We start from the raw sequence: 70,051 nt of genomic DNA, 5'->3' as shown, positions 1-70,051 counted from the left end.
TTTTGAACTTTAAATTTTAAATTTCTCCCGCTAATTGGATCAGAACCGGGAAGTCAAAACTATAAATAATAATCCAATTTTTTTATTTCTTTAATTTTTCACTTCAAAGTTGCAGCACTGTGCTCTGTAAGGTTACACTCTAAACAAATCACCCAAAATTAAATTAATTGGAAATATTTGATATGTTAAAATTTATTTACTTTTTTTTGGAAGACTGGAAAGTAAACAAGATAATAAAATAAAATTAATTGTATTTTATATTAGTTTAAGAAAAAAAGTAATTGTGTCTTTCCTACAACTTGATTTTTCTTATTACTTCAATAGATTACTCGTTCCTTTTCAGTTACAAATTTAATTTAATATTTGTTATTATTTTAATAGAATGTGGGTAGAATTGTTGTATTTAAACTTTGTAAGAATGGTAGGTTACAGTACCTATACATTAGCCTTTAACTAAAATAAAATGTTTTATATATGTATTATTATGTTTAGAAATTACATAGGAGACAAATTTAAAATAATTTTACTTTTAATTAAAATTATAAATTAATTATTTTTTAAAATTATCAATTAAAATTTATTATTAGATATTTAATCCAACTAGTTATTAAGAATTATTTTGATTGTGAAAATTAAATATAATTTTAACAAAGCAATTAAAAACCAAATATAATTTTGGTGTCACTCACCAAATACGACCTTAAAATTTCATATAATAATCGTAGGAAATAAAATTATAGGATGTCGGAATCAAACTCCAATCTATTCATCAAATTACTGTAAACAAATTTCAAAATGAAGATTTTAGTAAATCAACAAACAATGTTCTTTCTGAATTTAAACAAATAATCTACTCTTTCAACCATTGATTCACATTTTAAATAACTCCTCAAACTTTAAAACCTCCTTACATTATCTAAGTTTTCTCTATAAAATACCTATCAATGCAAGTATTAAATAACATGCAATATCATTTTAAAGATATGGGCACATTTTGTCATTTTACATTTCTTTTAATCTTTTCACTTTTTTCCCTGTCTCATTATAGTGTTTTAGTTTTCAATTTTTTTATTTAAATTATATCACATAAGACTTGACATGTCAATTAATAGTTTTAGTAATGAAATAACTTATTTGATGTAATTTTATTAGTTTAAAGATGAGTAGAGTGTTTTGAAATTTAAAAACCAATTTAAAATAAAGGCCATAATTTAAGTAAATCTAGTGCAATTAACTCTTTTTGTTTCTAATACATAAAGTGTACCCATTTAACATTGTATCAACAATTGTCAATTGAGTTAAAACCGAATCAACCGATCAAACCGAACTAATTTGGTTATTCGGTTGGTTAACTTATCTAATTCGGTCGGAGGTCGGTTGATGGTTTTTGAAAGTTTAGTTATTTGTCCAGGTAATTAATTGAACTTTCGAAAAACCAATATTATATATTACCAATTCGGTTAATTTTTGTTAATTTCGATTAATTCGGTTAAATGAACATTACCAGTTTATTGTTTTCTGTCATTATCATTTTGCTATTACTGAATTAATGATATAGGTTTGTGAAGAATTTGAAACACAGAGAAACGTGTTGAATTATAAATATTGGCTGGTAAGAGGGTGAGAATATTCCTGATTTTCACCCACTTTCTATTGTTCGCCCTTGGGAACATCCACCACTGTTGGTGTTGGATGAATTTTAATTTATTAGATTAAAAACAGACATCTTAGATAGTGTGGTCAGGTCAGGTGTCTTCGTCTGATATATCAACACAAACCACCACAGTTTATTTCCGTTTTCTCCATTCATGTCTTTCTCCACTGTAGCCCCAAGAAGGATCAGAGCTTTAATACATTTTTATTTTTTATTTAAATTTAATTGCTATACAAAAATGCATGTATGGTTGTATCTAGAATTTCAAAGATAGCACATTAAAAATAACTGAGATATTATATGCATGTGTAGAGTTTTCATCATCTTTTTTTTTTTTTTTTTGGTTTCGTGGGTTGCATGGGGCTCGTGTTCTTGGCCATATCCCTTTAGCACGATGGAGCTACTAATGAACTCATAACATATTAAGAATAAACTAAACACAAAGGAAAAATGAGATGTGTCATAATTTTATCTTGGAGGTTTAAAAACCTAACATTATGCTGCAAAATGAATTGTATTACATTACTGAACCAAAATCACAAACGCAAACAACCCAAACCATTTCTTATTCCATACAACAAGCACTAAGAAAATATGAAAAGAGAAAAAGGAAACACTAAAACACAAAAATTATTACCAAAATAGAAACCAACTCCAGGCCATGCTGTAGATGATACTTCCAATGATCTAAGCAGATGACACAAAGAGAAATAAAATTGCCAAAGGATTGAAGTTGCCCTGAGGAAGAAACCAGCTCTTACAGTGAAAACTGATGACTGCAATTCAAAAAAATCCTAGTTTCTCCAATCACATGATGAAGTGAAGAGATCATCTTCAACTGAAAAGTACTGCATGCCAAAGGATTATAGTTGCCCTGTGGGAAAAGGCTCCTGGGGCTGGAAGAGGTTGAATTCAACCAAACCCATGCATTCCCCCAATTATATATCAAAACTTACCTTCCATATTTATCCGCCACCTCCCACCATGCTGAAAACACTCACTAAACCCTTTTGATTTGCTTCCAAAGTTCTTTTGGGTGGGGGGTGGCACCATGACTAAGTGAAACCACCTGCGATCTTGAAATAGCTCATAAGCATAATCTTGAATGGCTTATAGCTAACTTGGCTTAGTATACTATATATATATGGGTTGGAACAAAGTGATTATTTGAAATGCGGGTTTCTTCACTTTGTGGTTTTACCAAAAAGGAAACGACAGCATCTTCCAAGGGATATGCGGCGACCAACTTCATTGCCCCACATTTGGTGACCACAACTTTACTACTTTTTTATGCCTTATTCTTTTGCATCTTTTCCCTGCCTTACCAATAAAATTGTACTATATATGCTTCAACGTTGAAGCCCTCCCACGCGCCGCACGCTTTGTTCCGTCGGATTAATCTTGCTTATAATAAGGGCTTGGTAGACGTTTCAGGCGCGTGTAGCGCGTATTCTTTTTTTAACATGCTTTATCCCATTAAAAAAAAAAAGAACTTTGCTTGGATTCGGATTCTACTTTCTCCCCATTAGTTATTTAGCTAAAGCATATATATATATATATATATATATATATATTGCTTTCCAGTGTTATTGAAAAAGGGAAGATGCCAAGTAGAAGTTCCATCTAATTAATGGCGCAATGCATGATTTTGAATTAAAATTTAGGCAGGTTTTGATATGTCATGTGAAGATCACCAGAGAAGGCAATGAACAAGAAAGTTGGCCTCAGAATGGGAAGATGAAACCATGCCCTTATTATAAGCAAGATAAAACTTAATACACTCCATCTTCTTGCCATCCATATTCCGTAATAAAGTTGCAGTGAAGATGGTTTAGGAATTGCTTAGAGGTGAAGCATGAATCATGGAGAAAAAGCAAAGTTTCACTGAAGGGAAAGAAAGTAAGCCAGCCCAGCAGGTAAAGATCAATTTCTGTTTTAAGATTAATAATATTGAAATTCATTAGTTCTCGATTTAATTACTTTATATGTACGTGGCATATATCAATTTTAGAGCATCAGCAACACTTGGGGGTGTAAGAAAATAACTACTTGTACTAGCCAGTCCACCTGGTTTGATTTGAAATTCTATTCGAAAAGTGTAAAAATTTAGATAAAAATATAAGTTCGAAAAATGAGATTAGGTTAAAAAATAACTCCTTTAGAAAATGGGTTAAGCCTCAAGTAAGGCTTCTTTTGTTCGAGCCCAACCCAGCTCAACCCAAATTTGAAAAAAAAATATGTTTTTTTTTTGGCTTTTTCTCATTCTTTTTACTGATTTGCTATTATTTTCTTATTATTTTATCACTATTTTGCTACAATATCAATATTAGGTTACTATTATTTTGTTGTTATTGTTTAGATATTGTATAACTCGTGTTTTATTGTTAATTTTTTTACTATTTTAGAGGCATTTGCTTGTTAAGTTACACTTATCTTAATATTATTTAAGTATACATATATATTTTTAAATTTATTTTCAATTTGTTGGGAAATATTTATTTTAGTGTTTTTAGTATTTATGATATATTATATATTTTTAAAAATAATAATATAAAAAATTAATACAAGTCAGACCCGTGTTTTAGCATTTTTATCTGGGCCGAACTTAGGCAAAATTTTAAACCTATTTTTCGGGCCGAACCAAGTCGGGTCTAGCAAATAGGTCTAAGATTTTGATTGGACTCGACTCAATCCATAAACACTTGTACTTGTACTCAGACTCTTCATTTTATTAAAAGTATTCGGATATAATTATGGAACTTATCTTCTAAAAAAAGTTAAAAATTAAATCTGAGTTAAATAGTTAATCACATGAGATAAGACTTTTGCTCAAAACTCTTACCCCTTCACCGCAGGGAATAAATACCTTGAGTGACGCAAACTCTGTTCGATTATGTAGAGCTTTAAAATTTGTTAACTATATTACAAGTTCCATTTCCAGAAATTGTGATGTTAAAAAAAAGTTGATTGGAATACCTTGGATATGAAGCAAAGGAAACAGCAAGTGACAAAGAATCTTTGTGCATATCCTATTAACAGATACCCTTCATTACATTAGTAATAATCAAGCCAATGATGATCCTTCAATTTGAGTTGAAATGGCAAACTATTTTGCTTGATGGACATCTTTTCAGTCATAATTAACTCAATAATATTCATGTATGGTTAGCCCAGATTTAAGGGTTAAACTTTTGGCTCTTCCAGCAATCTCTGCCAACTGATATCAAGTGGAGCCTATGAATTGTGCCAGCTTAGCCAAGAAGAGAGGAACTGTAGGAAAAGTAGTAGTATAGTGTTATTTTGACCATTTTGAAATGGAACTTTTTTCCATTTTTATTTTTGAAAGAAATTTATAATGCTTGCTGCCAGAAAATTTGTTTTAGTTCTGTTTAATATTCATGTCCAATATCAATATAAATGTGGAGATGAAACTCATTTGAATCCAAATAGTGGCATATGATTTAAGATAAGTGAGAAAGGAATTTTGTCCTTCACGCTCCAAAATTAAGTTTCATTAGTCCCCCTCAGACCTCCAGATTTCTGGGGATCTTATCCGTCTTACAAAAATTTCACCCTTTTTGAGTGGCAAATGAAGTGTGCTAATTAAAGTGGCAATCTATTCAGAACAGCATCTAAATTAATCTTAGTCGCTTGAGCTTCTAAACATCAGCAATTTGCATTATTCTTTAACGTGTTTTCTCTTTGTCTTTTCGGTCTAGCAAATAATATATATACCCATCTGTTTTATGCAAAGCCAGTTAAGACTTGCGTATGGACCATGGTATCAACCTCAAACTGATACTCCCTATAAAGCATCTTCGTCCAATATATCGAAGATGTTCATAGTTCTGATTAGATTTTAGTCCAATAAAATAAATTTATTTTGTCCAAGCCTGATCTTAAATATATTTTTTTATATTTATATTCGAATTACCAAAAAGAAAAAGCTCAGACTCAACTTGGTTCTACCAGGATAAAAGAACAGCCGACCAACAGAAAGAAGAAAGTTCTACTTAGAAGTTGCAGGGTTGCAGCAATGAATCTTACAACATTTGAAGCAGAAGAAAAGAACAGAACATGAATCTTTCAGATGTCTTGAGTTTCATCCAAGAAACCTTAAAGTCCCTCAAATATAGTTGGCAAAAGAAAAAGGAACATTAAAGAAACGAAATAATAAATACAACAGGATACAATCTCAGCATTCTCTTGTCTATATATATATATAGGCATGTTCATTAGGCAAAATATTCTCTAACTTTTTACTCTGTATAAAACAACATTCGACATTTCTCTGAGTTCAGAGTCCTTATCAAACTATTGTCCCGCAAAAACAATGGCAGGCAATACAAGTGTTGCAGCACAACAACAGCCGAGAAGACAATTTAGCCTAGTAAGATGCGTGGCCACTTGCTTGCTAGCCCTTATAGTTCTTGTCGGTCTAGCCGTGCTGATCGCTTGGCTAGTCATTAGTCCAAAAAAGTTGGTTTACACCCTTGAAAATGGTTCAGTCCAAAATTTCAACCTAACCAATAACCATCTCAATGCCACATTCGATTTTGTTCTTAGGGCATTTAACCGTAACCGCAGAATCTCTGTCTACTATGATTACATTGAGTCCACAGTAACATATGAAGATCAAACCCTGGCGTTCAGCACCGTCGATCCCTTCTTCCAACCTCATAGGAATGTGAGCCGAATCAAGCCGAAACTCGTGGCTTTAAATTTGGCAATGTCACCATCAACATCTAAGGATCTCATGATCGAGAAAACATCAAAGGAGATTCAAGTTGATGTTCATTTTAAGGCAAGGATTCGGCTTAAGGTAGGTACTTGGAAGTCCAATCATCGTACTCTGAGGATTGTTTGTTACTCAGTAACGGTGCATTTGTCTTGGTACAAACATTTTGACAGGGTACCATGTGAAGCAGAACTTTAGTTAAGAGTGATGATGTTTTAGAACAATGACTTTTTCTTTTCCTGGTTTTATTTGTGATTTTCCCATTCTCTTCTACATGTCTGAATTGGTGTCCTAGGGTTGCCATTTTGTCTCTTCCATGCTATCCTCTTTGTTTTCCTCTTTGATTAATATGGTGTGAAAATTGTTCTTTTTACCTCCTACTGCTATAATAAAACTTTGGGTATGTATAAATTTTTTTTTAATGTATTAATCGATGTAAACCTTGTTAGCACTCTCTCTATATATACATATTGAAGTTTTATGTATTTTAAAATAGAAAAATATACTGCAGAAATGTTAAAATTCTTTAGAACCCAAATTCCCAACTTCTCAAATTACCTGAAGAAACAGGCCCAGACTTTGCTTTGAGATAGTTGACTGGTTTAGCCCATAACCTAAATGGGCTTCTTTTTATTTGGGGAATAAATATGATCTCTTTTCTCTTTTACAAAAATGAATAAAAAATGGAGTTACAAATACCGAAATTAGAATTCAGAGATACTATTCGACCATGATAGATTGTAACTAAAGAACAAACTAAAGTAAGCCCTAACTTCAGAAAAGTAAAAAACTAATCTTCTCCAACACTAAAAAGGATGATAACATGAGAAACAATTCGTTGTTGAAAACTGCCTCACCTTTGCTATTAGGTAAGTAAACGTCATTTCAACCCATTGGTTTTAAGATTAACTTCGACGCCAAGTGAAGGGAGTTTACTTGCAAGAATTGCAGTCCATGCCAGTTGCTCACTCTTTAATAGTTTACACCTACACATCCCCACACATTTATAGCATTGAAAGCTTCATTTAGTTTTGATGTGTTGTTCCACCTAATCCGACTAATCCTTCATTAAATCATCACTCCATTTTGAAAAACTCTTCATCTACATGGAGTAGGTAAAAGTGTCCTCATAACCCATATTTATAAAGGAAAGCACCTCATTGGCAATAGCCAGTGGCTACCCCATCAATGCTAGTTGTTTGACTTGCTTGATTATCTGAACCCACATTTTTTTATCTCAAAAATATCTCTAAGCTGTAAACTTAAAATGAAGGAAATTGGTAGAGAGAAATCTAGGACTATATCTGCTACTGATAGAAACTTTTTCAATCAATTTCATCAGCATTTCACTCATTGAGAACAAACACCAAATACTTTTTCCAGGACACATATACTTAGCACGAATCCAGTAGTTAGATGATCGTTAAGATGTAATTAGCAACAAAAAAAAAAGTGGATTTACGGTTCATTCCATGTTCTAAAATACTCATTAATAACCGGTCAAATTGTAAGACTTTCAGCTACTTTTTACTGACAAACTATCAAAAACCAGCATTGGAAGACAAGATACGTGTCCTTTTCTGACAAAAGTCTTGCCCTAAGAAAAAGGGTATGGTTCATTTTTGTGGGTGTTGGCCCCTCAAAAAAACATGGGGGTTTTGGTTATTTTTCCTGATGTATGGGCAAAATGGTGTCCTACCATTATAAAACTTGATAGATGTGATATTAAGTATGGGCATGTGCCCTTACTGTCAATTCTGATAACAAAACTTGAGTGCCTTTGTCAGTAGACCCTCCCCAGCCCCCAGCCCCCCAAAAAAAAAAAAAGAAAAAATCGACCATTTTTTGCATGGCAATGGAACGTTGCTAAGGAAACAAGAGCTAAACTCAAGTGCGTGGGTCGAGAATGGGAGAGTTGAAAGACAGATAACCTAACACTCTTTAAACTCATATCCTTTCATCTATCTCTTTAGCATTTGTTTGAACCCTTCTAATAATATCCAATTATGCGAACTCCTACAATTTTACAGCAATTTATGTACCTTTCTGTCTCTTGTGTTCTATCCCTTTACTGTTTTTCCTTTTCTTTTTTCCCTTTTGCATCTTCATGGAAAATTTGGATGTACTTTTTATTTGAGATAATTGTCCTTTATTTGAATGCTTAGCATTGGCCATTTTTAATTGAACACCATCCACTTTCCAGCTATATAACATTTTTCAGTTCTGTTAGGTTTGGATAATGGCATCATATCTAGTTTTCTCACTGTTCCTCCCTCTTTGATAAGCTTTAATAAGATATTTTCATTGGAATATCCCACATTTCCAAAGTTGTCATTATGAGATAAACAAATTAGTATCAAAATTCGAATTAGTAATTACTTTATAAAGGTGGAGGTTATCAAAATGGTGTATCCTCAACATAAATTTAAGTACATTTATCTTGCCCTGAAATCGTTGACATGAGCATTAATTTGGCATGGTTTTGTACATTTTTCCTAGAAATCGGCATTGAGATCTTTGTCCCCGGCTTTATATAAGATAAGTGATTCTCTAAATTAGTTTGCTAGTTTATCACTTACTTAATTTAGTTGTTAAATTAAATTTTGTAACCACATCGCAAAAATTACATATCATGTAGTAACATGAAAGAAGTAGGGAAATCACTTCTTGTATTTTATATTTCTAAAATTAGCCTTCTTAATACATAATAATTTGTCACATAATAAAGAAGGAAAACTTGGGAAGAACTAAGGGTATATAGTCCTTAGATATTTCTTTTCTTATGTAGGGATAAGCTTTTCCACGTGACCACTGGGGGGAAAGATTAGATTCATGTTTATGTAGTTGGAACATGGGCAAAGAAATTTGATCTTTTCGGCCATTTGAGGACCCATTCCTGCATTTTGTAAGTACATAATGTGCCATTAAGAAAGAGACAAGTCAAAGCTGTTGGGTTTACCTAAAAAAGGCATTACTTTTGGGGCAATGCCTCTCACAAACCATTATTCGGTTGAAGATAGATTATTATACATTTAAAATATTGAAATGATTCGTAACAAATATTATTATAAGATTAAAGAAATACATATATGATAGAGATTTAAACTCAAAACATCATAATTTTAAATACCTTAATTTTATCATTTTTACAAAAACTTCATTGATTTTTACATATTTTTTCCACTCATATCGTGAATGTATCATAATCTATTTTAGAATAATAATCGTTATATTTTCAAATATTATTAAAAAAAGTTACATTTTATTTTCAAATGCAATTCTGAGGATGAATATGTCTATAGCCATCCATATTATTTGATTAATTTGCGATATAATGAGAAACATTAATGTCAAACTTTCATCTAACCTAATTCAACTTTTATCATAAAAGCTAAAGTCCAAGTGACCATGTGATTTATCTATAGCATGCATGAGTTTTGATTAATTAATAAAGAAACACTTTTTTTTATTTTACTGAAATGTTTGTAAGAATATATCACAAATACTACGATTTGTATACATTGCCTAATAATGATAATAATAGAATAATAGAATTATTTTCGGGTACAATATGGTCCGTGGCATAGTAACATGTAAACTGAAATTTATTAAATAATAATTTTTAAAGATTATTGCATGAACCGGTAGTTTTTATTTCTAAGAATGAATAGATGAATAAACAAAAAAAAAAAATTAGTATGATGATTGATGATCATAAATTTTAATTTGGTTTATGTAGGATTTTGGAGCGACAGAAAAGCTCCACGAAGGTGGATGGATGCAGGCCACAAAGCCCTTAATCATTCTTTTATTTATTTTTTAAGTTTGCAATTAGTCGAGTTTTTCCTTTTTTTTTTCTTTTTTAAATCCAACATTTAGACCTCATAATAATCTTAATTATTGCTCTTTCACGATCATGTTTAATCATGGATGTATAATAAACAGTGCCGAAGATTTCGCCAAATGCCGGTAGATTTCCGGTCAGCCCATATTCTTCGATGCCTTTTTTATTATTGGATAATTATAGAGCACAACAAGCCTTCCCATTTCCATATGCATGAACGGCATTACTAAATATTTTAAATTTATTTTAATTAGTGAAATGGCCGATATCAATTTACACAAAGAAAATAAAAATATATATTTCTAAGATGACAAGACCCATGAATACTTGGGTGGAACCCGATATCATTTTGAAATATTGATGCATAATTTACGGCGGTGAAAATAATTTGCCAACCACCAATAAATTATATTATTTGAAGTTTTTTAATTTTTAATTTAAAAGAAATTATAAAATATAGATACTGTGGGATTGACATCCCAGCATTAATAAATTCTTAAATTTATTGTTGAATCAAAATTTTATTTTGATTTTCTATACATTTAATTTTATTATATATGCTTTATTACCCCAATTAAAAAAAATTCTAAACAAACTCTTAAAATTTTTAAAAGTTTTACCGACCCAAAACTTAATTCCAAAATCTCCAATTGCCTTCCTTATTAAAAAGAAAAATTAATAACGACTATAATACGTACAACTTATTTTTAATTTTGATGTAAGACCTTAGGGCCGGTTAATTTATTAATTCTCGTGTTTATGATAAATTAGTAATAATTTATGTGGCTTTTCTCAATAAAACTATATATTAGGCAAAAATATATATTATTGATTTAAAGTTTTATGTACATTATTTAAATCTAAACAATCCAAACTCCTCCATAATAATAACAATAATTTCGTAGCTTATTATTATTATCAAAAGCTCATATTTTAAACATTAACCTGAAGTGCCTAGTGGTAATAGGTTTTTCTGGTGTGTAGTCTGGTGAAGTGAAAGAGATATTGAACAAGGATAAAGAGCAGTGCAATTCTATGAATTACTCTTTTTTTCTTTTTTTTCTTTTACAAATTTAATAAGAAAACGCCTTAAACAGGAAAAGAAATACTAAAATACATCAACTTTAATTAATGTAGAGTGTTATACATTAATTTTAATTTTGAGTAATTTTATACATACAATTTTAATTTATTTCAATTTTATAAAACACAATCAAAATACACCAAATTAAAATTTATGTATTAAATAAAAATTTATAAAAATATTTTATAATCTTAAAATCTATGGGAGTAAAAGATAAAAGAATCTTTCCTTCAAAAAACAATTAAGTAATCTTTCTAACAGTTAAAATAAAGAAAAATCTATTTTAAGCTAGACAATGGGTTTACACAAATTAACATGCAACTAACTTTTAATTAAACACATCCAATCATGCGAATTTCACAAGCTAAACCAACTTCCATAAAAATTAAAAAAAAAAAAAAGGGAAGAAGAAAAAGATGGCTTTAATTAATGATAGGCATTGTTGGAGAGTTATAATCATAGGAAATTTAGTAATAATTACCTAGCTTTTTGGTAAGCCAGCTTCCCTGTTTTGTATTAGCATTTTAACTGCATCTTTCATTTGTTTCTAGAAAGTTCATATCATTTCTATTAACTTACCAAAATTTGCCAACTTGCTTCTAGAAATTTATAGCTCAATGTTAACACCTTATCTCCCTATATTACCCAACCTAATGCTGATGCTATATGTAGAAGTTACCATTCTATTCATATTTACTCGAAATTTTATTCATTTGATTCGCGTTGTTATTATATGTATTTAACTTTTTCAAGTGTTTTAAATCTTTAATAAAGTTTAATATTGAGATTTTGTTCCTAATTATAGAAGAGTTTGCGTGCTTAATTAGGAAACGTAGTTAAAAAAAAAAGTAATAGCATTATTGAGTGCCTAAAAAGACAAACAAGTTATAAGACATAGTTTGAGTTGATGTGGCTCACAAGTGTTTTTTCTTTTGGACTTGTCATCTCTTCGTATATTTAAATTTTTAAAAAAGTTAGACAAAAATCCTCATAAAAAACAATACTAGATTTATTGAAAATCCGTTATTCTATCAGTTTATTATTATTATGATATTTAGAAAGAAAATAAATTTTAAATTATATCATATAGTATTTTACATGATAAAATTAATAAATTAAATATTCGTGTGAATTTATTATGCAATAAAAGCAATCTTACTTCAATCGCATTAATAAATTATTGGCATCAGTTTTGAAATTTTCTGGAAAACATTTTAAAATGTAAATTAAAAATAAGATATTTAAGATGTAAAAGAAATTGAAACAAAATTTTAACATGGAGCAGCCAAATCAAACTTCATTAACTTTGGATCCAAACGAAGAATAGGTTCACCTCTAGTTATGATTTTATTGACCAATAAAATAATGATACAGAATCAAATTTTGATTAAATGATCAACTGTAAGTATGAAGATTGGTTGGCTAAATAATATAAGTGCCGCATAACACAGGCCAATGATTATCATGATTATATTTTTATTTTTATCTGATATTTGCAGTTGTAAATTCTTTAAAGAAATTGAGATTACAAAATCAAAATATTTTAAATAATTTATTTATTGGAAAAACAAAAGATCCAAAATAAGAAATTTTCTTTAAATCAAACTTTGTACTATTGAGTACGACTTGAATTTATCTTTTTGAGCAAAAAAGGCACTGGCTTTTGAATTGCCGTTAACGCCATAATATTCCGGTCATCCCTCGCTATTCCATCATACCCTTCCGCTACCTTTAGTTTGAAATTTCAACCCAAAAACGAATCCAAATTCCATGCCCAAAAATCACGAAAAAGCACCGCGTCGTTTTCTTTTCAACACTTCCCGTTAAATCCAAGATTCGGGAACCGTTTCTTGAATTAACGCCACGTGAGAAAAGGTTACGCCCACGCGTCAATCTTTTATTCGTCTTTTACACTCGATTTTAAGACGTTTAGTGTTTCGGCAGGTTTTCTATCGGCCGTGAAAAGTTCTCAAGACGACAAAAATAGAGCAATAAAATAAAAATGACGTGTCCCTCCCATTTTCTTAACTTTAATTTATTCTTATTCATAATAAATCCGCAGCTTCTCCCTCTCTTCTCTTTTCTGTGTTCTTTTCTCTTCACATCCTCCATTTCTCTCTCTTTAGGTTTCGTTTCCTTTACTTCAAAATTTGAAAACTCAAGCTTCTTCGGTACGATTTTTTTCTCTCTTCTTATTTTCTTTTTATTCTCCATTCTTTTGATGATTCCTTTTTTTTTTTTTGGTTTGTTGTTGTTTCGATCTTCGTTTTCTTTTGAATGTGTATTTGGTGAGGTTTGTTCGTTTCTCTTGTTTGGCTGCTGAGAAATGCGATGAAAAAAGAGAAAAGTAATTTTGAATTTCTCAGAAATTTTAAACGGTTAATTTTTTGTTTTTGAATTTTTTCGGCAGTGTAAAAATTTAGATTTGGAAACTTTTTTGTTGTCTTTCTACATTTTCTCAGCAGAAAAACAAGGGATTAACCGAATAAATTATTTCAACTTACTCTTTTGGGTGTGTTTGTTGGAGATTGTTGTAAAAACTTTCCGGATTTCTTTGAGGAAATATTAACCAGTGACGAACGGCACTTGGTGAGGTGATACACATTACTTTTTGTTGAATTTAGTAAAAGTAACGTGTTCAATACAAAATTTTCCCCAAAATGATAAATATATAATCCCGGTGCCTATAGGCAGTGGTTAAGCGGATCCTTTGTTTGTTATATTTGTCTTCCTCATTTAGGTGAAACATGACATTGAGGAAATTGGATATCAAGATCAGTAGTGTTAAAAACTGAGAATTTTAGTTGTTGCATTAGATGATAGTATGATCTAATACTTGTTTTATAACCATTTTCTTGTGTGTTTGCTCTGAAGATTGATAGTGATGATGATGGTGGTGAACATGATGAGTTGATGACAATGCAAACGTTGATAAATGATGGAAAAGACGAAATTAACTAGTTTTAGGTGTTTTTCAAAAGGAGATTGTCTACTACATACCAATATTCCCTAAAGATATGCAGTTTTTCTTACATTTGAAGCATATGGGTTGAAAAGGTTTGATAATTTAGATTTTGGAGCAGTATGGCTATTGCTGGTCTACACAATGTTTCTTTGCTTGAAAATTCCTTCCTAAGGGAGTCTCAGTCACAAACATCAAGAAGGCGGGAAAATGGTAGCACCCGGGCATCCTCACTCCTGCAGATGTGGCGGGAGCTTGAGGATGAGCATGTGGCGAGTCATGCTCAAGAGAGGGCTAGTGAAAGAATGCTCCATACAAGGAGTGATGACCTCTCGGTGACTGATCTTTCTGATAGCCGAAATTGTGAACATAGTGGTGTTTCAGATGATGCGAGTGTGAGTGAGAATGACTTTGGACAGTGGTTGCCAGATCGATTTGGGTTGCAGAGTAGGAGCGGGGATTCAAGTAATCTTAGTTGTGAACATTCATCTGATTTGGGGGAAGTTGAAAGGGAAAGGGTAAGGCAAATTTTTAGGGAGTGGATGAACAGTGGTGGCAGGGATCGTACATCTAATGTTTCTTGTAGAAACAACAGTTCGAGAGCCCAGTGGCTTGGTGAAACTGAGCAAGAAAGGGTCAGAATTATAAGGGAGTGGATGCAAATGAACAGCCAGCAGAGAGGTGCTTGTGTTGACAGTAGAGAAGAGCAAGCTGCTGATGTTGGTGGTCAAATTGATCGAGTTCTTGATGGATTGGTGATTAATCAGAATGAAGGCCGAACTGAGCTTGTCCGTAGGGGCATTCGTAAATTATGTGGCCGGCAGGCTTTGCTTGATATGCTTAAAAAGGCTGAGAGAGAAAGGCAAACTGAGCTCCAGGGGTTGTTGGAGCATCGGGCTGTATCAAATTTTGCCCATCGCAACCGTATTCAGGTAAATACATAAAATTTCTTAACCTTTTTTTAGGTGGCTATTTTCTTTATTTGTTCACATGTCCATGCTCTTTCAAATCTGCAAAAAATTGCAAATAAGGACGCCCCCTCCCAACTCATATTTAAGGTAGATGCTAATTTAGTAGTTTTGGTGTTAGAGACCCACATGATGGAGATGCTTCTTACATGCTTTCAGAGCCTCAAGTCATTCTTTTAAGCATAATATTTTCTCTAACAACAATATTATATGTGTAACTATTGATTTATGCTTTCCTGTTAAATTCTAGAAAATAACTTCATTGCAACTATGACATGCATACAAACAAGAGACAGTCCATATACATGCTAGCCGGTGTAGATATTACACGGAAAAATTGAATGCTAATCTTGAACCAAGAGCAAAACTAATATCCCATGTCAACTAGGGAATGCTAGCACATCTGTCTCAATTATTTGCCTGTTTTTTGTTCTTCCTATATTAATTGATGTTTACAATTGGTAGCTTGCGGCTTGTTCTGGAAATTAAATAGTAAGAAATTCTAACAATGGTTAGGAATCTTCTATACATGTCATTGTTGTTTGAAGGCAACTGTAGTGTATCTTAGCTTGCATTGGTAGCTTTAAACCAATAGACTTAGGCTTTGCTTGGTAGAGTGGAAAGAAAATTGGAAAGATGAATAATTGAAGGGGTAGAAAAATAGAAAATTGGAAAATATAATATTTCTTTTCATAGGTGTGCTTGGTAGGAAAGATGGAAAAATTGAAAGAAAAGTAATTTTCTTTCCATCCATTGCTTGGTAGAGTTGAAAAATGAAAGGAAAGAAAATAAAACATTTGAAAAAATGCATAATTTTGAACTAACATACACTCTCTCTCATCCTCTCTCTTCTCATCATTCCAATTTGGAGGGATTGGTTTTTATGCATTAGGATGGAAAATGTCCATCTTTCTTCTTTTCTTTCTCCTCAATTTTCTTCCCTACCAAGCACACTCAAAACTTATTTTCTTTCCATTTTTCCATTCCCTTCCACTTTTTCACCCAACCAAGCACACCCTTAAAGGTGTTCTGATGCTAATTGTTAACCTTTGGGGGTTATACCTTCTTGATTTTGGAATTAAACCAAACATGGGCTGCATTTACTGGCATTCATTTATTTCCATATTCTTTATGCAGTCATTGCTGAGAGGTAGATTCCTGAGAAATGGCAGAATGGGTGAGGGTAACAGATCTACCTCTGTTGCGGCCAGCGAATTAGGCTTATTAAGACAAAAGCAAACTGTATCTGGTCTAAGGTACTTTATTCTTCATGTCATATAAATAGCAGAGTTTTTTATTCAGTTAAGTTCATTTGATGCCATACTCTGAGACAATTCCTCTCTTTTTACTTTCTGTAAACATCTTTCACAGAACTTTTTATTAGCAGACTTCAAGAAATGAAATTTTCTAATGTTTAGTGCATTGAGCTCAGTTGTCCAGCTAAGCAATATCTGTAATTTCTATCAGATACTTAGTCACCTCATCTTTATGAGTTCAAAGCTGCATTCGGAAGAATGAATTTGAAACAAGGGATTTACTTTAGATTTGGTTTTTCGCTAAAGCTTAAAATAATGTCCCTTGCATTTAACTCAAATAAGGCAAAAAGATTCTTCCAAGGAAGAACATTTTGGTAACATTAAAGCTGTAGAAATTAGTAATACTATGGTGAATGTATTGAGGAATGTGATAAAGAGGTTGAGACTATAAATGCTAGTACTTTGCATATGCCTTTAATTTATTGTTCAAGTTCTCACATGAAAACCTGATGGATTTAGCATGTTAAGATATTGCGCATTGGTGTGGTTTCTTAGTTGTAACCTGGATTTCATGGTTTAACTTTCAAGTCATAAAACCAGCTTCTTGTGGAATAGCGTAAAGCCTCCTGCATCTCCTCTCCTCATACCTTGCAATGCCCGAGCCTTGTGTAGTGGGCTTCCCTTTTTCAAGCGTGACATTGTCATAGCAAAACAGCTACATGAAGCTGAAATAATTTGGTAGTGAATATACATTTAAATGATCATGTCTAAATTTGTAGTGCCAGTTTGTGGTTCTATGGTTTTAGCTGTGATATATGTTTAATTTTGAGGTTGTTTGTTCTTTTCCCTATAGTGGGTAGTTTGTTGGCTGGTCTTAACTTAGGACCTGTTATACTTTCATTTTGCAATGAGCTTCGGCTGGTATGCTAGATGTCAGAATCCATTGGGCAAGTCTACGAACTTCAGGAATTGAGAACTTGACAGATCTTTGGAGTGTATTCTTCATTCTATTTAAATATTATATTTAAGTAGTTGAATGATTGTTTCATAATTTACTTGGCAGGAGGGAGTTCCCTCATAAATGATAAAATGACTAGGTTGCACTTTAAATTGGTGTTTATCCAAAAATCATTTTATTGATAGTTGGGCATGGTATTGGCCTCCTAACTTTTGTTATCATAGTTGCTACTAATACGAGGATGTATTCCCATGACATGCTAGATTGCAAAAAAAAAAAAAAAAATTCTGCTTCTCTTTCTGATATAGCTTGACTATTGCTTTGATAACTTTTTGGATATTTTATTGGTGGAAGTTACAATGTTGAATTAATATGTTATAACCTTTACCCATTATATTTATGTGATGCCATTTTTACCATTCCATTGTAACATTTTGCAACCTGTGCCTTTGTTTCAGGGAAGGGTTTTTCTCCAGACTGGATAATTCTGGTTCTGGTCCTGCTAGCAGTAATCATTCCGATACATCATCTAATGCTGATACTAATGCTAACAGAAATAAGCAAAACCTAGTAAATAACTCTGAACATGAGAATGAGCAAACAGATAACCAAATGTTTTTGCATGGTATAACTGATTTAGGGGATGATGTTGAAGATGTACGTTGGCAGGAAACCTCTGCTCGGGTAGAAGAGTGGCGGGAACGAATTTGTGGGAGTGTTGCTAGAGAGTGGCAGTGGTCTTTCAGTGATGAGTCTAATGAGAGCAGGGATGCTATTGGAGAAATCTTGGATGGGGACTGGCAAGAAAATCTTGCTAATGAATCGTCCCTTGAAGCTTTGCCGAATGAAGCTGGAGAACATTCTAATCTACAAGAAGCTGATGAAGCATCTTATGAACATTCTCCCCCAAATGACATAGAAAATTTGGAAGGCAATCCAGCTGTACAGATTGATGGGCAAGAATCTGCTTCTCTAGTTGAACTATGGCAGGAAGAGGATCAAGAAACTGCAGAAGCAGACTGGCAGGAAGCTGGCGTTGAGTATAATGAGTCCATGGATGGTAATGAAGAAGCCTCTGACAGGCACCATGAAGATGGAGGCTTGCGCGGGACTGCACAGGATTGGATGGAAGAGTCTTACAATCAAGAACCTGTTACTATCAGAAGAACAGATACATTTTATTTTCCTGATGATGATAATGTACACAGCATGGAACTGAGGGAACTGTTAAGCAGGTATGAATTTTATAACTGTTGGGCTTATGTGATTAGATTTTTCTAATTCGGTATTTTTATAACCCAAGTTACTTTTAATACTGTAGGAGAAGTGTGTCTACTCTTCTTCATAGTGGTTTCCGTGAGAGTCTTGACCAGTTGATACAATCATACGTGGAAAGGCAAAACCATGCTCCTGTTGACTGGGAGTTGGAAGGAACATCTCCTTCTCCTGCATCTCTTGAGCAAGATCTAGAACAGCAAAGTGGGGATCAGAATGATGGCCACGGGGATGCTGAGACTCCTCCACTCACCCTTCCTTCACCCAGGATGCCACCTATGCAACCACTCTGGGATCAGGATTCACACCATTATAATTGGGCATCACATGATGTGCATCAACGCTTTGGCATTGTATGTCATTTCTTCCTTTCTGCAACTTGATTCTGTTCTTGATTATCTTAGTTTTCAATAGATACTTCTGAACTATATCCCGTATTTTTCTGAAAGCTTATTGTTTCATTTGTTTGTTACATTATTTAATTAAAACTTTTGTTTTATATGTCTAGTATAATGACCAACTAATAGCCTTCTGGATGAAATCTAGTATGAAACTTCTCCAAGTTAGTAGAATTGATGAATTTAGTCATACAATACATGCTGGATGGTTAAGCTACAATATACATCCTTCTACTTTTGGATAGCTAAACTGCAAAATCCTTCCTGCTATCTTTTAATAGTGACACATTTGTGGTTCTTTGTGCTTCATATGTAGTTCACTACATGCTAGTATACTGCATGCTAGTATATAGGATTTCACTAATAATTGGGGGATTGGGGATTATTTATGAGCTTAAATTTCTTTGAGTACTCTTCTTTTGGTCTCCACTTCCATTTAATTGTGCTCTGCTAATTTGGTGCAGGAGTGGGAGGTCATTAATGATTTGAGGATTGACATGGCTAGGATGCAGCAAAGGATGAATAATATGCAGAGGATGCTGGAGGCTTGCATGGATATGCAACTTGAGATACAGCGGTCAATAAGACAAGAAGTTTCTGCTGCCCTTAACCGTTCAGCTGGTTCACAAGGTTTGTTCTTCTTTTCCTTCTGTATCAGCTCACTTGGGTTGTATTTCCTTCTGGATTACTCCAGGAGACTGCTTATGCCTCATGAGGCTCTCTACTTGTCATTGCTCCTATATATCATTTAAGATATCGAGGGGGGAAAAGAGTAGGGAATAAACTGCAGATTTTTCCTTTTTGTAATAAAATATGGATTTTGTTGTTCTGTAATGAAAGCTGAAAGTTTCTCATGCTGGGTTTGTTTCATATTCTTGTTTGTTAATCATCGCAATGTTCAGCTGCAGGGGTGATTGACGACGACAACTTGCCGAAGGATGCTTCTAACTGGGACAATGTCAGGAAAGGCATCTGTTGTATATGCTGTGAAGGCAACATTGATTCATTACTGTACAGGTAAATCTTAAAAATTGATCCGCAAGTTTCATATAAATTTGAGGCCTTAAATTTTCTGTATCTTATTGTTACAGATGTGGGCACATGTGCACGTGCTCAAAATGTGCCAATGAGCTGGTCCATGTTGGAGGAAAATGTCCAATGTGTCGGGCACCGGTAGTTGAGGTCATTCGTGCCTACTCAATCCTTTAATATGAAGAGTATTTATATAAAAAGAACAAAAGGAAAACAGAAACCCAGAATACGATTTTATATAAAATTTTCATCAGTTCTTTTTCTTAAAAAGAATCCTGGACCGCTCCAAGTATCCCATTTTCCTTATCTCTCATTTCTTTAATTTAACCCTTTCTTGGGTCCCTTCCCCTGTCGTGATTTGAGTACATAAATTGAGTGTATGGTTGAAACGGAAAGTGTCATTATATATTACTAATCCTTATAAACTTTCGAGTGTAAAAATCATTAATTATAATTGATGCAAGGATTGATGGATTGTATTTTACTTTGGAGGATATAAGATCATATTCACCGTTTTCTTTTTTCCTTAATGAAAGGTGCTTCAGTAGAGATGGATTTTTATGTGGGTGATTAAGAAATCTTACTTCCTATAGTTTGGCTTTGTTAGTTAACTCGAATTAAGTAACATGACTTTTCAAAGTAGGATTAATTCATTTTTGCAAGTGCTTGTGAGTTCTTTTTATGACATTTTCATCCGGAAACGACTCTTGAAAGCTTCCGCTGCACGGGGGGAAAAAGTTGTAAGATTCTCATTTTATTATGCTAGTTAACAGTATGACTTGTTAATCGCTAATTTTTCCATTATGTTGTAATTTTCACGTTTCGATTCATATGATTGGGATTTATATTGATGGAACAGGATGGGTTACTTATTGGACTAAGTCCAAAAGTAACAATCTAAGTTTGCTCTGATTTTTGAGGGGTTAGATTTCGACTTGTTGCATCAACCCCTTTTAAGAGTCATTGGTTTCAGCTTTCAACGTAAAATTATACTGCGTATGAATATCATTTATATCAATTGGTAGGTTCGTTCTGTTTCAATCTTGAAGTTTCAAGAAGCTCGTTATTTCATTTTGATATAGTAAGTTTGAAAAGTAACAAAAGTTAAGCAAGAAAAATAAGTTCGCTTTCTTTTTAGTCTAAACAAGATTCTCTAAACTTGATCCAAAATCGCCCGACCCACTTAATAACAAACTATTAACAACAACAATAAATATAACAATCTTGAAGCCCCTCGATTTTCGTTGATTAATTTTTGTCCCATGATTTTCCTTGAAACTTGTGCAAGGGAATAATTTTAAAAAATTTATGTTTATTAACATCTACTGCGTGTCAGTCACATTGGAACTTGTAGGTATCAAAAACTCAATGTTCGTGGCAACGTGGCGTGTTGCTCCAAACTTGAACAGCTACTTGCTCTCCTAATCCTTGATACTGGTTCCATCACCACACACGTTTCACTGATCTCAACCGCAGGTGACTGATCAACTGTCTCCTGCAGATCACCCAATTCACTGCTACCGCCGTCGCCGCCGACGTTCATGATCTCCAACAACCGGGTCCCTCTACAAACGGGACAGGAGACATGGGAAGCTAGCCACGTGTCAATGCATTCGACGTGGAAAACATGTTCGCAATGCGGTATCGTTTTAAGACATTGACTCTCTTCAAACTCGCTGAGACAAATGGGGCAATCTATCTGATACTTGGCATTCCCACGGTAAGAATATACGGGCAACGACCGAATGGTCGTCGGGTCAAGTCCTTTGCGTGAAGCCGAGACAAGATGAAGATCAGAGGGGAAAGGAAATGGGTCAAGGGGGCCACCACGGTAACGTCTTCTACGAGATAGATGTGCCGATGGGTCTTCCGAGAAACGACGAATAAAGATAGAGAAAAAGCCCATGAAGAAGAGAACAGTGAGGAGAACGACGCAAGTGAGAGCCATGGCGGAGTCAAAAGGAGGGTTGTAGTGAGGTGACTTTTTAGATGAAGACGGCGGAGATGAGGTGGCGTTAGTGGTGTTGGAGAAGTGGAGGGGTGGTAATGAGGTGGTGGAGGAGGAGTAAGGAGAGTCATAGTAGAGGAAGAGTTTCCGGTTGTAGGGTTTCATTTGAAGTTGAGGAAACAGAAAAAGGGTAGTTTGCTTTGCTTTTGTATTTATTGTTTGAATGTAGAGGAAGCATATATCCAAATTAAAGATAAATTATTATAAAATGTATAGAATTATAGATAACGGGGATAAGGTGGACGGTCGGTATCATCCATTCTGAAGTTGATGTAACAATAATAGTAATAAAACTAATAAAATTAAATGTCCTGTCATAATTGAAATTTTTATTTAAAATTTTACACTGCCTTTAAAGGAATAATAAGATTATCAATATATAAAATTATTTAGCATAAAATTATTTTCAAAATATAAAATTTTGGTGTTTAATTGATGAAATCTAAAACTATTTAAAAGCACAATTTATTAAATTATTTTATTGCAAAATTTATTTTTAACAAATTTAATTCTTTTAATATTTTTAATTTTATAAAATTATAATAAATAATGAAAATTTTTGTTTTTATTACAGATTTATATATTGATAAATAGATATATGATATTGAAATAAATTTATAAATCATAATAATAGTTCAAAAATTTAAAATAATTATTTTAAAATATAATAATTAATGATTTATTTTAATTTATATATTAATAAATATATGATGTTGAAATAAATTTATAAAACAAGCTTGGAAGTTTAGATGCCAACATGTTCTGTTAAAATAAAATTATTTAGAAGTGTTGCGTCATATTAAAGGAAAGCGATGGTTAATCAATCAAGATCATGTTTCAAAAGATTAAATTAAATTTCTTGAGATTCGTAAGAACTATATTTCGATTTCATTATGAGTGTTGAATTTAGGCATAAAATACATCATGTATATTTTCAAATATCTTTGAAAACAGATTTTTTCGGGAGTTAAAACGTAAGAGGAATTCGACTCCTATAGGTGCAAATGTGTAGGAGTCCCTAAGTTTATATTGTTAATTAATTAGAATTAAATTAAAATTTAATTTAATGTTTATAATGATTAATTTATTAAAAAATAGTGATTTTTTTAAAAGGATTAAAATTAAATAAAAGTTGATTATAAGTTATATTTGATTAAACTAAGGGTGATTACTTTAATTATTCATATAGTCATTCCTCAACCATTAAATAAGAGAATCATGCGTTTTAGCGTATTTAAATTTATGTCTTTTTACACTGACAACAATATCGATACCAGCTGGACTAATATTCAATTGGTATTTATTATTACAATAATTAAATAGATGAGAATTCAACTTAAAAATTAAGAGACATTGTAGTAAACTCATTACTTTATTCTAACCTAATACACCCATACCAACCAAGCTTAGTTAACTCGACTAACAAAGATAGATCAGTTTTAATCAATTTATGGATTAAGCTAATATTAAATGATTTGGGTCGAAAACTGTAAATCGTGGAGTGATGGTTGTAGAGTTAAAGGATTCAACAAATTGAAGTATCTTACAAATTTTGTTGTAGCTTTATGTGGTCCTCACAATTTTTATTCTCAGCAAGAACTGAAAAATAATAATAACCAAAAGTAATTGAGGCAGTAGCCAAACAACTTGAAGACCCCAAAAACAGCCATCACCCACAGGCAGGCAGCATAGAAAACTAGAATAAAAACTGCAGCGAAAAAGCCCCAACCCCATGCCATACATAATTCAATTCCATTATGGAGAAACAATGAGTAACAACTTAGGTTGCCATAAAAGTTTTGGGACAAACAAACAACTATTTTGTTAACTTTAATTTTGAGATTTATTTGTAAAAATATTTTTTTAATGTTTTTAAATAACTCTTTAATACTATATTAAGGTTAGACTTAAAATACTTATTTTATACATATACATAGGAGGGGAGGCGTACGCTCCCTGCACTTCCTTTTCTCAATTCAATTTTTGCTTTGCTGTTCATTTCTGTTCTTTTTTTTTTTTTCCTTTTTGCCTGCGCAATACTGCGCTTTGCTCTTTTCTTTTCTTTTTATTTTAAATAATCATTGTTGAGACCTCCATTAAATATATTTATTTTGACGAGTAATTAAATTTTTTTTTGTCTAATTTTAGGTTGATAAATAATCTGGTAGAGAATCGTGAGATATGAACATGCACTTAAAAATCTTCATTCTTGTATTAGTTGTTTCTTTGATTTAAGAAATTCATGCCAAAAAGAGTTCGTTGATTCAGTGTTGAAAAGCACACAATTGGAAGTATCGAGTTGATCGTCTGTTGTGTTCAATCTATCAAAAAATGCATTGACGTGTCTAATTAAGTAGTTAGCTAGATTTCGTCAAGAGAAAATGCAATCGGATCTAAACTACCTGTGTGATTGAGGTTGTGGATTCGAGTTGGGTCCTTTTAGTTCAGAAAGTTATTAAAAAATTACCTATTTTCATTGTGTTTTTATTTTTATTATATTTAAATATTTCTTTTACATAGATTGTCATGCATCATGAATATCTAAACGTGCAACTTAATTAAAGCAAAACGACAATTTTAAATATATCTAAATTTTTGTAGGATGTACCTTATTCATTATACTACTATTTATTTATCATTTAGGCGTAATAATGTTATTTTTGGTAGAATCCGCATCCATCATCTAGGCTTTCCCAAACTCCAAATTTAACACAACCTCACATACGAGTAACTTCATTGGCTAGTAAAAGTGGTCTTCACAATTAACGTAAATACATCTTAACTGCTACCATGAACGGAGACAAGAGTTGAAAATATCCACCGGCAAAACAACAATCTGAGGCTTCCTGGAAATCCACTAACTCACAAACGGACAAGTAGTGGAACCTAAACATCTAGACTGCAATTCCATTTCCATCCTACAACTGGTATTACCAATTTGTATGTTAATTACATTAACAACAAAGTAAATTCTTCCGATTTAGGTAAAATAGTTAATGTGATAGCTTTCCTGCTTGCTTCTTCTTTTTTCTCTTTAGTTGTTAGCATAGTTGATTGGTTCTTCTTCCAAAACATTGGAGGGAAGCCTTATTGCTTGCTTCTTTAGCCAATTGGAACTTCAACTGAACTCTACACTCTCTTGGATTCTTTTTGTCTTTGCTTAACCTTTCTACAGAAGTTTCAGTCTGCAACTGCATTGTCTTACCACACTATTCCTCGGGAATTGAAAATCCAATTCAAAACTCAATAAAGAGATTTAAAAGCCCACTGCTCTTTACACATGGCTGCAGAGTCACATTTCACACCGTCCAGTTTTCTTTATCTGTTTTGCTTAGTGGAAATTCATTTAATCACAAAAGGGACTACAGGGTATCGATTGCACCCTTCATCTCAACTTTTATGTGCCCAGCAAGTGATGTTATCCTAAATTATTATTTCAGCTGCCGAAGATGAAGCTCTGCTAAACTTGGCTCAATCTATCATCTTCTCTTTTATAAATCTTTGAAGGCCACCTCCCCTTTTAATTTAGGTAGCTTCAATTACAAAAAGTGCGATTCTGTAATGGTGCTAAGAAATGAAAATAAAACTTTTCAATGTAATAATCATGGATTCAATTAAAAGATGTAAACAAATTTTAGAGTTGAAGTTTCTCTCTTTTTTGATACATTACAAATTGGGGATTTCATTGTTAAAGCTTCAACTCTAGACATCAAGTTATCAATATAAAATTTTAATCACTCATGCGGAAGAGAGTTGAATTTTGATTAACATAGAAAAATAAATAGAGTGAAAAGAATGTCAGAACGGCATTCCAATACCAAATCAACAAATATTAAAAAAAAAAAGTGTTAAAGACAGTTCAGTATTTTACGTGGCAATGAATGAATGACTTGATATATGAAGATTATTAGAAGAATGTGTAGGCATGCATGTGCCAAAGTCAAAACATCGTAAAAGGAATAACTAATGCAATATATCCGACATACAACATGCACGGTTCCATGTCAATTACTAAAATTTAAACTTAGAGTGACACCAGGGAAATAAAAAAAAAAATACTGACAAGAAACAAAAAAGAAAAACACAGGGAAGATACATTACTTGGCATTTTGAAAGATTGCAAAACATGAAACAGTCCTAACCCAAACTCCCCTCCTATCAATACAAATAGAAAGATGTCTAAAATATTCAGAATCCTAGGCGTTGAGAATCTATGTTCCAACAAATAGAAAGGGAAAAAATGGGATCTTTTAGAGCCAAAATTGGGAGTATTAAAATGGATTCACATGGTTGGCTTGGTTCTCTCTTCCAATGAAGCTTGAGTGTGCTAGATCTCTTGCCATTCTATAGCACTGACCCCAGAAAATCGAACCCAAAGTTGCCCGAGGTTAAATGCTATTTTCTAGCATTCTTGTCCTTTTTTGTCTATTCTTTGTGCTCTTCGACACCATTTCCTCGCAATTTTGGATAAAGTTCACTTTGAAGGAAAAAATTGAATAGAAAGAAATTCTGGGTTTAGTCATATGTTTCGTAGGGTTCATTTTAAAGATGATATTCGACGAGATTCTATTTGTATAATTATTAGTGTCCTCTAATCTTTGTGAACAAATTTGAAAAGGGAGGATTATTACGAGACACGTAAAGGAAGGCCACACCACATGCTCCTGCTCTCAATTTGCCTAAACAAAATCGCATCTCCACTGCGTACTGTCTAGGATTTAAAATAATGTCTTGACATTAATTTGTCCTAAAGACTAAAAGTTATTTTAACTTTCGGCAACAAAATTTACACAAACAAATTGATAATGTGGGCAAATCACACCCATAATATTGACAGAAAGTGGGCATATAAGATGGTAAAACTGCTTGTCCTTATTAGGTTTTGTGCTACCCTACAGCTATTCCCTATCATATAGTAGCCTAAATACGAAAAATTACCCCATAATACTAAATTTATTATACTTAGGTATTTCTTAAAAGTTTAAAAAATTAAGACACAAATTATACCATCATTTCCAAGTTATAAGTTTTATGTAGGAGGTGAGATAAAATTATAAATTGGGTCAAAATTTTAAAATTATTTAAATAAAACTTAGATTAAATAATACATTTTAGTAGGAAATGAAAAGAATTAATTTTTTATTTATTCAAATAACTAAAAGATGTAAATTAAAGTATTTATATTTAAAGGATTAAAAATTCCGGTCATCATTATATTAAAACGAATGCCACATCTATATATAATATAAAACCAGCTCATAAGAAAGTCATATAAGAGTGAAAGGGAAATGAATAGGGTCAAATTGTGCATTTATAATATTAATTTTACATTAAGTTTGAATAGACAAATTTAACATTGATGATTAATAAATCTCTTTGGTCCAAATTATCTATTATATACCTACACATTTGTAATGTTTTACATTGTTATATTTATTCTTTCTAATTAAAAATTTGAGATTATCTATAGTATATATAGTGTTAGGAATAAATGGGGTCATAATAGTGTTTTTCACTTTTGTATATATTTTATTTCTTATCTTGAAATTTTAAATTATATACAATATACGTATTTACAACTTTAAAGATTAAAGCTTGAATAGACATAGGTTATTTGGACATGTTATCTTGAATAAATTTTAGGAAAATTAAAATATATATTGCATGATTATCATTTATTTCGATGATAATTTTAAATTAAATTTTATTTAGTAAATTTGACTTTAACCCCTATCTTTGTTTTTAAGTTTTGATTATATTTGCTCTTTCTGACACAATGCCTAAAATTACGCATAGCCTCTCCCCAACCCATAATGTCCATAGCTCAATTGGCACTTTCAACTCTGAACATAAATAATTAGAAATGATCTAAAAGTTTAAAATAAAAATAATTAAATAATGAATATTTAACTGTTTTTAGTACACAAGGGTAATTTAGACAAATTTAATATTCATTCAAAAATGGAAAAGTATTTAAATAGTAAATTACATATATGACCCCCATTTTTATTTCTAGAACTTCCTTCTACCTCATTTTTCTTCATCTATGTATGGAAATCGGAAGGGTTGATGTACTGATTAAATTCAAACCCTATCAATGATCAGCTTTTCATTGTTTTTCCTATTAGTTTAAGATCAAGGCTGATTCAGCATGCTTTCTTAAGAATTGATTTAAAATATTTTTATTTTTAAATTAAGTTGATTTATATTTTCATTAATACTTTTGTACCATACAGATTACAGACTTATTATTAAGATATCAATACATGTGAAAAAGGAAATTATTAAAATATAGAAAAAGTTTGGAAGTAGATGGCTAATGGCTATATTTGCTAAGTGATATAAAAAGAGTGATTGCTATATCTAATTAGACTGGTCCAGAAGTCATCAAAGGGATTTGCTACACACATGTTATACTCTTTTATATCTTTAATTAGACTTGTTTGGTTAAAAATTAAAAGAGAGTATGAAATTTTAAAGAGTATACCATTAATGTATAAATCACAGTCAACCACGCTAAATGTTAAAAAGAACAAGTTTTAACCCTGTAATCCATCACATAATTCCCTGTCAAACTCAATACAAACTTAGATTCAATAATTATTTATGATTTAAGAAATATTTTTTCTCATTAGGAAAGATCTTCTAAGTACAGAACAATAAGCTCCAAGTATTTAAAAATAAGGAAAATTTTACTAATTTTGTGTTTTAGATTTTGAAATAATCTGTCTTTAATTTTCATGTATCCATCCCTACTGGAATAGAATGATGAATGTACATGAAAACAACTAATACCATTCAATGATGGAGTAAAATGTAGGCATCAATGAATAAAGGCCGAGAACTTTGAAAACATTCACATCAACATATATTTTTTTTTCTGTCCTATAATTTCAACAAATTAATAGTGCAGCTAATTCACAACCTTTCTTCTCCCTTGTATAGTTGAACCTATCTTTGATCTTCATATCCAAATTTTGATCAACAAAATGAAGGGTAAATTATTTAGTAAGAAACTAAAGTCGACATCGCATTAATTAATTTACATGGTGATATATATCTGATAATCTAGATTTAATGCTAATTAATTTTGAATAAAAAAAAAGGTAATTAAAATGATCAAGCACTCCTACACCTCCTCCTCTTGACACCGGGAGAGGCATCAACTGTAAGTGGGTGAGAGTTAGAGCGAAAGAACGACTCTACCTCTTCTCTTCTTGTAGTTTCAAAGAAGTGCAACTCAGATAACTTCCTCTTGTGGACCATACTTACTCTCACTGTCTTCTTTGGCGTCGGCGGGCAGCTTTGGATGGTGGGTATTTTGTGATCACTCGAAGTTGGCGTTTTGCACTCTTCTTTTTCTTCTTCTTCTTCAACACCTTCCCTCCATGCCAACCCTCCTTCTTTATCTACATCTTTTTCAAGCCTTTCTTTTTGTTGTTGTTCTTCAAGTTTTTGCAGACTTTCTTGAAGAATAGTTTCATGGTGATCCTTGGACATGGAGGTGAAGGTAGACCGTATAGCTAAAGATAGGTGATTGGGCCGAGAGAATTTTTGAAATTTGTAGCCCCTTGTTTCTTTCTTATCTTTTTGAAATTGCATATATAAATATATTATATATGTGTATGTGTGTGTGTGTGTTGTGTAATGTCTACTCAGATTCGGCACCTTCATTTCTTTGTATTTTATTTTTCACGCTTTATATACCCTTTCTTCCACGTTATTTCTACCTTTGGAATTAACCATTGAAGCTTCTTTCTAATCACGACAAGGCTGTGATCTTATTGTAATGAATGTTCACTAAAAGTTACTGCGAAGAAAGGGAAACTTTACACCATTATATTCATAGCTCATATCCCAAAGAAGGAATGGTTATAAATTGACAGTAATTAAACATCAACTTCCTTTGCTACTTTCCTCTCACTCTAATTTCACGATACATACCATACATTAATACTTGATTTTGATAACACAAATCGGTATCCAAAGATATACGAATTTGGGGTTAATTTAATTTATTTATGCTGAAAATTATTATTTTTTGCAAAATAACATCCGTAGATTTTGAGCGAATTCTATAATTTTAATTTATTTGTAAATTACTGAATTGATTTTATATGAACATAGGACGAGAAAATAAGCCTTTTAGGATGGAAAGAGTGTCACCTGTCATATCAATGTATCTCTCTTTCGCTTGTCTGCATATACTACTACGGGCATAGGATACCGTTTTGGACTTGGAAAATAATTCCAGTCTTGACAAAGACATACAGTCCCCTGTCACGTTATAATTTATAACCTAATAAATAACTCAATTATATTATTCTCTATATATCTTATTGTCAATCAATCATATCTCACCACCTCATCTCTTTAATCTAATTTTTATTATTCAAGTTCTAAAAAACTATTCTTTTTCTCCACTGGTGAATGTAAAAACAGAAGAAAGAAATAATTTTAGACAAGTAAAAGGAAAGAAGAAGAAGAAATACTACATTTATAGGGGAATGTAGGGCAAAGGGTACTATTACAGAAGCACTTTCCTTCTCTCATCTTTGTTAAATGTTTTTGTTGTCTTCTTTTTTATTTTTAAATGGTAGCAAAAGATTTGAAGGATACCACAAGAATACATAAGACGGATGCGATGCAAACAATTAAAGTCCAGAAATTGAGGCAATTGGTCCCAAAAGGAAGACCCAATTTTATTCTTGTTTCCTTGTATTAGCCTTTTACTATAGATCTCCATTCTACGTACAAAATAACTAGTTAACAGTTAAAATTTTACATTAGTTTGATACAGTCAGATATGTTTTGTCTTCCATTTCTGAGGTCTGGTTTCCAGTCACAACTTCTCGCAGTAAGCTGAAATCTCTCACATTTTCTTTTGCCGGTGACCAACTTTTTTTTTTTTTGTAGAGCTGATAAAAAATCAATACAAACTCCCACCGTGAACAATATCAAACATGTTTGTCGACTCTGAATACGTTTCCCAGAGGAATCTGTTAAAAGATTATATATATAAAAAAAATGAGAAACTATAAGTTATAAATGTCCAATATGTTGCATACCAAACACAGGCTAACAGTATTTAGTTTAGGGCATTAACTATTAAGCAAGAAAAAGAAAAAGAAAAAGAAAAAAAAAATCATCCTTCAGTTTTGTTTAGTTATTCTTCTTCTCGGCAGGCGGCGATAACAAACTAGAATGAATGGTTGAGATGCAACTTGCCAGTCGTAAGCAGAGTCAATAAACATAAAAAAAAAAATACATGGATCCTATGGTGAAATGAAACTAAATATGTGTTTCTAAAGTTTTGAATTGTGACATGTGCAAATTTATCAAACATACATCTTTGTTTACTAAGATTATCTACACTTACGGTATAATACTATATTTTATTATCTCAACCAAATATATGTTGTATCTTTACACATTCTGTCATTTCATCATAAAAGAAAGTTAGCAGCAGTTAGACATTTTCAATCTGATGGCAGCACTTCAAGCCAGTGTCAGAAAGAACTTGTTATTACTTTAACACCATGTGTGACTTCAAGATTGAATTTGATATTTAAGGGCAGCACAAGTATTACAAACAGTGAAGATATACAAACCTTAATTGCACTCAATGTAATGAAATGAAAACCAAGAAACACCATGGGATATACATAATTTTGTTACAAAAAAACCAAATATATATATTTTCTTTCTTTCTTTTAATCAGTGTGAAACTTTACATTTTAATCTCAAGGTCGACTATATACCTGCTGCTCATTCGATCTTTTCCAGAACTTCCAACCTGGTTTTTCTTTTCCAACCTTTCATTGAAGCAACAAGGTTTATCAACCCCACAATCTGATTCTTGCTATATTCCTGCATCGCAAAAGTAGTTTTTATTTCCAGGTTTCTAAGACGAAGAGAAGAACTAGATTATGAAAGCAATTGATATTTTGCCGCAACCAGAAGACTTCTTACCGGATGAGCTCGTGCCCAGTGTACATATTCAGTTTCAGGTAGATAATAAGCCTGTTAAGAGAATGACTCAACTTAATACTCCATTTACTTATCAAAATGAAGGATGAATCAATTTTTGCATCAGCTTCTTAATTGACCATGTTAACTATGGAGTCACCTTGATGAAAGTTTCAACAATCTGTAACTTTGGCTTCACGTTTATGGAGACAAAGTGTTGTAGGCCATTGATTAAAACCTGAAAGGAATAAGGAAAATAGGTTACCAAATTTGATAAACATGCAAAATGACCCGACAATGCAAAGTATTTTCCTTTCATAATTCAAATTAACACCTGAAGGTCTAATGACATGAGAGCTCGTCCTTCATCAGTGCATCGCTTCACTCGTGATAGACCTTCAATAAGAGTTTCTGCAACAATTTCGAGTCCGTAGTCCAATAGGAGGTCTTGAACCTAAGTAATTGGTAAACAAAGCTTGGAGTAAATCATTTCACATTTTTTTTCTGGTAGCTGCAGTTATCCTTTTCATCAAAAAGCAAGGACATCGTAATCATGAACATGCATGCGCATCAATCTTTTCAATTCTTTATACAAGATACTGAATTCACATTTTCACTTTGTGTTTTACTAATGACAACCTCACCTGCAGCTAATTAACCTTCTATAATGGGCTTCATGTCACAAGTATCACTTGTCCAATCTGGTTAAACTGTTTTCTTCTTTCTTAACATTCATTTCATTTATTCTCTTCAATGGCAAACCTATCTGGTTTACAAATAACCCCCCCCCCAAGCTATTCTATTGACTGATCCACAGACTAACTTGCTTCAAGCATGAACGATTAATCCAATGGCAGTTCATCCAGAGTCAATGAAAAGCAATAGGCAAACAATATCACATTGATTAATTCGGTTATTTAGCAATGTTTAACAGGATGGGGGTTCGTCTTACCTCTTTCTGAATTCCTCCATGAGCAAGCCTTGTTTTGTAGTGCTTAAATTCTCCCAACAACAAATCCACATACCTATTCATTAAACAATTCATATCAAAGAACTTGTCAAATGGAGGTCAAGGATCTATTTAAGCAAAGATAATAGCAAGATTTACTGCCAAATATGAGATCACAGAAAAAGAAAAAAAATGAAACAAATTTGTAAAGAAAGAGAACAAACCCATTGTGCTCCATCCCAAGCTCTTTCAATTCCCATTTTGCATTAGCAATTCGATCAACATACCTGCCAAACATTCAGGTTTTATTATGAGAAAAGCCTAGACAACAGCTAGGAAAATTAATGGCATGCTAGTAAATATATATTTTTTGCTTTCAGCCATGCAATCACAGAAGAAAAATTAATTATTGTTAAAGATCTTCTACAAGGTTTTGATTTCTGCCATGAAAATGGAGGGAAAGAGGGAAAGGACATAAAAGGTTAGTTTAAAAAATTCTTGCCGCATAATATAACCTTAATGGGTTTGGCAAGTGAAACCAAATTCTTCCATCATATCCCAAGTCAGCCAGACACTGCAAAATTTAGTCAATAATAACTAGTTTTGATGGATTGATAGATAACCTCCAATCATCAAAATTAACAAGAATGGTTGGACAAATGTCTTTAGCCTACCTCAAAATTTTAATACCCATCAAGACATTTTTGTTTACTCTCTTTCATATTTCCCGCAACTCGGCATTTTGGACACTTCAACTGTTTTGTTACATTTTCTATTTTTCATTCAGATTTTTTTTCTTGCTTGGTTCAGTTAACATCAAAGAGTATTGTTTTTTATAAAAATATATCTATATTTCAGCATGTTGGGTGACTAGTCTACAAGGTTGAGTGAAGACAAAATAATAACCCTAGAATCAGTCCCAGCTTTCACAAGGCTATATACACAGACACATGTGCATGCATAAACATACACGTGCATATATACATATGTTCTGTTCCTTGCTTTTGGTTGCATTTGTTTCCTCAATTTTTGCATAAAGAAAAAGCAAAACCATAGATAAAATTCACAAGCATCAAAAACATTATCATTAAATCAATCATAATGATTGCATAGAAAAATCAAATCATGTTTTTTGTTTTTTCCATTAAAGTTATTTTAAGTTACTTTTAATTTATAATCCTCAACAAACAGGTTTTAGCTTTTGTGTCAATATGCAAGCAAAAATAACATTTTTTAATGAGGAACTCGATATAATGATCTTACCCATTAATGTGAAGCAGTATTCTTGCAGTTGTCCTATGTATGTGCTCTACAAGATCTGGCACAGCACCCACCTGGCAATAGCCAAGCAAGTAAACTAAATATCATATTATCAGAAAAAGTAAAATTCAAATTAATATAATAACATTTACTTGATAAAACAAAATTATGCTCATTTGGAAAACCATAATAAATTTTATAAATTACATATTAAAAAGATGTTCGAAACTAAGCAGGGAAAAGTAAAATATATATGTCTGATGGAGAGAGACGGCTTCAACTTGCAGCTGTTCTAGTACAAAGGCAGCTTAGCTTATGCTATGTAGATTATTACATGGGCTATACAGGCAGGGTTGAGCGGCAGGAGCAAGGACTTGAGAGGTATACATGCTTGTACAGAGAGTAGAGAAGTGACACATTTGGTCTATCTATTTTTTAGCTTTAATGATGAAAGTAATAGGAGGGCCTTTGACGGGGAAGAGCTACCTTCATCAAAGCTCTAATAGTTATTAGGAGTAACTGATCTTTGAATTTTGTTTCAACTGTTTGAACAAAAAAATAACCGGCTTCCTTCATGAATCGAGCCCCCTTGCTGCGTGTTTGTCATCATTTTGTACTGATTAAAGAAAATATTTGAGCTACAAATCATAAGTTACATAGAGTAACTTGACACTGCCATCATAATAATCTAGCACAAGATAGTGTCAAAGGTCTTCAAGAATCCAAGTCCTCATAATTTACAGATCCCACAACTGTTCAGAGGGCCATTTTTTCAGGCGGGAGGGGGCAACAAGGAGCCTATTTCAGAATATCAGATTTATCATTCATGATTTTTCATCACATCATACCAAATAATGATTCAATTGAATTTAGTATAAAGTAATAAAGAAACTGCTTGAATATATTATGAAGCTGTCTATATGTTCAAAAGGTTCAATGTACCAAATTAATGAAGCAACAAAACGGGAAATTATTAAATTTACTCTGACATACCTTACAGACTCACTTGGAAGATCCAGTAGAATGACCCCTGTCCTTATCTACAATATATCTCTATGTCTACAAAGCATTAACAACTTGCTTTTCTATGAAAGGTGGAACTAAAATCTTAACCACATACTACTTTGACATTTATTTAATACTATACATATACAAATAACACAAAGCAGAAACCAGGACATCCTTTGTGAAAGAAGAGAGGACAAAGTGTCTCTTATTACTGGTATTTTTTAATTTCAGGAAAATATGGATTAGAGGTGGTCCAATACTGTTATAAATAACTATTCTAGTCTTGTTCAGACATAGCACTAAACCATAAGTCAACATAAATCACACAAGTATAATTTTTTTTTTTGCATTTTCTTAACCCAATTGATAGAAAATGACTAATTGAGAACCATACCAGGTGCACAAAGAAATCTTCAACTATAGCTGTATTACTCTTTAATAGCAATGATTGGAGATTAGTTCTAGATCTATGCAATATCCGAGCTACAAGAGCTACAGTATCAGCACCTGCACATCTTTCCTGCAACATAAGTGTTATGTTATTTATGGGCACATAAACTATCAAATGCTTCATTCCCGTTTTAAAAACAAAATCCACATAAATCACCTTAGTTCGAAGAAATCAAGAAACCAATAAGCATTTAACATAGATTCTTGTTGACGAGTCAGTGCAAAGCATTTTAATGAATAATCCACATTAACAAACAAAACCTTTCATCCCTTAGTTAATATCATATTGAGAAATAAAACTACCAAAACATAAAGTGGCTGATGAGAGAACAAGAAATCTGCTAATAGTGGGCAATTTTCCCCATCAAATCTATAAGAAAAGGAACTTGTGGGAAAAACTTGTTACAGTCATCCTAAAAATCAGTAATACCTTACCCAAAGAAAGTTACTTTATACCTTTAGACCAAAGGAGGTGCCTGGTGGAGAACCAAAATTTGTATTTTGAGGAGCAGTGGGTGTCAAATCTGCATGTGCGGTTGAAGATGATAAGGATCCTGATGAAGTTTTTATCCACTCTTCACAATCTTGCGTTACTTGTGATAAGGCAGTCTTTAACCGATCTAGGAATAACAAACAAAATAGTCAAAATGCAGAAATGAGAAGTGAACTTGTAAGTGCATATTAATAGATATATAAATTTCCATCATGTATTGAATGGAAATTAACTTACAATTAAGAGAGTCCGTCGAGGTCTTTCCACTCGAATTCATGTTTTGCAGACCAAATGTTTCAAATACAAAATAGAAAAACATCTCAAATAACTGGCATATGCCCTGCAACAATGTACTGAATCAGGAAAATTAATTTAGAGGGAAAACGCGAAAAAGACAGTGTTCAGATTGTATGCCCACCGAGGAAGTAGAGCTTAGGAAAAGAAAGGTTTAACCAGCACGCACCTTAAAAAACTCAACATTTACTATTTCAAGTTTCTGCATCAATCTTGCATACTTATCCATCGACCTAATGTGTAAAAATTAGAAGCTCAATTACATTTGCTTATAAGAAAATGAAGAACATAGCTCTTGATAGAGAAATGCATTTTCTTTTCGGAACTGTATAGCACCTAACCTCAGAAGACAAAGAGATGATCCTGTTTGTGCTGTAAAATCATCATTACTGAAATGAAGAGAGTAATTTCTTGAAAGGTTGGGTTTTGAAATTCGACTAGGGAGTTGACTATCCTCATCAATAAAGTCAGCAAGTAAATCCTCGTTTTCCTCTTCCGAGATGGAATTGGCACCATTGATATGATTTTCATCACCACGAGGAGAGACATCACCATGAATATTATCAGCATTTCCCTCATATTCAACAGAGGTTGTTCCATTAAGTGGGGAGGAATTATGAGCCTCTTTGTGACTGGAGCTTACTTTTAGCAAAAATGGGTTTCCATTTCTAAGCCAAGGAGAAAATCCACTCTTCTTGGCACCTGTGTCAACTTTGTTTGCTGATTTGTCAGCGCGAAGCACCCTAGAATTAGAAGACCTACCATCAGAGGCAGCAATTAAGGGTGCTCCATCACCTACTAGCCCAGCAAAACTAATTATTTGTGCCGTCTCTGGTGGCAATCTAAGCCAGGTTTCTCTCTCCAAAACCATTTTAAGTGCCTGAAAACAAAACAAAAAGACACAGTTCCGTTTCAACTCATTAAGATTACAGGCAGAAGGTATAGAATTATGCACAGAAATACTAGTAAGAATGGTGCCACAAAATAAAATATATCTGCAACAAAAGATATGCCAACAGACAAACCAATTTTATAACATGCTACAATAAGCAAGAAAATAAAAATGCAAGTACCGGTACTTGCTCCACTAAAAACCTCTCCATATTTCCATTTTATGCAAAGTATAAAATATCAACAGTCATTACAAAAAATATTGCAAGTATGATAAAGACAACAAAACTTGCATTTTGATGTGCATAATTCTTGAAACCAAGTAGATAAGTAAGAAGCCCATGATTAGCTATAACTAAATGGTAGCGCCACCCTGTCTCCAAAGAAAGCCTACAACTTCAAAGACTAACTCCCCCAAAACCAATAAAAACAATAAAAGTAACCACGACGAAGAATAAGTCAGAAATCCAACTTACAAATACATTTTGCCGATGAAATGCAGCAAAATAATTTCCGCAGACACCCTTCAATTTCTGCCTGAACTCAAAAGCCTCAACTCCACAGAAGGCTTCCCCAGCCAAGATGAATGTGCTAAGATCTTCATAGTTTTTCAAAAATTGATGAATGCTTGTAGAAGCAGCAGCAGAAGCAGACAGCAGTACTGATACTCGGCTAGTCATAAGTTGCCAAAGATTCTTACGTCCCCTCTGAAGAGTTTGTGACACAAAAGTTATGGCTTCTTTCCTTAATTGATACCATGGAGATCCACTGCTTGATGTAGCACCATCGCCATTTCTACCATCAGAAACTGGTTTATCAGATTCTACATTTCCAGAATCCATCCTTCCAGATGTATCAGCTGAGGAAGTGGCTGTTGTAGACTCCTTTATGGAAGATGAACCTGGTATCCCATCTACAGATTCAGTGAGATCAAATAGTTAACCCATTGGGAGTTGCAAGGATTATTTTAGAAACTGAACCCAGTGTGTGCTGAAACCTCTACAGCATTCAGAAAAGATGTTACCTTTCATCAATTTGGCATTTGTTACTGGGCACTCTAAAACCTGCAACAAGACAAAAACATTTTAAAATAATAATAATAATAATAATAAGAGAGACAGAGCACCCTGCAAACAGGAAGGAAACCAGGAAAATGCAAAATGGCCATGGCATTACCAAAGAACCCAGAAAGATTTCATATAAATATGCATACATCCAGAGATTTATATACCATGCAATAGATTCAAACTGATGCCTCAAAAGAAAACCAATATAGAAAAGGAAAAACCATGTGAGTCAAAGCACAGACTTGCTTAACTCCAATTCTAGCTTAGCCCTCCCGTATTTCTTAGTCCTGGATGCTCTAGGCAGATAATGTAACTATCTTCTATTCCACATTTCCCATAGCTTGAGAAGTGGAAAAGAAAGTTCCACATATATTTCACAGCAACAAAAAGTTGGAGACAACTGTAACCATTAAGCAGCAACACTAACAACAAATATTCTACATAAACAAATGAGAAACAGTAAAATTCAAATTGACCTTATTCTCCAGCTGAAAGCCCATGATTTCATGATATGAACACATTATTTTGAACAGGACAGCTAGTGTCCTTAACAAACACTGTCTAAACTTAGATTCAGGTATCTGAAGGCATAGATCACTGTAGGTAAGTCTGGGGTCAAATAAAATATAAGTTAGTAACCATGGCAAAATAATAAAGTACTAGCACATCAATTGATAGAAAGACCACTTAAGTTTAGAACGCATACCTGCTATTTTGCATATGTACATCTTGGTCCTGCAAAAGTTATCAATCACCTAATAAGTTATCCTATCATATGAGGTAGAAAATATAAGCATCATGAGCAGCAAGAAAAGGTAAAAAGGACATACAAAGGACCTAGGATAAATTCACAATGAAACAAACTGAACTAAAGTGTGGTTTGTTCTCATTCTTCTACGGTTTCCAGTCCATACTGGTTAACCATGTGTATTTAAGTTCCCTTCTCCCTTTGATGGACTCCTAATATATCTGTGTACTCTTTTATTAGTCACAGTCCAAAACTTTTCATCCAATTCAACTAAATTTGAATTCACATTAATATAATTAACTAGAATAAGCACCCTGTGATCTCAACCTCATTTCCTATCTAGTGCATCAACATAAGTACACTGATAAATTGTATGGACAAAAGGCCTGAAATCTAGAATTTGACAGTTAACAGCACGTACATTAAAATACTTTCTTTGAGTGGGTAAAGAGTATATTATAGTTGTAAATTAAAACTCTGAGGTGCCATATGTACCCCTGAACTATCATATTCCCACAACATCAATATTACCTCATAGAGAATAATACTCTTCAAGACAGAGTGGGTTTCTGAGATAACTTCTTGCATGAAAAAACTTTGTATCTTCTCGGCAAGACCAGAGACATCTCCTATTAAAGCATAAGCATCAACCACCTGAAACATTGCGAATATATTAACCTCACTTTTCCAAAAATATAAAAATGATAGTCGTAAATCTCTAACTTGCAGTTTTTCCCTCTAAAGAATGAGACAAATGTGATTGAACTTGACAAAGCCTAGGATGTAGACCATAGAATGAGAAGAATCTTCTAATTGCAGGATAGGCCACATATGGCATGGACAGAAAATGACTAGCACAGCAAACATAATGAGAACTGTATGATATTTATTGTAGACCAAAATAATGCAATTCTCAAGCAAAACTAAATAACCTTAACCAAATGGCCAAAAAACATAACTGAATTCCATCAAAGACTATAGAGCAAACCAGTTTTTAACGCGCATACAAACAGAACAAAGAAATTGTAGTAGTCTACATACTAAGTAAGCTGTTAGAACAGAAAACAAGAAAGCATTAAACAGTTGAAAACTAAAAGGGAATGGGCAGAAGCAGTATCTTTTCTAAGCCACAACAATAGACAAACAAAGAAATCTGTGAGAGTGCTCATGCTCAAATTTATACATAAATCCAGCAGATACCCTGGTCTGCCTCCCTAGCATTCTATGCAGACAACTAAAATATAGTCATCTAATGAAAGGTGCAAACAATGATATGTCATCGATTTTGATAAAACAAACTGACGACAAATTGAACTCGATGAGGCAGCCACAGGATGTTTGGATACTTGAAACAAATAAAATGATTTATTGAAAATAAATTTATAAGTGTATCATCTATGACAAAAGTAATGCATAAATCATGTAGAAAGTTGAAATCAAAGACTTCATGCATGCACCAGGTATCAAGAACAAGGAACAGATAATAAATAACCAACAGTTAAATAGCCTTCTTCTTTAAACTCCTGACAAACTCCTAACAAGAGCGAGTCCAGCTTTTGAAGAGTTCTTCCTAGCCAAACCTGCATCAATACTTAAAATGGTGAAAAGGAAGCTTACTTCAAATTTTAATCCAAAATCAACTGTAAGAAAGTGATAAGAACGAAGAAATTTTCTATTCCAGAGCAAAAGATGCAGCATTGCAACTTAACATATAGCTTTTGTAAGTTCTTATTATAATTAACAACAGAAATTAAGAGAGGCAGGCAGAAAGAGAGAACACCTTTTGGTACAAAATACATAAGAATTACATAATAGAACTTTAATGCTCACCTCAACCCCACGGCTCATCTCTTGTATTGCTGAAAGCTCTGAGAAGCTATCTAGTAGTTGTAAATACTCGGATAGTACTTGAAATGCCTGCACAATAACTTATACTAAGTGCACTGTTTTGAGATATAATCATGATAAAGTAGAAAAAAAGAAACTGAAGGATCATAGGTAATGTAACTAATGTTACTTGGAACTCACCTTGCAGAAATTACCTTCCTCGACCAGAGACTCAAGGGATACTTGCATGTCCCGTGCATGAAGAAGCTCGGCTAGTACTGGAAGCAAGTGCTGCAATGAGAAATATGAAGATTATGAAAACATTAACTTTCTCCCAGAAAGCCAAAAGATATAAAATTATAGCCACAGTCAAAGATAAGTATTGCTAAGGTGAGTACAAGAGAGATTTACCATAAGAGCTTGTTTCTTCTTAGAATCAGTATTCACAACAAGGTCCCTAGAAACCTCATTCATTGATGATGTTAGATGCCTTCTGCCATTCTGCAAACAACACAACTCGAATGAGATGCAGGTTCAGTAGCAGCATAACAATTGTACACTCAATATCTAAAGTAATGAACAGAATCACCAGGAACTGGGAAAAAGCAGAAACAATGAGCTGACATTCTCCAGATGAGGTTCTTTAAAATATCATACATGAAACAATGCAAATGCTTACCCTGCAGATGACATTTGCAATCTTCAAGTCTTTCTCCAATTCCCTGACCAAATTCATACCCTTCACTGGCCAAAAGCAAGTATCAAAACCTCACTTAAAGAAACGAGAAAATGAATCCTGAACTTCTTTAAACCATCACCATAGTACACACAACAACAAAAACTGAAGTAAGAACTGTAAAACTTAAACACCTTCAACCCCTCCAATTTAATAATTAAAATTAAAAGGTTGTCACTTTAATTAAAGAAGAAACTAGAAGACAATCAAATTTTCTTAACCATTCTGTATAACCCCACGGAAATGTATAATATAAATATTATATATTTTGAGACAGGCACCAATAAAACCAACACTACAGCACATCATGCCAATTAATCAACTTATAACTGATCAAGCGAATAATTCCATCTTTAATGAATAATTAGTGTCATGGGACCAACTTTAGTAAATATATACATAAAATCTTGATGACTAGGGATTAGATGAAGAATTCAGATAATTGATGCTCTATATATCATAGTCAAAAACTCTATTCAAAGATGCAAAAAGACACTTTTCATTTTAATAACAGATAGAGGAGCACAACTTGTAAACCTATACAATAAAATCAGATGATGTATAAACAGAGGTTATATTGCAGAGAAATCTCATTAGATAACTTACCCATTACTTCATGATGCTCCATAACATTGCGGGATAATTGTTCTGCTACTCTATCCAGTTGAGCTAATCTAAGTGTGGCCTAAAAAGGGATCAAGATGAACGGAAAAATAGATAAACTTAATGAAAATTCCAGATAAGAACAAAGCTATCTGATTGCAATCCATTAGAAACCCGGGGGGGGCAAACAATGGAACAAAGCAAGTAACCTTTATGGATATATGACAAGATAAGAACAAAAGAAACAGCTACGCATATATGACAAGCATGGAATCTTGAACATATTTAGCTCACTGGTACAATGAACAACCCAGGATCTTTGCTCCACAATTGCTTATTCAACCTTAGGCCGCAATTCATAAAACCCAAAAACCTTTTCTTATTATCAGATGTCTTTATCATATCCCCTAATCATTACCACTATGTTCACAGAGATAATATTGAGCAAAGAACTGTTCACTGACAACAAACAAGTCACAGCAGGGAATTGGGATTATGACGCACAAGCAGTTAACCATTCATGAACAGAGTAAGAAAACATTATCATATGCGTAACTTGTAACAGGCACTTATTAAATAAGAAAACCAGAAGAAAGGATAAAAATGTTATCTCACAATTAAAACAAAACGTTGGGATATCTACATATTTATAGCGAATGGTAGCAAATGGTAGTAAGACAATATTGGAGGGATCAACGTCACCAAGAGAGGAAATAATAAAGCAGTAAAGTCCAATAGTCTACAACATAAATGACTGAGGTGCACAACCGGAAGACAAATAATTGAATTAGAAAAGTCTACTTAAAAAACTAAAATACGAAAACTAAACCAAAAAAATACCTGTTTCTCAAAATATTCTAGTTCATTTTCATCAGAAGGAATATGCTCCAAGACATGTTTTATCGGATCAAACTCCTGCCATAGATTGAAAAAGTAAGTATACAGAAACAGATTGAAAAACATAAAATAATAATAATAGTAATAAAAATAACATGCTTCAGCAGAATAAAAAAGAAAAGGCAAACACTATTCTTTCTGTTTTCCTTTTGGAACTACTCCTGTATGCTTCCAATGAACTACAGTAGTACTGCTCCTTCCCCTTTCCCGTACCCACCCCCTTTTACTTTTTCTTTCTTTCTTCCGCTTTCTGAATCTCATATTCAAAAAGAAAAAGAAAAGGCAAAGAAACGGAAGACTATAACAAAACAGTTCTTTCTCATGTCCTTGAAGTTTATATATTCACAGCATGTACTTTAGTATATGATCATTATGGATAGAAGAAAGGAAGTGGTGGAGAAGAAAGACAGCAACATATAAATATTGACAAGAATAAAGGTTAAAACAACAAAAATACCAATCAGAACCACAACTTTATGTTCGGCTTAATCATTCAGATGACGAAAAGAAGTTGAATTTGTAAATGTAACTTCACTGATTTTGCATTGCACTATAGACAATGGTTCTCAAATTATAATTTATATGTCTCTAGTACATGTAAGCATAAATATCCAAGAAACACCTCCTCATAGAATTTTTCCTCTACGTCTTCCACTATTTGACTCTGAGGTTTGCTTCCATATATTGACATCAGTTCTTCAGAACTCGATGGAAGACTATATCTCTGATCAGGTGGCAATCCTGAAAGAGCACGAGCAACAGCCGCTGCTGCTGCAGCTCGAGCTGGAACCTGTATAAGATAATAAAGAACATATGAATCAAAATTCACAAATAAACTATAGAGAAGAATACAGCTAGTCCTGACAGAAATATCAAATAACATCCTAAGTCCAAAAGTAACATACAAACCACAAAACCCAGCAAACTTTTGGCTCAAAAAACATAACAAGTCATACCCAGTTCCATCTACTGCTTTGTTGTTGTTGGGGACCATTTGGTAATTACTTTTGATATTTAACATTGCCTCCCAAAACCAAAAGACCGGGATATAAAAAGCAAACAATGTTTTATTTTAAGATTTAAAAATGAAAAACTATACACAAAAACATGATTTTACTATTATACTGAACAATTATTTAAGAATTCCGTCGCATTCTATGTTCATTGTGCATCCATTTTTATTTTACAGTAAAATCTTTTAGGGAAACAAAAGTAACAACCAAACAAAGTCTTGGTCATTCAGGATGCAACGTATCTAGCAAGTCCAGTGACAAAACTAAATTCAGTTCAAATAAAATCTAATTAAACTTAACTTCAACAAAGTAACACTAATTTATACTAGTGTCGAATTTCTCAAAACTAATCAAATGCAGTGGAATAAACCTCAATAAAGAATTCCGGCAAAAGAAATAACTCAACAAAGACTCGATAATCAAAAGATTAAAAGATTTAAGTAAGTCTTGAGCTACATTACTTACCTCGGGCCGATCAGAAGAGAGAGAAGAAGGCAAGAGACCAAGTGATCGCGCGGACCGCACGGAGCTGAGGATTTTCTCCCCAACCTTGGACAAATCCATTCCACCTCCTTGGAATAACAAAAAAGGGACCAAAAAGAAAACCCTAGAGCTGTCAAATCCACCGTCGCTTAAATCGCCAACGCCGCCATTCAACAAAAACGGATTCCCCAAAACGCTGCCGAACGGGAACAGATTCGGCTGCTGCATTTCATTTCAACTCCAGATCATAAACATACATCCCCCGTCTTCAAACGCCCTTCCTTTTTCTTTCCTTTCCACGGATCTGCTTCTCTTTTTTATCTTTTTCCAATTTCCCACCCCGGGATCGGTTGGGAAGTGAAGGGAATTTTAGGGACTGAAGTTTAGATTAGAATTGTTATACTTTTTCGTTAGGGACAAATTGCGAAATTCTGTCGGTAAATAAAATAAGAAAATACTGGCGCTGTCCGTTGATTTTTGGGCTTTCTATAGACTGATAGAGCTCCTCCTAGTCTAGCTCTAGCAGTAGTACTTGAAGGATCGGGCAGAGCGTTAATAGAAGTTTAGGCAATGGGCTAACCGATGAAGAGTTGCACTTGCAGAGGCTTGACTTAGAGCGCCAGCGTCACATTTTCCTTGCCGCATTTTTGTTCCTTTTTTTTTAATGCTTTTACAAATTTAATTTTTTAATACTTTTAATTAAACTAGTGTTTGAAAAGCAATCTAATAATTAAATTGGAACCACTTATTTGTAATTACATAATATTAACATGTATGAATAATAATTGGTAGGTCCTATCAAATTAGGTGTAATTGAAATACTTTAATTGAGAATTAGAGTAATTATATATATAATTATATTTAAATCTAATTTTAAAAATTATTTTATACAAGTTATAAAATTATATTATAAGCATGACATGTATGAATTTTGGGATAGTTGTGACCAAAACTTTTTATATTATAAATATATTTTTTGTATTTTAAAAGTTAGAATCAAAATTTTTATTTTAAATCCTATATTTTTTTAAGTTATGGTCAAAAAGTTTATTATGAAAAATTATTTAAAAGTTTTATAATATATTTATTTATAAAATTTAAGGTTAAGTATGGATATAATTTATTTGTGTCAATGCTATATATTGTAAAAATAATATACTTATTTATAAAAATTATTCTAGTTTTTGTTATTAAAAGTAATGAAAATTTTAATATTATTTAAAATAAGTGTTATGAAAGTTTAGAACAATTTATTTTATAAATTTTAAATATTATAAATATTATTTTATTTTGACTTAATTTACATATTATAAAAATGATATAAGATATCATAAGTTTTTGTAAATTAAGTTTATATAAGATTTTATAATTAAAGTTACAAACTATTTAAATTGTGAACCTATAACACCCCCTACCTATATTCGTCACCGGAATATGGTAGAGGCATTACCGGATTTTTCAGAATTAATTTTCCCGTTATTACGAGTTAAATACTATTCTTTTATTGAAACATATTATGACGTCCCATTGATGGGCCTCCGAAGCCCAAAACATACACCAATTTGCTTTAATAAGCTTGGATCTGAATTACCAGTCTAAGCTAAATTCAGACCCTAATTCGGATTACCCGTCCGGGCTAAATCCATTTTACACATATTTTTCAGGAGGGCTATATCAAGATAGGATTACCCGTCCAGGCTAAATCTTTTTACCGTCAATTCCTTTTTAAAGATCCATCGAATTTTCCTTTCATTCAACATGGATTTCTTCCCCTTTTTATCAAATATATTAACGTCTCATCAAATTTCATATAATGAGCATTTAAATCATATTCACATCAATAACATACTTTTCAAGCATTTAAGAATATAATTCGGGTTACACGAACTTGCCTTGATACTTGTTCGTATATAAAAATCTACTAATCCCGAACTTTTTCCTTTCCTCGATCTAGCTTCGTATTTGAATTTTCTGGATTTAAATAAATAAATTTAATTATCAATTTAATACATTTCATGTTCATATGTAACATTATCTATAATTCCACTATTATTTATAGTTCATTCAAAGTTGTCTACTTGAGTCGTAGTTACTAAATTATTTATATCTCAAGCTATAGAATTTCAAATTAAAAACCGCTTGGTGTCTCTAAAACTAGACTCAAATACCTTTCTACCATAAAATTTTCAGAATTTTTGGTTCAGCCAATAAGTACAGTAAAATCTTCAAACTTACCCTTGTTCTACTGTCTGACAGCTTTGACCTTTCTTTGCTAAAAATTAATTATCTCTTAGTACGAAATTTGGATGATATTTCCGTTTTTTTCTATTGAAAATAAACTCATTAATAATTTAAACATGTAAATTTTAACCCCTAATTATTTTTCTCAAATTTTTAATGATTTTCCAAATTCAAAACAGGGGAACCCGAAGTCATTCTGACATTGTCTCACAAAATTTATTATATCTCATGATTTACAATTTCATTACTTACATCGTTTTTTCTACGAGAAACTAGACTCAATAAGATTTAATTTATAGTTTTTTCATCCTATAATTCAATTTCCACAATTTATGGTGATTTTTCAAAGTTAGTCTACTGCTGCTGTCTAAAACTATTTTAGTGCAAGATGTTTACTACCATTTTTCCCCTAAACTTTTAATAAATGATAATTTCGTTCCTGCTCAATTAACCTCTCAATTGAGCTGATTTTTCTCAATTAACACTTTATTCTATCACTTTAAATTACTTTATAACCTTTGGGAATCAAAATTTCAGCACTAGACTTTAATTTCAATTTTTTCACAATTAGGTCTTAAAAATCAATTTTTATTGAAATTACCTAATAAAATCATCTCATAAACAAATTAAAGCTTCAATTTCATATTATTTCATCATAAACTTACCGCATTCAACCATGGTGACTTTCAATTTCATCCATGAAATCAAAAACTAATGAATTTAATAGTAGAACTTAGTTGTAAAAGTCTTAAAAACACAAAAATTACAAGAAAAAGGCAATGATTAACTCACTTGGTGCAAAATTTATGAAATACCAGCTTAAAGAACCCCTCCTATGGCATTTTGGCTGATGAGAATGAAGAGAAATCATAAGAAATCTAGATATTTCTACATTAGTCCTAATTTTATTTAGTTAATTATGCAATATTCCAATTTTGCCCTTAAATCATCCATTTTCTTGCTGATTTCATGTCCTTGCCGTCCAGCACAAATAAATTTTCGGTCTAATTCCCTTTTAAATCCTTTCTCATTAGATACTTAAGCTATTTAATCATCCCAGCCACTTTTACACCTTTTCCAATTTAGTCCTTTTCATTTAATTGACTACCCAAACATTAAAATTTTCTAACGAAATTTTAATACCACATTACTAACATTTCATAAATATTTATAAAAATATTTCCGACTCGGTTTTACGAGATCGAGATCTCAATACCTTGTTTTTACCCAATTTCTTCAATAATTTCTTTTTCTAACTAACTACTAAATCGATAAAATTTCTATCGATATTTTCATACGATTTTCCTATCATATCAATATTCATGCAAAAATATTAAAATAAATTTCTCTTTAAATCAGATTTGTGGTTACGAAACCACTGTTCCGATAACCTTGAATTTAAGCCATTACAGAGCCTGAACAATATTATAAGGTTGATGCTAATTATGTAAATACAATATGTTTTCTTATACTAGTATGATAACATTTGAGAGAATGGTACCGGACACAAGCATCATAGACAATTCGCGAACTCTTTAATTTGACACATTCAATACTTCGAAATGTAATTGAGAAGACATTTGTTGATCTAAAAAATATTTTTCATATTAACAACATCACCTTAGTATAACATAAAATAAAAAAAATGGATCATATTATCATATTGCATATTTTATACTTTGGCTTATAAAAAAAATGAGAGTAAGCTTAAAACTGGTGCTCTGGTGCAGCAACTGATGGGTTTGCTTAGAATTGCAGAAAGAGGCCAAGATATTTAGGGATGACGACTTGACAGTCAAGGCAGTTTGTTATTATTCTATACAAATAGTTTAGTTTTGATCTGCAAATTTTATGTTGGTTGATTAAGCGCTTATGCTTGTTCCAATTACTAACTTTAATTATGACTTTCTATAGATATTTTTCCTTTGAATGCTATTAAAGTCAATATCTAATGCATGGATTGACAACAATCAATATAGGTTTTTGGGGTTTAAACACTTCCCTTCTTAGAAGGAAGCTTCTATGCTCCATGGTGACAAAAGACAGACTCAAACCTTCCACCAGAATTTGCAACATTTTTTGATTAATACCAGAATTACAAATATGGGAGCTATTATCAAACCTACTTGCCTTCCACCAACTCAAAAGTGGTAGGGGTGGGCAGGCCGGTAATACCAGAGTTCACCCATCATCTTTGTCTTTGCATTGCTGGTGATATACTTGCCAAGTTTAGGCAAAAAAGACGATATGTAGTGAAATTAAACAAATTTAGGCATGCATGGGGCGACTTGTTAACTAACTGCGATAATTGTTTGTGTTTGTCCAGACAATTAGGTGTCAATCCCTCACAAGGAAGTTGCTCGTTCGTAATCCAAGGTGATAAGATTTCTTGAACTCGTATTGGTACCAGGGCTTAGCCTATATAGCAAGTATCGTTCAGTTTTTATTGTCAGAACACCAGGCAAAAAAAAAAAAATCATATGGCTTTGTCCCAGCATCCCAAACAACAGTTATGTTCATGATAAATTTTTAGTGTTGTTAAGTTGCTTCAAAACCAACTCTATTCGAAGCGTGTGGAATCAGCACTCCAAATAGCAATACCATTTGCAATGCGATTTTGGTTTACAAACAGAGAATCAGCATTCCAAAGTGTAATGTTATTCAATCGGATAGAATTTCAGCAGCACTTTCCCAATTCTAGTCATAAACAATTATTAGTAATAGATAGTAATCATTTTGAAAAAAAAAAAAAAGAATTTTTACCGTTGGAGTGAAATCTGAATCCAATTTTACTATCATCCTGGACTTATCTTAAACTAACTGTTCCATTCCAATTTGAAAGTACTTTATGAACCTTTTTTTTCCTTACACGAGTCTAAAACTGAAGACTTGACAGATATCATTCAGACTCGTTGGCCGGTAATCATCAAGCTTCCATATGCAAGGATCAGGCAATCTACGAGGATTCACTAATTTTGTTGGCAATGTCAAATCTGAATAGGTAGACGTGACAAAGATTATCAACCTGGCCTGCATCATTGGGCAATTTAAGGTGTGTGTGTGTGTGCGTGCGCTTATCCATGGTGAAAGTGGAAAGACAAAGACCTTGGTGGCACCAGTTCCATAACAGTTAGAAATGGGAAAAGTGGGTAGGCCTCATCTGTTTGCATAGATTTAATTGCCTCTTGATTTGGACCATTTCCCATATTGTGCTTTTGCTTCAAAATCATGACCATTTTTACTGTTCTTATCAGCATTCCCCATTTAGGTCCACTCAAATCACACATGAAAGATGGATTCTTCAGTCAAAACTGAAATAAGTAGCTACCCATTATTATTATTTTGTTTTTCTTTCAAGGTCAGCTCGTTTTAGAAATTAGAAGTAGAAAATGATGATAAAAGATGGCCTTTTCAGGGATGAAATTTGCGGGACAAAAAAAAGAAAAAGAAAAAGAAAGATAATTCATTTCAAGGCCAAGAGTATCTTTATAAATGTTTTATGGTGGTATAACTCATATGCGAATGATATCTAAAGTTATATACATGCATGGTTAGATTTCAGAAGTCCATGTTAGCATTTGAATGATTTTATATTAACACCAGTGGTGCAGGGAGGGGATAGGCTGGATATCGACCCTCTTCTCTTCTGATTTATTTTTAAAACTTTGATATATATTTTTTATACTCAAAAGAAATAAAATATTTTATTCTGATTCTTTGTTATTCCAACTTCACTCGTATTAACACTACTATATATTAAGTTTGTTTGTTTGCATACATACATACAAACAAATATTAAATTACTCAATTCTATAATGCATAAATTAAATTGCACTATAAATAGATGAAACGTCAGAGAAAATAAGAAACTATAAACCAGAATATAGGTACATATAATATGATTATATATGCGCATGTATGTTTCCACTTTACATAATCCTTATATGATCAGATAAAAGAGTGCATGTGTTTTTCTTATGGATTTCAAGGTGGGGTTTGCGGATTTTGATTAGTTAATTATAAAGAGACAATCAGCTAATCCATGTGGTATTTCTTTGAAGTAGTGTTTTAGCATAAACATATCCCCGCATAAACATCCACAATCATTAATGCTTGGAGGTGTGGGAAAAAGAAAATGCAAATGCTTCAGAAAGACAGAAACAACACAATCAATTCCGATGGGTGTTTCATCTCTTACAATGTCCCACTTTCTATTACATACACTTCTCGATTAGATGAACAAATATTACACCATCCCTTAATTTTTAAAATTCAAATTCTAAAAAAGAGTCAATGGTGTCTCATATGTTACCATATTAAAATGATCAAATGCTTCCTTCCTCTTTTCTTTGCTTCCCTTTCATCCGTGCGATTCACAAATGATAAAAAGTGCCAAATACCCTTTCACATATTATCCACACTCAAGCAAATGTCTTTACATTATTATGATTAATTTAATTAACAGTAACCAATCTCTTACATAGTATAAATAGAATGCTCATCTTGAACTAGACTAGCTCAAGAAAAAACCCTCCAAGCCTTCAATTATTGCTGATAAACAAAGTCCATGGACTTGGTGAGACACTCATTCCATCATCAACTGCTTTTGTTTTCCTTAATTTCCTTGTCCTATGTCTCTGGAACGCAATTCAGCTTACCAAGGCTCGGAGCACTTCGAAGAACAATCCGAAATAAACTCGATATCGAATCGATTTCATCACTTCCCAAGGATTTCAAGACCTTTTTTTACAGCCAGACACTTGATCACTTCAACTACAAACCCGAAAGTTTCACCAGCTTTCAACAAAGATATGTAATTAATTCTAAGTACTGGGGTGGTGCGAACACTAGTTCACCAATCTTGGTGTATTTTGGTGCGGAAGAATCATTGGATTATGATTTATCTGGAATTGGTTTTCTCACCGATAATGCCCCTCGTTTCAAGGCTTTACTGATATATATAGAGGTAAGATTATGATTTTTAAGTCTTTCTCCGTCTTCTGTTTAGGAGGCTTTCATTTACTCAGAAACACATCACGTTACAATCTTTGCAGCACCGGTTCTATGGGAAATCCATACCATGTGGATCAAGGGAAGCCGCTTTGAGAAACGCCAGTATTAGGGGTTATTTCACCTCAGCTCAAGCTATTGCAGATTATGCCGCCATTATTCTTCATATAAAGAAAACGTTCTTCGCAAAGAATTCTCCGGTGATTGTCATTGGAGGATCGTACGGGGGAAGTAAGTTAACATAAATATCGATTCCATTGCTCAATGACCACATATTCATATTTTTCATATGACTATACACGAATATATATATGTATCATGTTTTGCAGTGCTTGCTGCATGGTTTCGGCTGAAATATCCACATGTTGCTCTTGGAGCTCTTGCATCCTCGGCTCCAATTCTTTATTTTGATGAACTTGCACCACATGTTGGTTACTACGCAATTGTGACGAAGGATTTCAAAGTAAAAAAAAAAAAAAAAGCTTCAAAATTCCAATTGGCTAATTTGATTCGATTTTTTTTCTCTTTTTGACTAAACTATTCCCTTTCTAAACATGATTACCACTTATTCTATAATGGACAGGAAACTAGTGAAAGTTGCTATGAAACTATCCGAAAATCATGGGATGAAATTGATAAAGTTGCTTCAAAGTCTAATGGTCTTTCAATTCTCAGCATGAAGTTCAAAACTTGCGAGTAAGTAAATTATACATCACAAAAAGCCATGTTTAATGTTTTTAAGCCACTAACAATCAATCTATATGCTTCTCTCTTTTATTCAATTACTCAGAAAATTGAAGAGAAGCTTCGATCTTAAGGACTTTTTAGATTCAATATATTCTGAAGTAGCTCAATATGATCATCCCCCAAGTTATCCCCTTAATATCATCTGTCGTGGCATCGATGGAGCTCCTAAAGGGACCGATATACTCGGCCGAATATTCGCTGGTGTTGTTGCTTATATGGGAAATAACTCATGCTATGACATGAACGAATTTAACCGTCCAAATGATGAAACATATATCGGTTGGAGATGGCAGGTGAGAGGTGACTATAGCTAGATGATGCCACGATCTCCATTTATCAATCAAAACTTCTAAACTAACTGCTCTTTTAGACGAGGGTTGCATATGCTAAGATTCAAATCTAAACCTACTAAATATCTTAAGAGTAGTTTGTATGAACAGAATATGGAGGATTAGTTACTGAGTTGGTTCTGATAGATACATTGAGAAATAAAAAATAATAATTATAAAATAAGAATAGTATAAGTAGGGCTAGATTCCTGGTATGAAATTTCAATATTGGATGTTAATCCCACTAAGCTTCCTTTCTTCATGATTGCATGCGATTCCCAATGAGAATATTTTACATGGGGATTTGATCTTTACAGACATGTAGTGAGATGGTGATGCCTATAGGCCATGAAAACAATGATTCAATGTTCCCACCATCGCCATTCAATCTAACCAAGTTCATAAGGAAGTGCAAGAGCTTATTTGGTGTCCGACCTCGGCCACATTGGGTGACAACTTACTATGGAGGCCATGTTTGTTTTCTTTAATCTCCTTTTCTTAGTCATTCTTAAACCTATCCTTAATCCTAAGCCTTAAAGTCTCGTATCATCCTAATTTGACAGGATTTAAAGTTGATTCTCCATAGATTTGCCAGCAACATCATTTTCTCTAATGGCCTCAGAGATCCTTACAGCAGCGGCGGGTATCGAAGCAAAGTTACATATTAATTCGTTTATATAATCTGATTCAGTTATTTCATCATATATAAGTTGAATGACTAATATTCCTATTTTATCTTCAGGGTATTGGAGAACATATCAGATAGTGTTGTTGCGGTATATACAGTAAATGGTACTTCATATACCATCTCTAACAATACAAGGACTATATTTCTTAGTTTCTGTCACATCAAAATATGCACTAACATGAACCTGTTGAACCCCTTTTTTTTTTTTTTGTAGGATCTCATTGCTTGGATATATTACCAGAAAAGAAAAGTGATCCAGTATGGTTGATCAAGCAACGAAAAACCGAAGTTGGGATAATCGAAAGCTGGATTTCAAAATATTATACTGATCTGATCATGTTCAGAGATAGAACCAGAGTCTCATCATGAATATGAGCTGCTCCAAATTAATCAAAAGAGAATAAATTATGTGGCCATATCAGAGTTGCAATGTTGAATAGTGAAAATGCTGTACTGTAAGGATAGGTTATGATGCTCAGACTACTGGCATTTTAGCATAGTCCATGAATGAGATAATACTAATTATGAAATGATCAGATCCCATTACAAGGATTCCACCAAACAATAATGGCAGATCAGAAATCTTATACATGTACTTAGATTGATTGTATTTTGTGAGGGGGATTTGGAAGGATTGTCAGCACATTGACGAGCAGAGATATATATAATTAAGCTTTAACAATTAATTAATGAAGACAAAAGGATAAGAAAGACACAAAATTGCTGATAGAACCTAGTATCTTTTTAGGTGGTATGTGACCCTACTAAAAGACCACTACAAGTAAATTATAAATGTAGGTAGGGCAATAAGGGCACTTAACCCAATGCATCCAATAACCCAGAAAGTGGAGTCCCCAGCAGTCAACTATAATACCTTCCACTCAATTGATTCCTTTTTTGCAGGTTAAGGGTGATGGTGGTCATATCTTTCACAGAGGAAAAGAAAAGAAACTGCAGAAAGCGTGAGCAAAGCCAAAAGCAAAGCATCTGATATAACTTTTGAGCAAGAAATGGGTGAGTTAAAGAATGGATATAAAAACAAAAAAATATACATATGAAAGATGATGGAAGATATATTGGGAAAATGGGAGAACATTCGATGAAGGATGGATGGCCCTCCATTAGAGATAGTGATTGCTGGTCATTTGGGCTACAGAAAGGCAATTCAGGGGTGCATTTGCAGGCGTGGCCATTAGTCTTTACATAATCTTTCATCTTTTGGAACTTTCTTCATTTTCTTTTTCTTATAAGCTCTCTCTTGACTCGATTACATGAATATAGATTCAAAAGGACCCATGGTTGGCTAAAAAAACCCTGGTTTATTATAATTCGTCTAGTTTTTAATTAATATTTTCGTTTTACTTTTCTATTATAAATAAAATTAATATTTATTACATTAATAATGTGTTTTTTTCCCTTTATTCCATAAATAACTTGTAATGTTCCAATATTTTCCTTGTACATAAACTCTTTAAATATCTCTAAAACACCATTACTTTATAAAAACTATCATTAATTTATTATAGAAAACTGCAATTGATTTACAGACTCTTCCCTCATAATGTGTGTGGGAAAAGCTAATTGGAAAACAAAAGCACTTGTCTCAAAAAATCATCACTGATCCAACACAGTTTCTACTGTTTCCAAAGAAAATACTGAAAGGAACTTGTGGTACAATGGTTTTTGATGTTGTGGCACAAATTTGACATATCCATAAAAAAGGTGGAAGTTTGTCATGATTATCTTTATCTAAAATTTTAATTGAGTTGTAACTCTCAAATATGCTTAATATTTTCATAAGATAATAAGTATAAATTTGAAACTAAAATTTCAAAATTTTCCTCCCTTTAATTTTACTATTTCAACAATCTCTACCTTTACTTTTTATAATTTTATTATGTCAATTTTTTGTAGATGTGTCGTAATCTAATATATAACATAGTCATTCATGATTATGGAATGACAAAATCCAATTATCCAAATAGATTTTAACGGATATTTTATTTTATTTTTGGATATATAATTTTAAAAACATTATAATATTTATAAATGTTAAATATATCCATTTTATTTAGCTTTGATTTAATTCCTTTTAAAGAAATATAGAATACATAATTTTATTATACAATAAATATGTTATATTTAAGAAAAATGATAAATATATTGACAAATATATTGAGAATTAATTATTAGACTCTCTCCGATAGGAATTTTGGCCATTTGCATAAGGCTCTCAAATTGTTTTTATATTTTTAATTAAATACTTTAATTTTATAATTTTGCATTTAAATAAGTTTTCATTTTAAACCAACCATTGTTATTTAACGTAATGGCTACAATAAAAATTTTCAAATATACAAGTACGATTAAAAATTACTGAAGGTGCTTAATATGTTAAAAATAATAAACGATACATTTTAGACTATGGTTTTTGGAAAATATTTTTCTATTTTCATTTTAAAAATTATTTTTATTTACCGATTAAGTCTTAATTTCATTGATATGAGTATTGTTGCTAATGCAGGAGGGCATGAGTTTGAGTGTGCTGAAACATATAATCCTCCTATTTATGAGTTAGGAGGGGCTATGGGTAATTCTCGACATTATCCTCCTATTTTTTATTGTTTTTAAATTGTTATATATTTTCATTTTTTTATTATTTTTAAATTGTTATATATTTTCATTTTTTTAATATTTTTAAAACTTTCAGTCTAATCTTTTTTTTCTAAATAAACCAAAATAAAAATCACCTTTGTTTCGTGGAATCAACTGAGCTTTAATATCTTAACTTATTTTAGATTGAGTGTTTATTCAAATATTAAATTAACATTTACAGACTTATTTAATTAAATTAATAATTAATAAATTTTCAAATGCAATATTAGGGTTGAATAGTAAAATTCTAACAACTCCTTGATGAGATGGAAAATCGGAGCTTTTACTTTTTTTGAAAAGAAAGAAAAGGATAACAGGAGTGCAGCTTCCAATGGGCTACAAAATTTCACTTGAAGACTTCATTGTACCCACTGGCCCAAATGATAATTGATAGAAGCATCAACCAAGCAATAGCCGTGGGGCTTCCAATTGCACTTCCCCTTGCTCAGGCCCATCTTAAACAGCACTTATTTTACTGCATAAATCTCAAAGCTATACATTAATTTTGATTTCATGTAATTTTATACTTAAATTTTTAATTTGATCTAATTATCATAAATCATTTACATAATTATTAAAGTAGCATCATTTTATGTTTTATATATTGCATACAAAAATAATTATATTTATTCAATAAAGAATAAATTAACGTATTTATTTCTTTAAATGTATATGATTGAATCAAAATTAAAGTTTTATGTATACGGTTGAACTACAATCAAAGTTTTATGTATATTTTAAACCCTACAAGTTATATTATCTGCTGATACTTTAGTTTTTCATTAAAAACTTATAAAAATATGTATATGATGAGATTTAAACCCGAACTAATTGCATTAGTAATACTTTTAATTTACCACTCAACTAAAGCTCCATTTTAATATGTTTATACATTTTAATTTTAATTATGCATATTTTATTTCTTTCATCAATTGTATATATCTATCTATACTACTCGATTTTGTGTCATTCTCAACCAAGTCAATAACCCAATTGTTAAATTATGAAAATGTCATTCCGCAATTAAATTAAGTTATATTATTTAAGGGTACTTAAGACATTTTCATAAAAACCAATAAAAATATGCATAGATAGGATTTGAACCCGAACTAATTGCATTTTACGTCTTAATTGTAATTATACATATTTTATTACTTACATCAATTGCATATATCTATACTTACTATTATTTAAGTGTTTTAATGAATTGACATCACTCTCCACCGAGTGACTTAGTTGTTAAATTACAAATATGCCATCCGAATTGAACTTACTATTACTTAGTCTTTTTTATTTAAAAAATCAATAAAAACATGTATATGGTTGAATTTGAACCCAAACTAATTACATTTGTAAATGCTTTAGTTTACCACCCAATATAAAATTTTAAATTAATATTTTTACACATTTTAATTTTAATTATGTACACTTTATTATTTTAATAAATTGTATATTTATATTTTTATTTAAATATTTCACTGAGTTAATACTTTTAAACACATAATTATATTTTAAAATTGGTATTTATATAAAGTTTATGAAGAGAAAGAAAATAATAGATTATCTTTAGTTTAATTATTTTAAGTTATGTGTCGCATTAATTTCAACATAAAAATCGACGACCAAAAATAACCATCGCAAAATCTAGAGAACTTTTAACGCTTCGAAAGCTTTTAAATCCATAATGCAATCGGCGGCACGTGTGAGCCACGGACTTCATCCGTGACAAGAGTCACATCCACCAATAAACCAAAAAGAAAAAAGAAAGAAAACCCCGTTCATAATTCATTGGCCATAGGACATCATCCATTGGCATGGCAACAGAGGAGGCGAGTGTGGGACCGCAACCGATATCATTTACAATTAATTTGTAGGACCTTATTACCTCAATCTCACATAAATGATATCTAAAGACCTACGCGAGCTTAAGCGCGTGAAGCTGAAACCAAACTCCAGACACTCCTCCTGTACCCCCCCCCCCCCCGGCCAAAGCTAAAAGGGCCCGTCCTCTCCCCAAATTAGTAATAAGAAAATTATAGAAGAATTCCTTTTAATTTCCTGGCAATCCCCAACCGCCAAACAAAACCCTAATCTTCTCCCACCTCAGCCACCTACCAAATCTCTCTCTCTCTCTCTCTATTTGTAAAACTCATTTCTCTCATCAAAGTTACCTTTTCTTTCCTTCACCTTTTCGGGGGACTTTTCCTTTTCTTGATAGAGGGTTTTCAAATCTTTTGGTTTTACAGAATCTGGGTTTTTCAGATAAAGCCTGAAAAACTCATTTGAATCAATAAAAGTTTGTAAATTTAAATACCCAATTTGACCCTTTTTTTCTGGAGGAAATGGCTGAGGATAAAAATGGAGATCGAAGTGAAGTGAGTGATTACTCGTCGGAAGATGAAGGGACCGAGGATTACAGAAGAGGAGGGTACCATGCGGTGCGTATTGGTGACACTTTTAAGAACGGTTGTTATGTGGTTCAAACCAAGCTTGGTTGGGGTCATTTCTCCACCGTTTGGCTCGCTTGGGATACTCAAAGATCGGTATTTTTCCTCTTCCTTTTATGGTCTTGAAAAGTTTCATTTTTTGATGAACACTGGAAAGAATTATTTGAGTTGGTTGAACTTTCCGAGTAAGACAATTTTTTTTTTTGGATTTTCACCAATGGTTAATCATTAATAAAGAGTATATACATGTATCAGATGTTGGTGCTTGGTTCATTGTTTCTTTATTACAAAAAAAAAAAAGGATAAATTTCATTTTGTCATGGATATTCTACTTGGGTGTATTAAGTGCAATGAAAGGAGTCATTGCAAGGGGTGCTGAAATGTGCATTGCTTTTGGTTAATTGAAGGGTCTTATTTCTGCGGCTAATGTTGTGAAGGGTCCCTGATTTGCCTCCTAGCAACTGAGATTCAGATGCCCTTCATTTGCCAGTCAGAGATAATTTTCTCTAGATTGCAGATTGCTTTCTTGTTGCAGCATTCTTGATTCTTGTAATGAATTTTGTTAATGCGCTTATATTTCCCCCCCTATTGTGTGTGTGTGTTTTGGATTGTAAGATGCTTTGCTTGTTAAATTATATCTTTTCTTACCTAGAACTGAATCAGCCATTTCCATTTAAAATTTATGGTTCAACTTGTTAACCGCATAAAAATTTATTGTTTGTAGCGGTATGTAGCTTTGAAGATTCAAAAGAGTGCTCAACACTACACAGAGGCAGCGATGGATGAGATAAAGATTCTCAAACAGATAGCTGAGGGAGATCCAGATGATAAAAAGTGTGTTGTGAAGCTCTTAGATCATTTTAAGCATTCAGGACCTAATGGGCAGCATATGTGTATGGTTTTTGAGTACTTGGGGGATAACCTTTTGACCCTTATTAAGTATAGTGATTATAGAGGAATTCCTCTTCACATGGTTAAGGAGATTTCTCATCACATCCTAGTGGGTCTTGATTATTTGCACCGTGAACTTTCAATCATTCATACTGATTTGAAGCCAGAGAACGTGTTACTATTGTCAATGGTTGATCCATCGAGAGATCCTACCAAATCTGGTGCTTCTCTAGTCCTTCCAACTAGGAAGGATAAGGTTGTCGCAGAATCTGTCGCTTCAAAAGAAATTAGGAGTTCAAATGGAGATTTGACCAGGAATCAGAAAAAGAAGATTCGGAAAAGGGCTAAGAAGGCGGCTCAAGGTTGTGTAGGAAGGGAAGCTTCTGAGGAGAATGAGATAGATTCCAAGACTGGTGGCACGGAAGACACTAATGCTGATGCAAAATCAAATGAAGTTTGTGGTGATGAACAGGCAAATAGTTCTGAGGTTAAAGACGATGCAAAGAGAGATGGAATTAACAATGGTAACCAAGGAAAGGAGCGCCATAGAAGGGGGAGCCGTGCTACAAGGAAAAAGCTATTGGCAGAAGTTGATCTTAGGTGTAAGTTGGTTGATTTTGGCAATGCTTGTTGGACATATAAACAATTTACAAATGATATTCAAACCAGGCAGTATAGGTGTCCTGAGGTTATCCTTGGATCGAAATACTCAACATCGGCAGACTTATGGTCTTTTGCTTGTATTTGTTTTGAGCTGGCTACTGGAGATGTTCTTTTTGATCCTCACAGTGGTGAAAACTATGATCGAGATGAGGTATGCAGAAACCATTTTTGACTGTCTACCTGACATTTTTATTGCCCTTAAGTTGACACATAATTTTGCATGCCTCTTAATAAGTGTGGTTCTTCGTGTCTAAGAACCAAGAATGTAATTAATTTCACCATCGTCTATAGGACAAATTGTACCATAGTAGACCTGTCATTCTTGATGCTTATTGATTTTTTCCTTTGTACTATTGTATTTTGCTTATTCTAATTGGATGCATTTACATATATGAATATATAGTAATCCTTGCACCTGTACCACTCTTATACACAATAATGAGGACATATGGATGAGTGAAGAAAAGATGAATGATAGTAGAAATGTAGTAATCCATGAACTCGTTCCCTATTTGTGCAGTGGTGAAAAACATAAAGAAATTCTTAGAAATAGTAAGACCACCATGAGTTGAGGTCTGCTGCACCTACCCTTCATGTTTTTCTCTCCCCCCCCCCCCCTTTTTTCCTATGAATGTTAATTTTCACCCCTTGACATTTGTCTCTTTTCTAGGATCACTTGGCATTGATGATGGAGCTTCTTGGAATGATGCCACGCAAGGTAAGATTGTTATACATGGAACAAGTTAGTGATGTCCTCCTTTTGTTGTCTTTTTTCTGTTAATTTGATATGTGTGTTCATTTCAAGTATACAAGTTTTTAAACTTGACTGCTTCACAATGTTAAGCCACTTATAAGGTATTGCATGCATGGTTCTCACTATTTGACAACTTTTATTCAGATTGCATTAGGTGGCCGCTATTCTCGGGATTTCTTCAACCGACATGGAGACTTGAGGCATATCCGTAGGTTACGTTTTTGGCCTCTTAGTAAGGTGCTTACGGAGAAGTATGATTTCAGCGAGCAGGATGCCAATGATATGGCCGACTTCCTCATCCCAATACTTGACTTTCTCCCTGAAAAAAGACCCACAGCGGCTCAATGCCTCACCCATCAATGGCTCGGTGCAGGCCCTCGAGTACTAGAGCCTTCAACAACTGCTCTTGAACAACGCACTGGTGATGGTACGTCTGAAAAAGAAAGGAAAGATAAGGATGACAGAGAGGCCATGGAGGCCGGAATGGGGAATATAGCAATAGATGGAGGAGCTTCAAAGCCATCGAAAGAAACACCTCCATAGTTGAAATAACCCTTTTCCTCAGTATTTTTAACTGGATGATTTCTCATCAAATTCTTTCTTCCTCACTTGTAATACTTTTGCCAAAGGCTATTTGCATTGTCCACTGGTGATCCTTTACGAGTTATATTGCTTTTCCTCGTCTGCATGACACCTATACTATTACCATTTCAAAGGGATCCAGGTTGGGTCCAGGGTAGGAGTTTCAGGTGTTAGCTTCAGTTTTGAAAGAACCTTTGAGAATGTGCTTAGATTTCTGGGTACATGTTGAAAGCAAAGGCTTAAAATGGTTGATGGGGCTAATGTTTTCCCCTCCGTGTACTATTTAATTGTTTCTCTAAAGGACTTATGCATCAAACTTCTAAGATCAGATATCTTTTTTTTTGTGTGTGTGGATGCATTGTATGTGTACAATTTGATTGGAAATGTCTCTTGATATTTTTTGGTAACTTTATTTCTCAACATTTAGATAGGAGCTTGTTGTTGTAGGCAATGTTTTCTTTGGTTCAGGTTCAGGGTAGGTTCTTGCGAGGAGGGTGCCTTTATTATTTGATCACAGAAATAGTGAGAAGATTGCAATATTGAGAAGATAAAAGAAAAATGAGAATTATGTGTTGGATGAGAAAGAAAAGGAATGTGTGACCCAGTATTTGAAATGAAGGTTTCTACCTTCTTCTGTGGCAGATTACGGAGACTTTAACTGAAGTTTTTTAAAATATTTCTTTTAATATTCTTTGCTTAGATTTGAAAAATATAAAATTTAGAATTTTGTTAAGAATTTTAAAAACTATAATTTAGAGACCAAATTAGTTAATTAACTATTTAAATTATTTCAAAATGTACTTATCTATTCAATAAAAAAATACAAGACTCGTTTTAGAATTGGGTTCAAAAGTCACGGTGATAAAATCACTGGAAGAATCATTTAGAAATTTCCATTTAGTTAAATTTTACTGCTAACTTTTGTACTTTTAACCAATTTTAAAATTTAATCTTAGCGCTTTAAAAATACTAATCAATTGTTCTATCAAAATTTATTAAGTTATTATATTTATTTTCTGTGAATTATACGAGGACATCATGATTGACAAATTAATAAATAATATTTCTTTCTTCGAAATAGAAATTAATTTTTTAACTTTAAAATAAAAGAATTAAGCATATGTTAATCCCTTAAAAAAATTCACAAAATACCTCCTGGAGGGTGAAGCTAAGCCAATTGCCCGTCACCACTGGAGTTACCACGCAGGAAATTGCAATTTCCTCTATTTCCCATCTACCTGGCATAAACGGTAACCCAACGAAAAACCTGATATTCATGGCCGTTTCTCACTTTTCCCTTTGCTTTCCTTTTTAGGAAAGAGGCAATGAAATCATTATTTTTCACCTTAAATAATTTATAAAATCAATTCGGTTAAATTGAATAATTAAAAAATAAATCGATTTAAATTATTTTTTATAATCAGTTTTATTGATTTAAAAATAATCTTTTTATCATATAAATTATGTTTTATATATATTATAAATTACTAACAATTTGCACTTTTGAAATATTGAAAACCGTTAGAAAGGATAATCCCAACTTCAGGATAAGAACATGAAAAATATAGTTAAAAATAAATTAATAAAAATGATTAGCTCCATCTAGATAAATTCAACTTAATTAACCAAATTGAAACCCTTTTAAAAAAACCTTTATTACTCTTTTCGCCTATTCGCCTCCCATTGCCTTTTATATCTGCCTTTCTTCTTATTTACGATCATTGCTGTCATGTTATAATAACTTCTACTGAGTACTGATCGTAGGACAATGTCACCGGGGATATTAGGCGGCCTCGGACGCTGCCAGTGCCACTTTAAAAAATGACGATTTCCTTCTCACTCGATGCGAAGCCAAAGTTGGCAAAGCTGCTATTGAACGTCACCATTCAATGGAGCCTTAAAGCTGTGAAAATAGTAATGGCAGAGGAAAATATTGTCAACGACTTAATAATCGCCTCCGTTCGACAATATTCGAAGGAAGGTCGGCAGCCGATCTTGAAATCAACTGACACATCGCTTTTCGATCTCCATTGCCCTCAATTCAGCTTAGAAAGTAAGTTAAATGAAACCATCTCGAAAGAACAATTAGACGTTATGTCTATTAAAATCACACATACTCTAAACAAATAGACCGTAGATAATGGCTAAGTATTGAAAAGAGAAGAAAAATAACACACGGAATTTTATGTGAAAATCTTTTTGGAAAAAAAATCATGGGAAAAGAAGAAGATAATTCATTATGTCGAATTCAAATAATATAAGAGGAGAGATGAATACGTCTATTTATATGTTTGTGAAACTATATTCTAATCAAAGTCAAATAGAAATAATACAGAAGGTTAAATGTAATACCTAAAAATTTGCTACAAGAAGAAAGTAATATATTATCTTGATATAGTAAAGTAAAGAAATAAAGTGATAAAAGAGAAATTTTGAGTTATATCAACATTGAGAAATATATTATGATATATTAATTCAAGAAATGATTAAATCGTAAAAGTAAGAAAAGTTTTATAATTCAAAAGTAAATACTCAAATTTGAGAAATTAAAATATAAATATAAAAAATTGAAGGACCAATAGTAAAAAATTAAAGCTCTTTTACGGGAATCCTTCAAACTTTAATTTTCTTTTAATTTTGAAGGGAAAGTTGTCGTTGTGTCATATGAATATGGTTCAGCAATAGAAAAAAGGAAGCCAAAAATATTTGGTACAAATTAATCAATGAAATTCACGACCTGCAAAGCAGATTAGCTTTATTTATTATAATTTCAAGCAAATGCTTTACATTAGGTGATGGGAAAATAATGGAATAAGACATCAGGTTGGCCACGATGTGAATTTTGCTTCAATTTTTATAATTATTTCACACATATATATATATATATATATCAATGTTGCTATTTTCCTGTTAAGCCAAGTTGAATGTCGTGGAGAGCGACACTCACAAGAGACAAATAAAATTATAGGTATCCTTTTTTAAACTTGTTATTATTGTTATGGCTAAATTATCTAGTTGGTCACCTAAAATAAAATTTTTGTAATTTCTTCATTCAAATTTTAAGAGGCTTTCATTTTAGTCACTCAACTGTCAAATCTTTAATAATAGTTAACTTGTACACGTCACATCATGTTCACACTTTAATTGGTCAACCAATTTTCTTTTTAAATATTGGTCGGGGCAAAAAAACATTTAAAGAATATTTTAGTTTTGATCATTTTTTCACTTCAATCTTTAATTTTTTTACCCTAATCAATACTTTAGAAAAAGATTTTTTTGGGTGACCAAAATGAAAACAACCTAGAAGTAGATGACCAAATTGAAAGTGTGAATATGATGTGGCGTATGCACCGCCATTTGAAATTTAAGGGTTGGATGACTAAAGTTGAGTGATGAAATTGCAAGATCTTCACTTTGGACAACTAAAAAAAATGCCCTAAAAAATTACGCTATTATTATTGATCAGCTTTCTTGATCAAATCTTTTGAATAGGCATTTATTACAAATATTACACACAGAATGAATATAAAAACAATGCAATAAATAGTAATACTACAGTACACATTTAAACACAATAAGCATAGTAGAATTTGGTACAGGTTCCATTGGTGTTTGACATTTTGATAAAGAAGGAAAAAGAAAACACACAACACCATACACAAATTACCTTATTTTGCACATATTGGTTGGACAAGACATGGAACCTACATCTCAGCATTAATTCAGTATTTGTGTCGAAGTTAATTAAGTCCCATTTTCAAAGATATTGGTTACTCAATTCTTTCACATGTCTGGCAGTTGACAATGGAGTTATGTTTGTCAGAAATATAGCTTCATTTACATACATTGTTAAAACCCCTTTATTTTTTTAATTAAATATGTTTTCATAAGAAACCATAAATGAAGTAACTACAGAGAAGCAGAAGAGTGAAAGACATCGTCTTCATCAATTACGCTCGGTAACCCTTGTACTAATGTCATCACTAGTAAACCGCTGCGCTTTAATGGTAACCCTTCCTTTTTGCTACCTTTCTTTAATGGTAAATCTCAGTTAATCAACTTTACATTTTCGGAAGTCTCCCCCAAAAACCTTTTTGTATTGGTGATGTACGGTTTTTTATCATCATCTTTCTATGGCAATATCTTATCTTAATCAGATTTTTCGATGATAATGCCTGATAAATTTGATTATTCATTTGTAACAGTAATTGCCATGCATTTATGATGACACAACAACAAATAAAGACAAAATTGATGAAACTAAGTAGAAGACACCAAAACTAGTTAAAATTGAGTAGAAACTAGCATGACAGTTACAAAAAGAGACCTTTTATTTATTCACAATGTTTGGGAGAAAGACTTGAAAAACAGGGAGAAACTTAAAAGAACAAGACTCATAACTTTCAGTGACAAAATTTATAACTTCTACGAAGAAAACCGACGAATGAGGGGCTAAAAGTAAAAAATCTAGCCCAAAGGCAGAATGAGAAAATTTGAAGTATTGATTGGGTCAGACTATTAATTCAGGCCCATATGAATTGGGCCCAAGTTAATCCCTAAGCTAAAAAGGGAGAAAAAGAAACCCTAAAAATAGAATAGAGGGCGGCAATTTGCTTATAAATTCATTTCAACGCCCCCACTCAACTCCGCCTCTTCGGAAAGAGCTTTACTCTGTCGTATCTCTCCTTCTAAAACCCTACTTATCTCCTCCTCGCAAAACCCTAGCCCCTTCCTTTTTTCTTTCGTAGTAATCATCCATGGAGTTCTGGGGTACGCTCCTCTTTCGTTTCATTTTTTATGCTTTGGGCTTTTCCTTTTCATTTCTCTTCTTCTTTTGTGTTGCTCAATGTCTTGTTTTATTTGAACATTTTTACTTATTTCCTTCGATTTTGTTTTTGTTTTGGTTTAACCTTCTTTTGTCGTTCAAAGTTGGTAGTTTTGAAGGAAGTTGTGATCTTTTTTCTTCTATTGTGATGATATTATCTTTTTTCCTTGGACTTTAATGTTTGTAATGCATTTTTTGGCTTACTTTGTTTGATAGAGTGAATGAATTTGCTGATTTATAGTTATTTAGTTTGGGCCAATAAATTTAATCATCTTGTTATCTTACTATTAGGTATTGAAGTTAAGTCTGGACAGCCTATTAAAGCAGATCCTGGTGCTAACTACGTTATCCATCTTTCCCAGGTTAGAAGTTATTCAGTAGTTGAAGTTGACATTTTTTAAATTTATGATTGCTTTCTTTTTAGTTCTTTTTTTGTACACTAACGTGGTCTGCAATGTAATGCTGCTTGTGTCTTAGGCTTCACTTGGAGAGTCCAAGAACAAAGCAGAATCCGTTCCACTCTATGTGAATGTTGATGGAAAGAAACTTATTCTGGGAACCCTTTCCCACCAGAGTTGCCCTCAATTATCTTTTGATTTAGTATTTGACGAAGAGTTTGAGCTCTCCCACAACTGGAAAAACGGGAGCGTATATTTCCTCGGTTATAAAACTTTCATACCAGAGGAAGGATATCCTTTTATCAATACCTATTAATTTACTATTTTTAGTGATAACTATGCATTTTTTAATGAGTGTTTAGTGTGCTTGTTCAATCTTGTGCTTCCTTGACTCTTAATGCCTGTTTTCTGTTGCCACTGATGATTTTGGTAAGGCCTTGTATAAATTTGATCCCACATGCATTTTATTTTTTTTCCGGTTTTTGAAGTATTTCTCATGCATGCTATTCTTATTTACAGGTATGTCTAGTGAAGAAGAAAGCGAGGAGGAGGAAGATGAGGAGCTTCCTGTCGCTGCTGCTGCTGCCGCTGCAGTAAATGGTAAACTCTTCTTTTGCAGCGAGATCTATAGTTATTGTTGAAGATTATATTATTTTGCATTTTAAATGTTTGGTGTATTCATACATTCTAGGAAAAGCTAAGCCAGATGCAAAAACAGCCAAGGCTAATGCTGGGAAACCTGATGCTGTTAAACAATCTGGCAAGATAGCAGAACCTAGCAATAACAGGAAATCTGAGGATGAAGATGATGATGATGAGTCCGAGGATGAGAGTGGTTCTGATGAGGAAGATGATTCTGATGACGATGATGAGTCTGATGAGGTTTCTTTTCATAACTAAGCTTATAATTTTAATTCATTCATTTTTGAAATGTATGCCTTATTTTCAGTGCAAGTGAAATTTGAATTGTTTATTTTTTTTTGACAGATGTCTATGGATGAAAGTTCAGATGACGAGGATGAGGAGACACCTAAGAAGGTATCTTCTTATTCTTTGGTATGTAGCAACTGTTGAATTTGACCCAATTCTATGCTATAAATTGTCTCTTTTGGCTTCTAGGTCGAGTCAAGCAAGAAGAGACCTGTCGAGTCAAGCAAGAAGAGGCCTGCTGAAGCTGCAACCCCTGCTTCTGCAAAAAAGGCTAAATCTGCAGTTACACCTCAGAAGACAGGTCATTCTTATTGTTCACTTGAAAGTCATCATTTCTGCCACTTCATAGGATGTCTGCGTATATTTTGTTTAACCAATGATTTGCTTGTTCATTTCCCTGTGATCTGATTATAGTTCGTTTGCAGATGGTAAGAAGGGTGGACACACAGCAACACCGCATCCAGCAAAGCAATCTGGGAAAAATTCTGCAAAGTCTCCAAAGTCTGGTGGTCAATTCTCTTGTGGTTCTTGTAACAAGTACTTTATCTTTTACTTTGAAAAGCTGCTTCCTGTTTTAATTGAGTTGGTTGCGTAAGTAAATCTGGGCATGTTTTGTGGACAGGTCGTTCGGGTCTGAGGGCGGTTTAGAGTCTCACAAGAAGGCCAAGCATGGTGGCAAATGAGGTCGGGTTTACATGCTCTAATGTGCATGTTTAATTTTGGGGAGAGATGTTTGGCTTGTGGTTTTGGTTCTTATTATTCTTACTAGTAAAATGAGTGATTTATGGATTAGAAAAGACTTCGGGAAGGTCCTTATGATTAGAAACTATCATAATATTGGATAATTATTATGATTATATTTTAGGATGTGTAATGTTTGCTTCAAATTTTGTCTGATTTGCATTTTACATGCGTGATCCTTAAATGGAAGGTTTATGGTTTTTCGGAAGCCTCTGCTTATATAATTGGAGTTTTGGAATTCATTCTATATCCATAGCAACGTCTGTCCACCTTTGATATTATTCAAAATAAGCCATTGGTAAAAGTTACACGTTGACGACAATATGTTTGCAGATAACAATCATAAAATCCTGACTACACTCAATTGTCTCTAGGGCGACGTACGATAATTAGCTCATCTGTGATCCAAAATTTTCACTGAATCTTGATTTTAAGGTCTTATTCAAGGTTTCTCTGACTATCAACCAAACCAGCCCCTACGATTGAAAAGCAAGTGAAAAGAAAACGACCCCCGAGAGATACGATCTCCCGCGGCTATAACCAACGTTGTTAGCTAGCATATGCCTTAACCACTCAGCCAATGAAGGCGATCTTGTGTGCTTACTGAAATGACAAAAACTCGTATATCAAAGCTATATGAAGAAATTGATCCCGTTGATAAAATTTTAAGACAATTCTATGACTTGGCACAAAAATGATGTGGAAAATATATAAAATTGCATTCTCAAACCAACAAAGAAATCAAAGTGCTTTTTCTTTTGTCTCGCAGGACGGGAAGGATTTTTAACTTACCGAACAAGTTGTACTAATATTTACTAGATTCTTTAGTACTCATTATAGAGTTATAATAAAACATTTTATTTAAATGTGAAGTTGTGGAAAACTTGTACATAAATCTTATAAACATCTTCCATCTTTGTATCTTTGTTTTTAATTATTTTATTGAAAAATAAAATTATTATTATTATAATATTAGTTATAATTCAAAATAAATGATATATTACTCATTTCTCAATTAACTTAGTATCGGATTAACTTTTGGCGCCAACACTAAGAGGTTTTATATAAATAGTAGAAACTATGTATTTAGAACACAAATTTGTGTTTTAAAACAACATACAATATGTAATGAACAACATTATTAATTAACACTAGAAATCCATCACACGCGTATGGGTGTGAAACCACAAATATAGAACATAAATGTGTATTTAAAAGTAACATTCAATAAATAGTGAAACGTATGGCTTAAAACTAATTAATAAGAATTACACATGAAATATGT

The 70,051-nt window shown here is 32.7% G+C and overlaps 8 protein-coding genes across 14 annotated transcripts; 5 read left to right on the top strand and 3 right to left on the bottom strand.

Annotated features, from left to right (window-relative positions):
• The first annotated feature begins 5,899 nt into the window (after positions 1 to 5,899).
• On the top strand, positions 5,900 to 6,814 carry LOC105768950 (uncharacterized protein At1g08160). The gene has a single exon (XM_012589253.2). It carries the CDS (start codon positions 5,988 to 5,990, stop codon positions 6,588 to 6,590), a length of 603 nt encoding a protein of 200 aa, XP_012444707.1. The 5' UTR covers positions 5,900 to 5,987; the 3' UTR covers positions 6,591 to 6,814.
• Positions 6,815 to 13,333: 6,519 nt separating this feature from the next.
• On the top strand, positions 13,334 to 20,718 carry LOC105768802 (uncharacterized). Of its 3 annotated transcripts, none has more exons than XM_012588988.2 (8): positions 13,334 to 13,491; positions 14,195 to 15,214; positions 16,388 to 16,506; positions 17,923 to 18,699; positions 18,786 to 19,092; positions 19,602 to 19,767; positions 20,046 to 20,154; positions 20,229 to 20,718. In XM_012588988.2, the coding sequence occupies exons 2-8, from the start codon at positions 14,405 to 14,407 to the stop codon at positions 20,344 to 20,346; spliced, it is 2,406 nt and encodes an 801-aa protein (XP_012444442.1). In that variant the 5' UTR covers positions 13,334 to 13,491; positions 14,195 to 14,404; the 3' UTR covers positions 20,347 to 20,718. The 3 variants fall into 3 exon arrangements, with proteins under 3 accessions (XP_012444442.1, XP_012444441.1, XP_052486135.1); XM_012588987.2 differs by having other exon boundaries at positions 20,040 to 20,154; XM_052630175.1 differs by lacking the exon at positions 13,334 to 13,491 and adding an exon at positions 13,628 to 13,914 and having other exon boundaries at positions 20,040 to 20,154.
• Positions 20,719 to 21,273: 555 nt separating this feature from the next.
• Positions 21,274 to 22,346, bottom strand: LOC105768804 (RING-H2 finger protein ATL57). Its single transcript, XM_012588990.2, has one exon. The coding sequence runs from the start codon at positions 22,280 to 22,282 to the stop codon at positions 21,527 to 21,529; it is 756 nt and encodes a 251-aa protein (XP_012444444.1). The 5' UTR covers positions 22,283 to 22,346; the 3' UTR covers positions 21,274 to 21,526.
• Positions 22,347 to 29,022: 6,676 nt separating this feature from the next.
• LOC128041341 (cyclin-dependent protein kinase inhibitor SMR2-like) lies at positions 29,023 to 29,777 on the bottom strand. The gene has a single exon (XM_052631538.1). The coding sequence runs from the start codon at positions 29,675 to 29,677 to the stop codon at positions 29,297 to 29,299; it is 381 nt and encodes a 126-aa protein (XP_052487498.1). The 5' UTR covers positions 29,678 to 29,777; the 3' UTR covers positions 29,023 to 29,296.
• A 1,068-nt stretch (positions 29,778 to 30,845) lies between these two features.
• Positions 30,846 to 45,517, bottom strand: LOC105768900 (uncharacterized). Of its 3 annotated transcripts, XM_012589159.2 has the most exons (27): positions 44,848 to 45,517; positions 43,992 to 44,159; positions 43,313 to 43,387; positions 42,476 to 42,554; positions 41,813 to 41,877; positions 41,545 to 41,634; positions 41,335 to 41,424; positions 41,137 to 41,223; positions 40,803 to 40,886; positions 39,838 to 39,960; positions 39,265 to 39,293; positions 39,035 to 39,167; positions 38,516 to 38,555; positions 37,968 to 38,404; positions 36,942 to 37,480; positions 36,770 to 36,833; positions 36,544 to 36,646; positions 36,270 to 36,433; positions 35,758 to 35,883; positions 34,359 to 34,429; positions 33,320 to 33,382; positions 33,099 to 33,171; positions 32,481 to 32,600; positions 32,307 to 32,384; positions 32,150 to 32,200; positions 31,939 to 32,047; positions 30,846 to 31,176 (listed from the first exon to the last, which is right to left on the bottom strand). In XM_012589159.2, the coding sequence occupies exons 1-26, from the start codon at positions 45,091 to 45,093 to the stop codon at positions 31,946 to 31,948; spliced, it is 3,300 nt and encodes a 1,099-aa protein (XP_012444613.1). In that variant the 5' UTR covers positions 45,094 to 45,517; the 3' UTR covers positions 30,846 to 31,176; positions 31,939 to 31,945. The 3 variants fall into 3 exon arrangements, with proteins under 3 accessions (XP_012444613.1, XP_012444612.1, XP_012444616.1); XM_012589158.2 differs by lacking the exon at positions 30,846 to 31,176 and having other exon boundaries at positions 31,722 to 32,047; XM_012589162.2 differs by lacking the exons at positions 30,846 to 31,176; positions 43,992 to 44,159; positions 44,848 to 45,517 and having other exon boundaries at positions 31,722 to 32,047; positions 41,813 to 41,872; positions 43,313 to 43,376.
• A 6,101-nt stretch (positions 45,518 to 51,618) lies between these two features.
• Positions 51,619 to 55,283, top strand: LOC105768901 (uncharacterized). Of its 3 annotated transcripts, XR_008196301.1 has the most exons (10): positions 51,619 to 52,072; positions 52,161 to 52,347; positions 52,446 to 52,579; positions 52,700 to 52,812; positions 52,907 to 53,156; positions 53,510 to 53,665; positions 53,756 to 53,835; positions 53,935 to 53,984; positions 54,095 to 54,345; positions 54,784 to 55,283. XR_008196301.1 is itself a non-coding variant. In XM_012589163.2 (9 exons), exons 1-9 carry the CDS (start codon positions 51,674 to 51,676, stop codon positions 54,247 to 54,249), a joined length of 1,524 nt encoding a protein of 507 aa, XP_012444617.1. In that variant the 5' UTR covers positions 51,619 to 51,673; the 3' UTR covers positions 54,250 to 54,562. The 3 variants fall into 3 exon arrangements, 2 of the variants coding, with proteins under 2 accessions (XP_012444617.1, XP_052487590.1); XM_012589163.2 differs by lacking the exon at positions 54,784 to 55,283 and having other exon boundaries at positions 54,095 to 54,562; XM_052631630.1 differs by lacking the exon at positions 54,784 to 55,283 and having other exon boundaries at positions 53,756 to 53,848; positions 54,095 to 54,243.
• Positions 55,284 to 58,549: 3,266 nt separating this feature from the next.
• On the top strand, positions 58,550 to 62,279 carry LOC105769518 (uncharacterized). The gene is made up of 4 exons (XM_012590203.2): positions 58,550 to 59,078; positions 59,707 to 60,687; positions 61,207 to 61,254; positions 61,435 to 62,279. The coding sequence occupies exons 1-4, from the start codon at positions 58,878 to 58,880 to the stop codon at positions 61,831 to 61,833; spliced, it is 1,629 nt and encodes a 542-aa protein (XP_012445657.1). The 5' UTR covers positions 58,550 to 58,877; the 3' UTR covers positions 61,834 to 62,279.
• A 4,202-nt stretch (positions 62,280 to 66,481) lies between these two features.
• Positions 66,482 to 68,974, top strand: LOC105769914 (histone deacetylase HDT1). Its single transcript, XM_012590868.2, has 10 exons — positions 66,482 to 66,642; positions 66,989 to 67,059; positions 67,175 to 67,386; positions 67,514 to 67,524; positions 67,615 to 67,695; positions 67,787 to 67,977; positions 68,083 to 68,133; positions 68,215 to 68,326; positions 68,451 to 68,562; positions 68,648 to 68,974. The coding sequence occupies exons 1-10, from the start codon at positions 66,630 to 66,632 to the stop codon at positions 68,706 to 68,708; spliced, it is 915 nt and encodes a 304-aa protein (XP_012446322.1). The 5' UTR covers positions 66,482 to 66,629; the 3' UTR covers positions 68,709 to 68,974.
• The last annotated feature ends 1,077 nt before the right edge of the window (positions 68,975 to 70,051 follow it).

This window comes from Gossypium raimondii, chromosome 5, assembly GCF_025698545.1.
Source record: "Gossypium raimondii isolate GPD5lz chromosome 5, ASM2569854v1, whole genome shotgun sequence".
Classification (NCBI taxonomy): domain Eukaryota; kingdom Viridiplantae; phylum Streptophyta; class Magnoliopsida; order Malvales; family Malvaceae; genus Gossypium; species Gossypium raimondii.
This window is presented reverse-complemented; position numbering and strand designations above follow the sequence as displayed.

Excerpts from the sequence above, each read along its gene's own strand:
- LOC105768950 (XM_012589253.2), top strand. The coding sequence starts at position 5,988 with ATGGCAGGCAATACAAGTGTTGCAGCACAACAACAGCCGAGAAGACAA.
- LOC105768802 (XM_012588987.2), top strand. The coding sequence starts at position 14,405 with ATGGCTATTGCTGGTCTACACAATGTTTCTTTGCTTGAAAATTCCTTC. Across the intron at positions 19,768-20,039 it reads CCGTTCAGCTGGTTCACAAG|CTGCAGGGGTGATTGACGAC; the intron begins GTTTGTTCTTCT and ends CGCAATGTTCAG. Across the intron at positions 20,155-20,228 it reads ATTGATTCATTACTGTACAG|ATGTGGGCACATGTGCACGT; the intron begins GTAAATCTTAAA and ends TTATTGTTACAG.
- LOC105768804 (XM_012588990.2), bottom strand. The coding sequence starts at position 22,282 with ATGAAACCCTACAACCGGAAACTCTTCCTCTACTATGACTCTCCTTAC.
- LOC128041341 (XM_052631538.1), bottom strand. The coding sequence starts at position 29,677 with ATGTCCAAGGATCACCATGAAACTATTCTTCAAGAAAGTCTGCAAAAA.
- LOC105768900 (XM_012589159.2), bottom strand. The coding sequence starts at position 45,093 with ATGCAGCAGCCGAATCTGTTCCCGTTCGGCAGCGTTTTGGGGAATCCG. Across the intron at positions 41,425-41,544 it reads AGAAGAAACAAGCTCTTATG|CACTTGCTTCCAGTACTAGC; the intron begins GTAAATCTCTCT and ends TTCTCATTGCAG. Across the intron at positions 39,168-39,264 it reads GTACATATGCAAAATAGCAG|ACTTACCTACAGTGATCTAT; the intron begins GTATGCGTTCTA and ends ATTTGACCCCAG.
- LOC105768901 (XM_012589163.2), top strand. The coding sequence starts at position 51,674 with ATGGACTTGGTGAGACACTCATTCCATCATCAACTGCTTTTGTTTTCC. Across the intron at positions 52,580-52,699 it reads TTGTGACGAAGGATTTCAAA|GAAACTAGTGAAAGTTGCTA; the intron begins GTAAAAAAAAAA and ends TATAATGGACAG. Across the intron at positions 53,157-53,509 it reads ATATCGGTTGGAGATGGCAG|ACATGTAGTGAGATGGTGAT; the intron begins GTGAGAGGTGAC and ends TGATCTTTACAG.
- LOC105769518 (XM_012590203.2), top strand. The coding sequence starts at position 58,878 with ATGGCTGAGGATAAAAATGGAGATCGAAGTGAAGTGAGTGATTACTCG. Across the intron at positions 60,688-61,206 it reads AAAACTATGATCGAGATGAG|GATCACTTGGCATTGATGAT; the intron begins GTATGCAGAAAC and ends TCTCTTTTCTAG. Across the intron at positions 61,255-61,434 it reads TTGGAATGATGCCACGCAAG|ATTGCATTAGGTGGCCGCTA; the intron begins GTAAGATTGTTA and ends ACTTTTATTCAG.
- LOC105769914 (XM_012590868.2), top strand. Across the intron at positions 68,134-68,214 it reads ATGAGGAGACACCTAAGAAG|GTCGAGTCAAGCAAGAAGAG; the intron begins GTATCTTCTTAT and ends TTTGGCTTCTAG. Across the intron at positions 68,327-68,450 it reads AGTTACACCTCAGAAGACAG|ATGGTAAGAAGGGTGGACAC; the intron begins GTCATTCTTATT and ends GTTCGTTTGCAG.